Below are 72,089 nucleotides of genomic sequence, written 5' to 3'. Positions count from 1 at the left end.
ATATTCTGCATGTGCAAAACTGGCATGCACCCGTTGTATGTGAACGTAGAGCTTATCACACCCGATCATCACGTGGTGTCTCGGCACAATGAACTGTAGCAATGGTCCTTACTCAGGGAGAACACTTATACCTTGAAATTTAGTGAGGGATTATCTTATAATGCTACCGCCGTACTAAGCCAAATAAGATGCATAAAAGATAAACATCACATGCAATCAAAATATGTGACATGATATGGTCATCATCATCTTGTGCCTTTGATCACCATCTCCAAAGCACCGTCATGATCTCCATCATCACCAGCTTGACACCTTGATCTCCATCGTAGCGTCGTTGTCGTCTCGCCAACTATTGCTTTTACGACTATCGCTACCGCTTAGTGATAAAGTAAAGCAATTACATGGCGATTGCATTTCATACAATAAAGCGACAACCATAAGGCTCCTGCCAGTTGCCGATAACTTTTACAAAACATGATCATCTCATACAACAATTTATATCTCATCGCGTCTTGACCATATCACATCACAACATGCCCTGCAAAAACAAGTTAGACATCCTCTACTTTGTTGTTGCAAGTTTTACGTGGCTGCTATGGGCTTCTAGCAAGAAATGTTCTTACCTACACATCAAAACCACAACGATTTTTCGTCAAGTGTGCTGTTTTAACCTTCAACAAGGACCGGCCGTAGTCAAACTCGATTCAACTAAAGTTGGAGAAACAGACACCCGCCAGCCACCTGTGTGCAAAGCATGTCGGTAGAACCGGTCTCATGAACGTGGTCATGTAATGTTGGTCCGGGCCGCTTCATCCAACAATACCGCCGAATCAAAGTAAGACGTTGGCGGTAAGCAGTATGACTATTATCGCCCACAACTCTTTGTGTTCTACTCGTGCATATCATCTACGCATAGACCTGGCTCGGATGCCACTATTGGGGAACGTAGCATGCAATTTCAAAAAAATTCCTACGATCACGCAAGATCTATCTAAGAGATTGATAACCCACAAGTATAGGGGATCAATTGTAGCCTCTTTCGATAAGTAAGAGTGTCGAACCCAACGAGGATCTAAAGGTAGAACAAATATTCCCTCAAGTTCTATCGACCACCGATACAACTCTACGCACGCTTGACGTTCACTTTACCTAGAACAAGTATGAAACTAGAAGTACTTTGTAGGTGTTTTTGGATAGGTTTGCAAGATAATAAAGAGCATGTAAATAAAAACTAGGGGCTGTTTAGATAAAGAAGCAATAAATTAAATATAGCGAGTATGGAAAAGTGGTGGTAGGAGTTGCGAAATTGTCCCTCAGTAATTGACTACTTTACTAGACCGATAGCAAGTTTTATGTGGGAGAGGCCACTGCTAGCATGTCATCCCTGACTTGGAATTCTATGCACTTATGATTGGAACTATTAGCAAGCATCTGCAACTACTAACGTTCATTAAGGTAAAACCCAACCATAGCATTAAGATATATTGGTCCCCCTTCAATCCCATATGCATCAATTTCTATGCTAGGTTGAAGCTTCTGTCACTCTTGCCCTCCAATACATAGTCCTATCAACATACAACTAACCCTATGGTGTGTTCCACGCACGCGCTCATATGATGGGCACCAAAGGACAGCAACATAACCACAAGCAAATTAAACCAATCATAGCAATTCATCAATCACCGATAGGACAACAAAAATCTACTCAGACATCATAGGATGGCAACACATCATTGGATAATAATATGAAGAATAAAGCACCATGTTCAAGTAGAGGGTACAGCGGGTTGCGGGAGAGTGGAGCGCTGTAGATAGAGGGGGGAAGGTGATGGAGATGTTGGTGAAGATGGCGGAGGTGTTGGTGAAGATCGCGGTGATGATGATGGCCCCGGTGGCGTTCTGGCGCCACCGGAAGCGAGGGGGAGAGAGCCCCCCTCCTTCTTCTTCTTCCTTGACCTTCTTCCTAGATAGGAGAAGGGTTTCCCCTCTGGTCCATGGTCTCCATGGCGTGGGAGGGGCAAGAGCCCCTCTGAGATTGGATCTGTCTCTCTGTCTCTCTCTGTTTCTGCGTTCTGTCCTTTCACCGTTTCGTATATATATGGAGATCCGTAACTCCGATTGGATTGAAACCTTCGCCGAGATTTTTTTTCTGAAAATTAGCTTTCTTGCGGCCGAAGAAGAGCAGCAACCGCCTTACGGGTGGCCCACGAGGGGGGCAGGCGCGCCCCCTGCCTCGTGGCCACCTCGGGCACCGTCTCGCGTTGATTCTTCCTCCCAGATTCTCCAAATATTCCAAAAATATTCTCCGTCCGTTTTTATCCCGTTTGGATTCCGTTTGATATGGGGTTTCTGCGAAACATAAAACATGCAACAAACAGGAACTGGTACTGGGCACTGGATCAATATGTTAGTCCCAAAAATAGTATAAAAAGTTGCCAAAAATATATGAAAGTTGTAGAATATTGGCATGGAACAATCAAAAATTATAGATACGACGGAGACGTATAAGAGATGCATAGGAACGAGACGGGGAGAGTGTGTCCACGTACCCTCGTAGACCGGAACCGTAAGCATTAGGTTAACACGGTTGATGTAGTCGAACGTCTTCACGATCCAACCGTGTAACGCCCCGAGACCGACGCTCCAGAAGACTTCCAGATGCTCTGAGTTTCGTCGTGTGATTTGCTTTGTTTGTTGCATCTCTTGCATTGCATCATGTCATCATGCAACCTTTTTTTTTAAATACTCAGATAAATAAATTGTATGGATCTTCGATCCATTTAAATTGAGGGAATTCACATGGTGTTTTCTCTTTATAACATATCCTCCCAATATTATTAGGGAGCTATAACAAAGTATTCCATTCTTTGGGAATCACCATAACACACTTGCAAAATAATTCCGTGCCTTTTCTGCTTCAAGTTTGGTCTCCAAACTCAGCCCTAAATTCTTTCTTCACTTTCCGGAGCTCCACCAAAAATCCGAACATTTTTGGACCTTCCCAACCCTCATTTCCTATGCAAATCATTTGAATTAAATTCAAATGCATTTGAATTTATATCTTTCAATCATGCCACTTCTATTTTTCCTGGATCAAGCGCATTTTTATTAGCCCGGGAAAATTAACCGCATGCGCAAATCCTTTCCCTAACCCTTCCTTTCTTTTCTTCTCTCTAATTTATTTTCTATTAAAAGAAATATGAGGGAGAGAGAGAGAGAGCGCAGCCTTGCAGCCCAGTCGGCCTCTTGGGCCTAACCAACCAGCACAGGCCCAGCCACATGCCTATCTAACCCTAGCCCCTCACCACGCTCTCTCCCGATCCCCATCTCCTTCCCCTGCTCGCGCCGCCAGAGAGGAGTGAGAGCCTCTCGCTCGATCCCGCAAGCAGGAGCTCGCGCCCAACCTTCCCCTCGTCGCCTCCTCCCCCCGCTACACGCGAGGCCGTTCAGCCCCGTGCCCTTGCTGACCCTGCCGTCGCCCGGTCATCTGTCCTCCCTCCGTTTGTTCCTGCTCCGCCGCCGGAGATCGCCAGGTCCGGTGACCCCTCGTCCTGCGTGCCCTCTCCTTCCTCGCCGGGTTTCTCCTCTGCCCGTGTCCGCACCTCGCCGCTCCACTTGGTCTCCTGCGGCTGCTCTGTTGCCGTCTCCTTGCTACCCGCACTCCTCCTCTGCATGGAGCTCCACCACTTCCCTGGCCTCGGATCCGGCTGGTTCCCGCCGACCCAGTCACCGTCCCGTGGTCGCCGTCTTCATCTTCGGCAGATCTCACGCCGCTGCAAGCCCCTGCCTCGCCTCTGCTTCGTTCGAGCGGGGTGGAGGACGCGTCTCTGCTCGCCCGCATCGACCAGCGCCAAGTCCCTGCTGCCGACCTCTGTTTTCTCTGCTCGTCGCGTGAGCATCAGCGCCCGCTCTCTTGCCCGTGCGTGAGTGCTCGCGTGGGTCACTTCGACTGTTGACTTCCTCAAGTTAAGGACCAAGACCCGAGACCCATGTACGATTACGCAACGAACGGTGAGTTACACGAGCTACAAGTACCGCGACGACCCCGGGGACTGGATTCTGTCAAGTTCCTCTTTGATATGTGTACCACTACTTCCACAACATGTCGTGTACGACTACCGTCACTCGGATTCGACAAGACAACGTGTACCACTACCGTCGCCAAGTTCGACTACCGCACGGTTACGCCAAGTTCATCTACGAAACGTGTACAACTACTTCCCACGACGACCCGTGAAGGACTACTTCCTCTACATCGTACCGAACTTGATCCGTCCCGAAACGCACGCTTCAAAGGTATAACCCCGAGACGACGCCCATGAACGAATGCATGTGTGTTGTATGAGATGCTCGTGTTTGCACCGTGTCCGAGAGAGGTCTTTGCACGTTCCTCGATTGCCATGCCGCCGTACCGTGGGAACCCGGAATCCGGGAGCACCCCACCATCCTTGCATGACACGCTCACACCCACTTCTTTTGCACCGGTATCTCCGTGAGCTATCGGAACCGATATGTTGTCCTGGCATCATTTTCGGATTCATTGCCGTGGCACCCCTTTCTTCCACCACGGTGACAAATGCTTCATAACATGCTCATGTCAACATTTCCATAAAATTGCTTAAAACTTGCATATGTCATCCGCATCATGATAATAACATTTAAAACGTTTAAAATTGTTGTTTGCTTTAAATTGCTAATGACATGAGGATTTATCGGAACTGTTGTTTGATGTTTCCGGCCTTATTTAAATTGCCTAAAATGTGTAGTTTACTTATGTCTCACCTCTTGCCATGTTAATCAACATTTAATATTGTTGGGTACATAAACGGGAGAGAACTAAATAATCGTATGTGGTGTTTCGTCAATATGCAACTCGTTGCATATTGAGCTCCACTTAATTTGTAGTATTGTTTTTTGCACTTTGCCATGCCATGCCTCATTAAACCGGACATGCATCATACTTGATTGTGCATCATGCCATGTGTATGTGGTGGTTGTTTACTATGTTGTTTGTTTCTTTCCGGGTTGCTTCTCTCGTTAGCTTCGGTTTCGTTCCGGAGTTGTGAGGATTTGTTCGACTACATCCGTTTGTCTTCTTCATGGACTCGTTCTTCTTCCTAGCGGGATTTCAGGCAAGATGACTATACCCTCGAAATCACTTCTATCTTTGCTTGCTAGTTGTTCGCTCTATTGCTATGCCACGCTACCTACCACTTGCTATATCATGCCTCCCATATTGCCATGTCAAGCCTCTAACCCACCTTTCCCAGCAAACCGTTGTTTGGCTATGTTATCGCTTTTGCTCATCCCCTCTTATAGCGTTGCTAGTTGCAGGTGAAGATGAAGTTTGTTCCATGTTGGAGCATGGATATGTTGGGATATCACAATATCTCTTATTTAATTAATGCATCTATATACTTGGTGAAGGGTGGAAGGCTCGGCCTTATGCCTGGTGTTTTGTTCCACTCTTCCGCCCTAGTTTCCGTCATACCGGTGTTATGTTCCTTGATTTTGCGTTCCTTACGTGGTTGGGTGATTTATGGGACCCCCTTGACAATTCGATTTGAATAAACTCCTCCAGCAAGGCCCGACCTTGGTTTTACCATTTGCCTACCTAAGCCTTTTTCCCTTGGGTTCTGCAGACTCAAGGGTCATCTTTATTTACCCCCCGGGCCAGTGCTCCTTCGAGTGCTGGTCCAAACCGAGCGATGTCCGGCGCCCCCTGGGCAACCAGGGTCTATGCCAACCCGACGTCTTGCTCATCCGGTGTGCCCTGAGAACGAGATATGTGCAGCTCCTATCGGGATTTGTCGGCACATCGGGTGGCTTTGCTGGTCTTGTTTTACCATTATCGAAATGTCTTGTAAACCGGGATTCCGAGACTGATCGGGTCTTCCCGGGAGAAGTATTATCCTTCGTTGACCGTGAGAGCTTATAATGGGCTAAGTTGGGACACCCCTGCAGGGTATTATCTTTCGAAAGCCGTGCCCGCGGTTATGTGGCAGATGGGAATTTGTTAATATCTGGTTGTAGAGAACTTGACACTTGACTTAATTAAAACGCATCAGCCGCGTGTGTAGCCGTGATGGTCTCTTTTCGGCGGAGTCCGGGAAGTGAACACGGCTTTTGGGTTATGTTTGACGTAAGTAGGAGTTCAGGATCACTTCTTGATCACTACTAGTTGACGACCGTTCCGTTGCTTCTCTTCTCGCTCTTATTTGCGTATGTTAGCCACCATATATGCTTAGTGCTTGCTGCAGCTCCACCTCACTACCTTCTCCTACCCATAAGCTTAAATAGTCTTGATCTCGCGGGTGTGAGATTGCTGAGTCCTCGTGACTCACAGATTCTTCCAAACAGTTGCAGGTGCCGATGATACCAGTGCATGTGACGCAACTGAGCTCAAGTGGGAGTTCGACGAGGACCTTGGTCGTTACTATGTTTTCGTTTCCTGATGATCAGTAGTGGAGCCCAGTTGGGACGATAGGGGATCTAGCATTTGGGGTTGTCTTCTTTTCTTTTGGTTCCGTAGTCGGACCTATGTGTGTATTCTGAATGATGTATGAATTTATTTATGTATTGTGTGAAGTGGCGATTGTAAGCCAACTCTTTATCCCATTCTTGTTCATTACATGGGATTGTGTGAAGATGACCCTTCTTGCGACAATACCTACAATGCAGTTATGCCTCTAAGTCGTGCCTCGACACGTGGGAGATATAGCCGCATCGTGGGTGTTACAAACCGATCCTAGTACCGAACGTACGGCACCTCCGTGTTCAGCACACGTTCAGCTCGATGACGTCCCTCGAACTCTTGATCCAGCAGAGGGTCGAGGGAGACTTTCGTCAGCACGACGGCGTGGTGATGGTGATGGTGATGTGATCCGCACAAGGCTTCGCCTAAGCACTACGACACTATGACGGGAGGTGTAAACTATGGAGAGGGGCACCGCACACGGCTAAGAGAACTTTGATGTGCCTTTGGGGTGCCCCCTGCCCCCGTATATAAAGGAGGGGAAGAGGAGGCCAGCGGCCAGGAGGGGCGCGCCATGGGGGGGAGTCCTACTAGGACTCCTAGTCCTGGTAGGATTTGCCCCCCCTTTTCCTTTCTCCACCGGAGGGAAAAGGAAGGAGAGGGGGAGGGGGAGGGAAAGGGGGCGCCGCCCCCTTCCCCTAGTCCAATTCGGATTGCCATGGGGGGGGGCGCGGCCACCCCTTGCGTCCCTCCTCTCTCTCCACTAAGGCCCAATAAGGCCCAACATTCCCCCCGGGGGGGTTCCGGTAACCCCTCGGTACTCCGGTAAAATACCCGAATCACTCGGAACCATTCCGATGTCCGAATACTACCTTCCAATATATGAATCTTTACCTCTCTACCATTTCGAGACTCCTCGTCATGTCCGTGATCTCATACGGGACTCCAAACAAACTTCGGTCACCAAAACACATAACTCGGAATACAGATCGTCATCGAACGTTAAGCGTGCGGACCCTACGGGTTCGAGAACTATGTATACATGACCGAGACACATCTCCGGTCAATAACCAATAGCGGAACCTGGATTCTCATATTGGTTCCTACATATTCTACGAAGATCTTTATCGGTCAAACCGCATAACAACATACGTCATTCCCTTTGTCATCGATATGTTACTTGCCCGAGATTCGATCATCGATATCATCATACCTAGTTCAATCTCATTACCGGCAAGTCTTTTTACTCGTTCCGTAATGCATCATCCCGCAACTAACTCATTAGTCACATTGCTTGCAAGGCTTATAGTGATGTGCATTACCGAGAGGGCCCAGAGATACCTCTCCGATACACGGAGTGACAAATCCTAATCTTGATCTATGCCAACCCAACAAACACCTTCGGAGACACCTGTAGAGCATCTTTATAATCACCCAGTTACGTTGTGACGTTTGACAGCACACAAGGTGTTCCTCCGGTATTCGGGAGTTGCATAATCTCATAGTCAGAGGAATATGTATAAGTCCTGAAGAAAGCAATAGCAATAAAACTAAACGATCATAATGCTAAGCTAACGGATGGGTCTTGTCCATCACATCATTCTCTAATGATGTGATCCCGTTCATCAAATGACAACACGTGTCTATGGTCAGGAAACTTAACCATCTTTGATTAACGAGCTAGTCAAGTAGAGGCATAGTAGGGACACTCTGTTTTGTCTATGTATTCACACATGTACTAAGTTTCTGGTTAATACAATTCTAGCATGAATAATAAACATTTATCATGATATAAGGAAATATAAATAACAACTTTATTATTGCCTCTAGGGCATATTTCCTTCAACATGCAACAGCTCCATGAACTCCTTCCACTCAGCAGTCATCCTCTTCCCATTTGTCATCCAAGTCATGGTCCGCTTCTCATCCGTGTGGAAGTGGACAGAAGCAAAGTACTGAGCCACAATCTCCGGGTCAAAGTCAAGGTGGAACGTGAGGATCCCCTCAATGCCAAACTGCTCCACCAAATCCAGAGGCTCACCAAAATATGCCCGGTTCTTCTTCAGATGTTCCAGGTCAATCCACTAAACTGGTACATAGATGTTCTGCTTGGCCTTGATCACATCTAGGAAGATGAGATTTTGTTGCTTGGTCCAAAACAAGTCATTTCCCCTGCTAAGTTCCCTAGGTTTGATGTAGGGGTTGAGCTTTCTTCAAATCCATGCCAACAGTTGGCTCCTTGATCTTGGTAGTTGTGGTCTTGACATTGTTTTGTGGGGCACTGGAGCCCTCAGGAGCTTCTTGGTTGCGAAGACGCTTGGAGCTCGTGTCACGGCTAGTATTTGAGCGCCTTGCACCGGACCCGGAGCCACCACCTATGACACACAACACAAACACACGAGAAGAGCGAGAAGGATTATTGCAAAGACCAAGGCCAAAGCCGAACAAAACAAGTAGAAATGAGATTGGGTGTGCCAAAACAAAGTAAGTTTTAGGTCTACGGTAGTACTGGACCAGGATGCGGAAGTAAAAATTTGCATCTGCTCTAGCCGCGGTAGTACTGCGCCGGGTTGGCACGGTAGTACCGCGCTTAGAGCGGAAGTAAATTTTTACTTCTACGCGCCGGGCGGTAGTACCACTCTAGCGGAGCGGTAGTACCGTACGAGGCCCACAACGGGCGGTAGTACCACTCCAGGCAGGCGGTAGTACCGCACGGGGCGGATCTAGCACAAAACGCATCTAAGAACATCTGTCTAGATGAAACGGTACTACCGTTGATCAAAACTATGTTGTTGTATCACACCAAATAGCATATCTACTGCACTAGCACTCTCCAACAATCTCCTCTTGCAAAGATTTAGCCAAAAATCACAAGAACTACACATGCATCTCCCAAAACCTAGAAGGACAACAACGGGGCAAAGAGAGAGGGACTAAGGGAGATACCGGGTTCCATGGCAAGAGGGCGAGGTGGGGATCGATCCCACCGATTGGAATGCATGGAGAGTGGCCGCAGACGGAGATCCGGTGAGGTCCTCCGATGGCGTTCTTGGGCAGGAGAGAGAGAGAGAGAGAGAGAGAGACGAAGTGAGGGGAAGGGATGAATGTGTATGGGGGAATTGGAACTCCCCCTGCCTCACTTAACCCCCACGCGCTCGCTACAGCACGGTAGTACCGCGGGTCATCGCGGTAATACCGCCCAGGCAGAAGTACCGCACCCAGGGCGGTGGTACTGCTCTATCAGCGGCAGTAAAAAATTATTGCGGTGATGGAAGCGGTAGTACCGTGCCATGGTCGCAGCTGTGCAAGCACAGATGCCACCCACCTCCAGCGGTAGTACCGTGGTGATCCACGGTAGTACCGTACACCCAAGAAAGTGCAAGTTTCGACAAAACAGAAGAACACGGCCTTTGCAATGCAAACTTCGAGCAACCGGACACGCAAAAGAGCACACACAAAGCAACTTAAACACAACCACGGCCCAAAAGAAAGAAAAAAGACAACGAGGACCAAACACGAAACACAACCTCTCAAGAAGAGAGGGCGGTGGCCAGAGCCACCTATGTTTGAGTCAATTGGTATGGCACCGCGAAGAATTATCCTTGGGCCCATGACCAAAACTCGTCTTTGAAGCACAAGTACCATCAACAATGGTGAATGTGAAAGAGTTGATCAATTTATGCATAATGGGGGGAGGGAGAGTTCATTGAGAGAACAACACTCCCCCTATGTCCATGCCTACACCTAAACAAGTCATCAAGATGAGTATGGTGGGGTGTGCAAAGGTTCAAGGCACATTGCTCAAATCAATGATATTTAGCTCATGCCTTAACTCGCGAAATCTTGCTTCATCCAAAGGCTTCGTGAAAATATGTGCAAGGTTATCATGAGTGTTGACATAGTTGAGCTCAATCTCCCCTCGCCTAATGTGATCCCGGATGAAGTGATACCGAATCTCAATATGCTTCGTCTTGAAGTGTTGCACCGGGTTGAGAGAAATCTTGATGGCAATTTCATTGTCACACCAAAGAGGCACTTTGTCACAAATGACACCGTAATCCTTTTAAGTTTGCCTCATCCATAGAAGTTGAGCAAAACAACTACCGGCGGCCACATACTCGGCCTCGGTAGAGGAGAGAGACACACAACCTTTCTTCTTAGAAGACCAACTCACCAAAGAGCAACCAAGGAATTGGCACCCTCCGGAGGTTGACTTCCTATCCACTTTGTCTCCCGCCCAATCCGAGTCCAAAAAGCCCACAAGGTTGAAATTTGCTCCTCTTGGGTGCCATAAGCCAAAGTTTGGGGTATGAGCCAAATATCGAAAGATTCGCTTGACCGCCACATAGTGGCTTTCCTTAGGTGCAGCTTGAAACCGTGCACAAATTCCCACACTCAACATGATATCCGGTCTAGATGCACAAAGGTAAAGCAAGGAGCCAATCACAGAACGATATACCTTTTGATCCTCTGCTTTACCATTGGGATCTATGTCAAGTTGTCATTTGACGGGCATTGGAGTGGAATCCGACTTGACATCACTTAGCTTGAATCTCTTGAGCATGTCTTGAGTGTATTTGGCTTGACTGATGAAGGTTCCTTCTCTTCTTTGTTTGATTTCGAACCCAAGAAAGAACTTCAACTCTCCCATCATGGACATCTTGAACTTCGAGGTCATGAGAGCGGCAAACTCCTCAGTGAAAGCTTTGTTAGGAGAACCAAAGATAATATCATCAACATATAGTTGGCATACAAACAACTCCCCTTTGACCTTCTTAGTAAAAAGAGTGGGGCCGATTTTCCCAATTTCAAACCCACGATCTTGCAACAACTCGATAAGGTGCTCATACCATGCACATGGGGCTTGTTTAAGGCCATAGAGTGCCTTATCGAGTTGGTACACATGATTGGGGAACTCGTGATCCTCAAACCCCGAGGGTTGTTTGACATACACCAACTCATTTATGGGACCATTAAGAAAAGCACTCTTCACATCCATTTGTTGCAACTTGAAGTTATGATGAGAAGCATAAGCAATCAACAAACGAATAGATTCAAGGCGGGCAATGGGAGCAAAGGTTTCACCATAGTCGATACCCTCGACTTGGGAGTAGCCTTGTGCTACCAAACGAGCCTTGTTGCGAACGATAATCCCATGAGCATCTTGCTTGTTCTTGAATATCCACTTTGTTCCAATAACATTATGGTTCTCCTTTGGCCTTGGCACCAATATCCACACCTTCTTGTGCTCGAAGTTGTTGAGTTCTTCATGCATGGCATTAAGCCAATCCGGATCCTCGAGCGCCTCATAGACCTTTTGGGGTTCAACACAAGAAACAAACGCATGATGTTCACAATAGTTTGCTAATTTTCTACGAGTGCTTGCCCCCTTTCTTAAGCTTCCAAGCACATTCTTCATCAAATTATCTTTGGTAGTGAGCTTGGACGCAATCTTGGTGGCACGACGTTCCAATTCCTCCTCAAGAGAGAGTTGAGGAGCGGTAACTTGATCATCTTGAGCGTCGTCTTGAGCTTGTTCTTGATCTTGAGCTTGCTCTTGATCTTGATCTTGAACTTGCTCGGTGGTAAGAACTTGACCTTGGGCATCACTTGGTGGATCACCACCATCTTGAGGTTGATCTTGCCCTTGATCTTGTTCATTTGGTTGAGGGCCTTCACTTTGTTCTTAGGAAGCATGTGGGTCTTGGGTTGGTGATGGTTCCACTTGAGTGGAACATTGTCCTTCTCCTTCGGCCACAAGGGGTTCCTCAATGGGTAGGATAAGACCAACACCCATTCTTCCTATGGCTTGGGGAGGATTCATCACCTACATCACAAGTACCACTTTTCTCCACTTGTGAGCCATTATCTCATCAAACTCCACGTTACACGTCTCCTCAATGAGTCCCGTGCACTTGTTGAGGACACGGTAAGCATGAGAGTTTGTAGCATAACCAACAAATATGCCCTCATGAGCTCTAGCCTCAAATTTAGACAAACGAACACCTTTCTTGAGAATGAAACACTTACAACCGAACACCCGGAAGTACTTGAGGTTGGGCTTGTTGCCGGTGAGTATCTCATATGGAGTCTTGTTCAAGCCTTTGCGGAGATAAAGCCGATTGGATGCATGACAAGCGGTGTTGATGACTTCGGCCCAAAAGTTGTATGGAGACTTGAACTCCGCTATCATGGTTCTTGCAGCGTCCATCAAAGTCCGGTTCTTCCTCTCCGCTACACCATTTTGTTGAGGAGTGTAGGGAGCGGAATATTGATGCTTGATCCCCTCATCACTAAGAAACTAATCCAAGGTGTAGTTCTTGAACTCGGTGCCGTTGTCACTTCTTCTCATCAAGATCTTTGCATTGTGTTAAACGTTGAGTGATGCGGCTTGAAGCTATGTTGGTATTTCCCCAAAGAGGAAGGGATGATGCAGCACAACGGCGGTAGGTATTTCCCTCAGTGATGAAACCAAGGTTACCGAACCAGTAGGAGAACCAAGCAACACAATGTAATCAGCCCCTGCACACAAATAACAAATACTCGCAACCCGACGTGTTAAAGGGGTTGTCAATCCCTTTCGGGCAACGGCGCCCGAAATTGGCACGTGGACGGGAGAAAGTTGTAATAGATTGATAGATCGAATGCCAAATAAAATAAATAAGAATAAAACACAGCAAGGTATTCTTGTATTTTTTTGGTTAATAGATCTGAAAATAAAATCAAAGGAAAAGTAGATCGCAAAGGCAAATAATATGAGAAAGAGACCCGGGGGCCGTAGGTTTCACTAGTGGCTTCTCTTAAGAAAAATAGCAAAACGGTGGGTAAACAGATTACTGTTGGGCAATTGATAGAACTTCAAATAATCATGAAGATATCCAGGCAATGATCATTATATAGGCATCACGTCCAAGATTAGTAGACCGACTCCTGCCTGCATCTACTACTATTACTCCACGCATCGACCGCTATCCAACATGCATCTAGTGTATTAACTTCATGGAGAAATGGAGTAATGCAATAAGAACGATGACATGATGTAGACAAGATCTATCTATGTAGAGATAGACCCCATCGTTTTATCCTTAGTAGCAACGATACATACGTGTCGGTTCCCCTTCTGTCACTGGGATCAGGCACCGTAAGATCGAACCCACTACAAAGCACCTCTTCCCATTGCAAGATAAATAGATCAAGTTGGCCAAACAAAACCCAAATATCAGAGAAGAAATACGAGGCTATAAGAAATCATGCATATAAGAGATGAAAGAAACTCAAATAACTTTCATGGATATAAAAAGATAGATCTGATCATAAACTCAAAGTTCATCCGATCCCAACAAACACACCGCAAAAAGAGTTACATCATGTGGATCTCCAAGAGACCATTGTATTGAGAATCAAATGAGATAGAGAGGAATCCATCTTGCTATTAACTACGGACCCGGAGGTCTACAAAGAACTACTCACGCATCATCGGAGAGGCACCAATGGAAGTGGTGAACCCCTCTGTGATGGTGTCTAGATTGGATCTGGTGGTTCTGGACTCTGCGGCGGCTGGAATTGATTTTCGTCGACTCCCCTAGATTTTCTGGAATATCGGGGTATTTATAGAGCAAAGAGACAGTCCAGGGGCACCCGAGGTGGGCAAAACCCACCAGGGCGCACCTGGGCCTCCTGGCGCGCCCTGGTGGGTTGTGCTCCCCTCGGAGCACCATGCAGAAAACATCAACTGGCACTTGGCACTATGTCAATAGGTTAGTACCAAAAAATGATATAAAATGATTATAAAACATCCCAGATTGATAATATAACAGCATGGAACAATCAAAAATTATAGATACATTGGAGACGTATCAGCGTTCCCAAGCTTAACTCCTGCTCGTCCTCGAGTAGGTAAGTGATAAAAACAGAATTTTTGATGTGGAATGCTGCCTAACATGTCATATCATATTCTTTTCTTTATAGCATGGACATTTGGACTTTTATGTGATTCAAAGCAATAGTCTAGTTTTGACATGATAACTTAAATACTCAAGCATATCAACAAGCAACCATGTCTTTCAAAATATCAACGCTAAAATAAGTTATCCCTAGCCCATCATGATCTATCATTGATCCATTTATGAAATACACTCGCATATTAACTACACCCAATGCTCAAGTACGATCATAGTGCCTCCTAGTTGGTGCTTTATAAGAGAAGATGGAGACTCAAATTCAAAATAAAAATTGCATAAAGTAAAAGAAAGACCCTTCGCAAAGGGAAGTAGGGATTTGTAGAGGTGCCAGAGCTCAAAGCGAAAAACTTAGAGATAATTTTTTTTTGGGAGGTGTGTCCTTCCCACCAACGAAAACGATTTAGATTTCCCAACACTTTCCATGCTAGATATATCATAGGCGGTTCCCAAACAGAAAATAAAGTTTATTCCTTTTTTCACCATACTTTCACTTTCCATGGCTAGCCGAATCCACGGTTGCCTTCCGTACCAACACTTTCCAAGGAATTTATTATTTGCAACATAAAGTAAATTCATTTTTCATTTCGGGATTGGGCATCCCTAATACCTTTGCCTTACTCTCGTGCAATGACAAGTGAATAAACACTCATCGTGAGAATAACACATCTAGCATGGAAAATATTAGCCACCCCTCACCACCTCGCAAGCGGTACGAACACACAAAAGAGAAGTTTATTTTTAAAAATTAGAGATGGGACATACAAATTTGCTTAGAACGGCAGAAGAATACCGCATATAGGTAGATATAGTGGACTCATGTGGCAAAACTGGTTTAAAGGTTTTTGGATGCACAAGTAGTGATCATACTTAGTGCAAAATGAAGGCTAGCAAGAGATTGAGAAGAGACCAACCAAGAAACAAATAATCTCATAAGCGAGCATCATAATTAACACCGAATAATGCACCACGAGTATGATATAAATTTATTGCATAATTACTGACTTTCGTGCTTGCATAGGGAATCACAAACCTTAACACCAATATTCTTACTAAAGCATAATTACTCATCATGATGACTCACATATCACATCATCATATCTCAAAACTATTACTAAGGATCGAGTTTATTTTGTCCAGTGATCTTCATGAAAGTTTTTATTATATCCTTCTTGGATATCTATCACTTTGGAACTATTTTTCATATGTTGCTTTTGATAAGCTCAAACAAATATAAGTGAAGATCATGAGCATAATATTTCTTTATCTCAAATTAATTTAAGTGAAGCAAGAGAGAATTTATTGAAAATCTTACTAACTCTCAAATAAATCTAAGTGAAGCAAGAGAGAATTTCTTCAAAAACTTAAAAACTTCACCCGCTTTTGATCCAATTTTAGTAGCAAAATTATGCATCTTTTTATCCAAAATTTCAATATGCTCTTCAGTAAGCATTTTATATTCAATAGCATCTAATCTTTCCATGACATGCTCAAGAGTCAAAGTTATTTCACTAATCATAAGGGGTGGTCAGCCTACTAAATTTCCCGTAGCACTAAAAGCATCAAGAGAGGGACACATCCAGAAATTTCCACCGGTAATCGTATCAAGGACGAATCTATGCCAAGTGGTGATGCCCACATAAAAATAACGAAGAAGAACAACGATAGATTGCTTTCTAATAGATCTATTATGAGCATTGCAAATTCTATACCAAGCATATTTTAAATTTTCTCCTCCTCTTTGTTTAAAGTTGAGAACTTCGTTCTCGGGAGTGCACGCAATAGAGGAAGAACTATCCATGACGATAATAAAAGCAAACAAGATTGCACTCAAGAACAGATCCGGCAAGAAAACGGCGAACGAAAAAGAGGGGCGAATAAAACGGCAAATTTTTGTGAAGTGGGGGAGAGAAAAACGAGAGGCAAATGGAAAATAATGTAAATTGCGAGGAGATGAGATTTGTGATTAGGAACCTGGTTTATGTTGAAGATCCTCCCAGACAACGGCACCAGAAATTCCTTTTGATGCGGCTTGAAGCTACGTCGGTATTTCCCCAAAGAGGAAGGGATGATGCAGCACAGCAACAGTAGGTATTTCCCTCAGTGATGAAACCAAGGTTATCGAACCAAGCAACACAACGTAATCAGCCCCTACACACAAATAACAAATACTTGCAACCCAGCGTGTTAAAGGGTTGTCAATCCCTTTCGGGAAACGGCGCCAGAAATTGGCACGTGGACGGGAGAAAGTTGTAATAGATTGATAGATCGAACGCCAAATAAAATAAATAAAAATAAAACACAGCAAGGTATTTTTGTATTTTTTTTTGTTTAATAGATCTGAAAATAAAAGCAAAGGAAAAGTAGATCGCAAAGGCAAAGAATATGAGAAAGAGACCCGGGGGCCGTAGGTTTCACTAGTGGCTTCTCTCAAAAAAATAGCAAAACGGTGGGTAAACAAATTACTGTTGGGCAATTGATAGAACTTCAAATAATCATGAAGATATCCAGGCAATGATCATTATATAGGCATCACGTCGAAGATTAGTAGACCGACTCTTGCCTGCATCTACTACTATTACTCCATACATCGACCGCTATCCAACATGCATCTAGTGTATTAACTTCATGGAGAAATGGAGTAATGCAATAAGAACGATGACATGATGTAGACAAGATCTATCTATGTAGAGATAGACCCCATCGTTTTATCCTTAGTAGCAACGATACATACGTGTCGGTTCCCCTTCTGTCACTGGGAGGGCACCGTAAGATCGAACCCACTACAAAGCACCTCTTCCTATTGCAAGATAAATAGATCAAGTTGGCCAAACAAAACCCAAATATCAGAGAAGAAATACGAGGCTATAAGAAATCATGCATATAAGAGATGAAAGAAACTCAAATAACTTTCATGGATATAAAAAGATAGATCTGATCATAAACTCAAAGTTCATCCGATCCCAACAAACACACCGCAAAAAGAGTTACATCATGTGGATCTCCAAGAGACCATTGTATTGAGAATCAAATGAGAGAGAGAGGAATCCATCTTGCTATTAACTACGGACCCGGAGGTCTACAAAGAACTACTCACGCATCATTGGAGAGGCACCAATGGAAGTGGTGAACCCCTCCGTGATGTTGTCTAGATTGGATCTGGTGGTTCTAGACTCTGCGGTGGATGGAATTGATTTTCGTCGACTCCCCTAGGGTTTCTGGAATATTGGGGTATTTATAGAGCAAAGAGGCGGTCCGAGGGCACCCGAGGTGGGCACAACCCACCAGGGCACGCCTGGGCCTCCTGGCGCGCCCTGGTGGGTTGTGCTCCCCTCGGAGCACCCCAGGCGCTGCCTTGGCCCATTGGGTGTCTTATGGTCCATAAAAAATCTTCGTAAAGTTTCGTTGCATTTGGACTCCGTTTGGTATTGATTTCCTGCGATGTAAAAAACATGCAGAAAACAGCAACTGGCACTTGGCACTATGTCAATAGGTTAGTACCAAAAAATGATATAAAATGATTATAAAACATCCAAGATTGATAATATAACAACATGGAACAATCAAAAAATGTAGATACATTGGAGACGTATCATTGAGCTTCATTTGCAAAGTCGATGACGGTTTGTTGGGTCTCACTCTTCCTCTTGAAGAAATATACCCAAGTGTATCTTGAATAATCATCTACAATCACCAAGCAATACTTTCTACCCCCAAGACTATCAAAGGATGGAGGCCCAAATAGATCCATGTGAAGGAGCTCCAAGGGCCTCTTCGAGTAGATGATAGTCGTGGGAGGGTGAGCCTTCTCATGTAGCTTTCCTTTGATATAAGCACTGCAAGCACGATCTTTGGTAAAACTAACATTCGTTAGTCCACGGACATGGTCCCCCTTGAGAAGACTTTGCAAAGATCTCATATTGATGTGGGCTAAACAGCGATGCCAAAGCCATCCCACGTCAACTTTAGCCATTAGGCATGTCGCGGTCTTAGTGGGTCGCTCCGAAATGTTAATCACATAAAGACCGTTCTCGACATGCACAACAAAGGCTACTTTAAGAGTCTTGCTCCACAAGAGGGCCACGGTATCAATATCCAAGAAAGTGGCAAAGCCCATGAGTGCAAGTTGACAAACAGAAAGTAAATTGTATGCAAGGGACTCAACAAGCATGACTTTCTCAACCGTGAGATCATGAGAAATGACAACCTTGCCAAGACCCAATACCTTAGAAGATGAAGCATCACCCCATTCGACATTGGTGGGCATAGATGAAACTTGGTGCACGTCCACCACCAAGTCCTTGCTTCCGGTCATATGATTTGTGGCTCCACTATCGAGCAACCATGATCACCCACCGGAAGGAAACACCTACAAGAGATCAATGTTTGGTTTTAGGTACCCATTTTGTAATGGGTCCTTTGATGTTAATAACAAGGGTCTTAGGAACCCAAATAGACCATTCAATGTACTCATAAGAAGAACCAACAAATTTGGCATAAACATGCCCATCACTAGCACGGCATAACACATAAGAAGGGTTAAAGTCGCCCGCTTTGTTGGAAGGGGTGGCATTGCCCTTCTTGACACCACCACCCTTCCCATTGTTCTTCTTCTCCTTAGAAGCACCCTCTCCCTCCTTCACAAAAGTTTGCTTGAGAGGAGGAGGTCGTTTGGCCTTGTCATTCTTCTTCTTATTCTTGGACTTGGGTGCAAACCCAATCCCCTCCTTGCCCACAACTTCCTTTTGATTGCTCAAAAGGTCGTTGAGGTTCTTCTCACCTCGTATGCAAGACACAAGGCCTTTCTCAAGTTGCTCCTTCAACTTGGCATTCTCCTCCATGAGATGCACATGCTCACAACATAGGTTAGTAGCATTTGCATTATCAATTAAAACCATATGAGGAAATGTGGCTTTCTCCTTGGTTAGCTTCACTTGGAGTTGATCATGAGACTCTTTGAGGCTAGCATGAGCACTCTTCAAGACCTTGTGAGCCTTGTCAAGTAAATCAAAATCCTCCTTGAGTCTAGCATGGTCAGCCCCAAGTTTGGCCTTCTCGGAATTGAGCACACGAGATACAACAAGAGCATGATCAAGATCTTTCTTTAATTTAGCATGATCATCGTTGTGTGACTCCTCAAGAGCCAAACGATGACCAGCTCTTCCTCAAGCGCATTAGAGAGATCCAATATCTCATCGGCATAGTCACGACTATGCCCTTCCATCTTAGAGATGGTCTCTTCATGAGCCTCGATCATGTCATTGGCTTCACCAAGTTGTTCCAAGAGAGCAACAAAGTGCTTCTTGGATTTACCCTTGAGCTTACTCATAAAAGACTCAACATTCATTTTCCTCCTCCTTCGTCCCCTCACTTTCATCAATGCAATCCGTCAAGGAAGGATTTGTGGTGATGATAGTTTTGATGTTGGGGTTTACCTTGTTGGTGGCTTTAGCCATGAGGCACTTGGCGGTGATGTTCTCGTTGGGTGAATCGAAGAGGGACACCCGTGGAGTTTTTGCAATGGCAACGGAGTCCATGTCAACCGTCTCATCGTCATCATCCTCATTGTACTCTTCTTGTGCCACCAACCCCTTGGGAGGAGTCTTCTTGGTGAAGTTGTTCTTGTTGGGGAAGGACTTGGCCTTGTCTTTTCGGATAAGCTTGCCACCATTGTCTTCCCTCTTCTCATATGGGCAATCCGCAACAAAGTGGCTCACATTGGCACAATTATAGCATGTCCTCACATGTTGCTTGCCCTTGGCGCCACTTGAGTTGTTCTTGTTGAAGTTGGGCCTTGAGTTCTTGCTCCAAAATTACCGTGAAGCGAGAGCCATGTGCTCATGATAAGCATATTTGGTATCTTCGGGGCAACACTCCTCTTCGTCCTCTTCACCCTCTTCTTCCACACTAGCCTTGGACTTCAAAGCAAGGTTGGGCTTCTTTGATCGTTGAGAACGCAACACCGCATTGTCGGCAGTCTTGTCCAAGATCCTCATTGCAACAAACTCATCCAACACTTCACTTGAGAACAAGGCGTGAAAGTCCGGCCTTTGACGGATGACGGAGGACATGGCCTTATGGTAAGGCATCATGGACTTGAGAAACTTGTGCTTGATCCAATTGTCATCTGTATCCTTGCTCCCATGATCTCGGAGTGAGACCGCGAGAGTGGTTAATCTCCGGTAGAGCTCTCGAGGTTCTTCATCTTCAATCATTGCAAACTCATCGGCTTCATCTTGCACTACTTCAAAGTTTGAGCGTTGAATGCTTGTGCTTCCCTTGTAAATGGAAACAACATGTTGCCATGCTTCCTTGGCCACGGTGAAAGGACGGAGGTGCGCAATATCTTCGGGAGGAATGGCTTCTTGGAGAATGAAGAGAGCAGACTCGTTGAATTGATGATCCGCGGCTTCTCTAGGAGTGAAGTTGCTCGGGTCATGCAGGTAGAAACCTTGCTCAATAATTCTCCAAAGATTAGTAGAACTATGATTTAAATGACATTTAAAGCGGTACACCCAAGAGGCAAAATCCTCATTTTTCACAAGCTTAGGAGGAGGACCAACATGATTCATATGCGTGGAGGGAACCGGTCCTCCATAAGTAAGTGGAGGTTCAACATGGGCAAAGATGCCATTTCCACTTCTACCACTAGTCAAAGGAACTTGATCACTAGTAGCTTCCCCCTTGTTGGAGTTAGCATCCGTCACCTTGTTGGTGGGATCGACCACTTCCAACGGTGCGGTGGATAACTTAAGACCATCAAGAAAATTCTTAAGCATGCCTTTGACCTCGGCCGTCATGGAGGTTTTCAATGTGTCCAAGGCCACATTGAACTCCTCACGAGAGACCGAGGATCCCCTATCGACCACAGACAAAGTGGGACTCGCACCGGGGTGCTCCTTCACCTCATCTATGGTGTCAACCATATTCTTCGGACGGCAAAGTCCTTAATAAAGAGACGAGGCTCTAATACCAATTGAAAGGATCGATATGGTTGACTAGAGGGGGGTGAATAGGCAACTAACAATTTTTAGCTTTTCTTTACCAAATTAAACTTAGCATCAAAATAGGTTGTCTAGATATGCAACTAGGTGAGCAACCTATATGATGCAACAACAACAAGCACACAAGCAAGCAAGTAATACAACACAATATAAGCTTGCACAAGTAAAGGTAAGAGATAACCAAGAGTGGAGCCGGTGGAGACGAGGATGTGTTACCGAAATTCATTCCCTTTGAGAGGAAGTACGTCTCCATTGGAGCGGTGTGGAGGCACAATGCTCCCCAAGAAGCCACTAGGGCCACCGTATTCTCCTCACGCCCTCACACAATGCGAGATGTCGTGATTCCACTATTGGTGCCCTTGGAGACGGCGACCGAACCTTTACAAACAAGGTTGGGGCTATCTCCACAACTTAATCGGAGGCTCCCAACGACACCACGAAGCTTCACCACAATGGAATATGGCTCCGCGGTGACCTCAACTGTCTAGGGTGCTCAAACACCCAAGAGTAACAAGATCCGCAAGGCATTAGTGGGGGTAATCAAATTTCTCTTGGTGGAACTATAGATCGGGGCCTTCTCAACCAATCCCTAGAAAATCAAAAAGATTGATTGGCTAGGGAGAGAGATCGGGCAAAAATGGAGCTTTGAGCAACAATGGAGCTTGGGGAGGGAAGAGGTGGTCTTCTTGGGGAAGAAGACCCCCTTTATATAGTGGGGGGGATCCAACCGTTACCCCCTCACTCAGCCCACGACACGCGGTACTACCGCACACGCTTGCGGTACTACCGCTGGACGATGCGGTACTACCGCTTGCGCGGTAGTGACCAGACGAGGCCCTGTTGCACATGGCAACGAGCGGTAGAACCGCCAGAGCGGTACTACCGCGCGCCCCTGCGGTACTACCGCAAGGCAGGGCTCTACTGGGCTGGAAAAAGCACAAACTAAATAAATTACATCCACGACTACTTCAGCTGAGTTTAGGACTGTGCGAAAATCCGGCATGGTACTACCGCTCGTAGGGAGCGGTACTACCGCGTAGGGGCGGAAGTAAAAATTACTTCTGCGCCTACTTCCACATGCGCCAGTGTCAGGGCCAGAAGCAGCGGTACTACCACTACCATGAGCGGTACTACCGCAAGCCCCTGCGGTACTACTGCTCCATTGAGCAGTACTATCGCATGCCACAGACACTTTAGCATTTGAAAGCCTTCATTTCGCAGAGACAAGGATAAACGGACGGTGCTCCAATGAAGCGAAGGAAAGGTGGTGCGAAGGAACAGACGTGTGCGTGTTGATTCCACCCTAACCTTTCCGATGCGGACCCCCTCTTAATAGCACGACTTTCCTGACTCAAATCCACCGAAAAGAAACGTAGAGAACCGTTGTCTTCGATAGGCTCCGAGGGGCACCGAAATCGTCTTGTGCCTAGACATGAGATATCTGAAATGCTCAATGCACACGATTAGTCCACAAATGCACTGTCATCAATCAGCAAAACCACATAGGGAGAAATATGCCCTTACAACTCTAATAATGATGAACAATACACTTTGCATTATTTGCAACTCAACTCAATGATAATAAACATGATGTATGGCAGTACCAGGATGTGCAATAATCTAGCGTAGCATGTATGAATCGGTAATAACTGTGTTCTTGCCACAACAATATCATGTCAACTCTATATGATCATGCAAAGCAAGATGTCAATGAAAAATGGCATCTCTAGTCATGTAATGCAAACGATGATGAGTGTTACACTACAATATATCTTGGATGGCTATAGAACATTATAGCAAGAATGGTTGGCTTTTTTTTAATATAGGAGTTTATGTGTGGAAGAACTGAAGGAAGCGATCCCACAAGGTTTGGATGTATCAACGAAGTATGCATCATGTCTTAATGTGAGAGTGGGCAATATTCAATACCAAACAGACTAGCAATATGAAGGTAAAATGGAAGCAACATACGCAACGAGATTGTTCACAACAAAGCCCCGCCACCTATGGAAGTTTCACGCAGATTTTTGAAGAGTTACCTGGACTCTCTCATTGGCATAAAATCTAATCTTGCAGCTGATCCTTCCAAGGGAAAGTCCCTGATGTCATATGGAGCAATTCGGCCTCTTATGGACAAGAGTGCAGACCACAAGTGGGCTGCTCCTAGCTTTGGCTTTGTCAAGTCAAATACTGACGGCTCATTTGCAGAGAATGGCTCAGCTGGTGTAGGTATGGTGTTAAGGGATGAGAGGGATGAATGGCTCAGCTGGTGTAGGTATGGTGTTAAGGGATGAGAGGGGTGCCATCATTTTCTCTTCCTGTACGCAATCGTTTCATTGTCGGGACGCGCTCAAAGCTGAGCTATGTGCATGCATGGAAGGTCTATCTTTTTCTATCCAGAGAAGCGACTTGCCAGTGCAGGTTGAGATGGACTCCCTAATGGCAGTAAAATTGATTCAAGCTTCAGATATTGATAGATCGGTTTACTCGTCCATCATCAAGGAGATTAGATATCTTTTGTCGCTCCGTGATTTTTGTATTACTCATGTAAATTATAGCCAAAATAAAGTTAGTGATAGTTTAGCATATTTTGCTCGTAGCGAGGGTAGAACCATGACTTGACTTGGTTCGGGACTTCCAGATGCTTTGAAGTTGGCTGCGATGGATTGTAAGGACTTGAGGTTTTGAGTAATACAAATTTCTACCCGCAAAAAAAATGGAAGCAACATGATATCAATATCACATTAGTCATAAAAAATTCAACATTTATTACATACTCCCTCCGTCCGGAAATACTTGTCATCAAAATGGATGAAAATGGATGTATCTAAAACTAAAATGCATCTAGATACCATTTCAATGACAAGTATTTTCGGACGGAGGGAGTACTAGTTAAATGCCCGTGCGTTGCTACGGGGCAAGCTGTTACTATGGGGGAACAAACTTATGTATAGATATTGATAGAAAAATGTCATTGTAATTCACGAGCATGTGCTTATGAATGCATCAGGATAAATATCGCCTTAAAATTGCTACCGTTATATGGGAAAGAATCTTGACTGAGGTGAGTCGACCACATAAACATAATGCACTTATAATTCACATAAAAATTGCATGTGTTCAGAAAAAATCATCATATAGTATTTCATCACATAACGATTCCTGTTCAACTTGAAATATGCCTTTTTTTCGCGGGTAAACTTGAAATATGCTTTGACATCATATGAAAGCAAAAGCAGAGGTAACTATCACTTACTCCCTCCGTCCGGAATTACTTGTCAGCAAAATGAATGTATCTACAACTAAAATACATCTAGATACATCCATTTCAATGACAAGTAGTATTTCCGGACGGAGGGAGTATTAAGCTATACGTTCCTTAGCGACCTGCTTGGCTATTACACAATTGCTTCTAGCAAACAAATTGCAAATATAAGCATACTACAAAATAATAATAACAATGCACTTATGTTCTCGGAGCACACCGAGCCACTTTTACCCCTTTTTTAAAAGTTGGAGGATGTGATGCCATCGTCACAATTTGCTCGATGATAAAATGGATATTTTCGATGATAAAAGTAGAACCACAGACCAATTAAATGGATATTTTAGCAAGATATTACTACAAATTTTCGATCTTTTGGACGATCAATTCATATATGAATATCAAAATAATAAATTACTAATATAGCATTTGTGTTCAGATATGAACTACATGTCAAGTATGTGAATTTCCAAAACTTAGTAGGTTCTGTAACAAAATGCGCATTAAATCCTTATAACTAACTTCAAAGTATACTATATATTAATTGCTAACTCCAAAATAAAGTGTGTGTTAAAAATATATCCATTTTTGTCCTCATGTTGAAATTCTCAGTACCAAGCACCAGCTAGCTGGATAACATCAATTTCGGTTTCTCTTGTCCAAACAGCACAATGATGTTAAGATTTTTGAATTAAAAGTAAGGAACCAAAATAAATGGCCATTTGGGCTAGCCTAAAATGATGGAGGATTTTTAAAAGTGTAATTTCAAATATATTACCTACTAATGTGAAAGTATCAAGCATGGTTTGAGCAAAAATCCATATGACCATGCCTGCAAGTTCCAATATGTTTTAGATGGAAAATTCCAACATTTTTAGAATCAAATTCATGACCTTCCAATTAGGAAGCATCCACAACATAAACCAGGTGATATACTCACAGACATCTCTATAATATGTAAAAGGCATAAGGCTAGATAAGTGGACTATCATCTATACCGAAAACAAGAATAAATACATACCCTGCCAAAGTTAAGTGCCTCCAGGAGTAACACTATAATGCCAGATACTTTCCAACATGTGCCACTGAAAACATGTTGAATGATCAGGAGCTTGGTTACAACTGTGCAATTATATCCTAATGATTAGGCGGGCATTGTTGGTTGAATGATCAGGAGCTTGGTCATAGTGCCATGTCCAATATCATGTGGTCGGAAGTAGAAAATATAATTGGATTAGTTATTCACCAAACAAATAGGCGTAAAAACAAAGGTAATAAATTATTTGTAGAAGCATAACACACGAAAAGAGTTATGTACATACCGGTTCATATATGGTTCCTTAAGTAAACAAAAGAAGTTGTCTACATGACAAATCAAGTAGAGAGAAGAGGAGAAAGCATATGACAAAGAACAATTCCAAGATTACTCAAATCTCGTTTAATTCCACTTTCCACCTAAATATTAATAGAACGACAATGTAGTCATGCAGAAAAATAAGAGATACCAAATTGGACATACGAACCGTACCACTTACAATTAGTGTTCCGTATCAAAACATTTGTTAGCCCTTGTGCATGGAGAACCTGCAAGTCGAGGATGATTCTTTCTTCTTTTGTTGTACTGGAAGTTTTTTCCATTAGAACCAAATAAAGACCAATCAAAGGAGATACGATAAGTACTGATGTAAGATGAGCCGACTGTCTATTTTGTACTCAAGAGGCTCCTGTAGTTTTGCAACACCTAGGTGTTGTGAACTTGAACAATTGAACATGCAGCTAGACGCATGCCTTTGGTTTCAGTCCGGAAGGTAATGCTTGGGCCGGCAACAAAGGCAAAACTGCAGAATTTTGATTACCATGAGTCAGCTGCCACTTTCCCTTTGAATTTGTTGCCTTAGATCGTTCCTACTCCTGATGCATAGCCTCTAATGAGGTTCCTATCAGGGTGACTTCAAGCCTCGTTGGAGACTTATGGTCGCGCAACCCATCTCCATCACCATCGCTTTGCACCTGTACGATGGGACGCCCCTGTACAACATGCTTACATTCGCCGCCGCCACCTCCACTGTTCCGGCTAAAGCTTTGATGGATTTGTACACCAACGACATATTAAATAGTCAGACATTGTTGAAGGAATTTCTTTGTTGTGTACAACCATTAGAAAAGAGTTATGTTGATTCTTCTGCGCAATGTCATATAAACACTACGCTGCAAACAATTACCATGCTTGCAAGGTACGACAAATCGCATTTTTATGGCTGGAAGCAGAAACATAAAATGGGTCACCTTTCACCAACCGTACATATGATAGCTTTTAATAATATAGAAATATACGAAAAAGGGTTTTTCCCCGCTTTATATTATAAAGCAAACACCCGATACATCCAACTCGCTGGGGCTGCAGCACAGATAAGCCCAAAAGAAAACAAGAAGAAGAAAGAGAAATAAATGCCGACACCGGCAGATCAACAAAGAAGGGAAGTCCGGCAACCGCTGCACCCTCCGAAGAAGTACCACCACGCTCCCAGCATCCCGAAGCGCCGCGCCCCAAGCAACACCCTCAAGAGGGAGTGCGACGATGCCGCCGCTGTTGCCCGAACAAGTTCTAGGGTTTCCCCTGGTACGCGAGGGATAGTGGGGAAGGGGTATACCCGATGCCCCTCAGGAAGGTCCGACGGCGCCCGCAGGCGTCATCGCATCGGTGCCAGCTAGGCCGACAGGGATTTCTCCCGATCCACAACCACCACCACCACCTCATGCATTTCGAAATGCACCACCTCCTCGGCCACCCACCAGCTTGTGCCACCACGATTACCGGACAACCCTCCCCGCTTCACTGGAGCTGTCAACACGAGGCTTGGAGAGGAAGAGGAGACACCAGCCACGGGAGCGACCACAACTCGACCGGAAGGAGGGGACAGCCTCCACCACCACAGCGGAGCCGACCGGACGCGGCGACGAGGACTTGCCAGGCCTCGATGGCCCGGCCAGGCCCACATGGACCCGGACAGTCCTGTCACCACGCTGCAGCACGCCGGCCAAAGAAGTCCTCACCGCCCGAGACCGCCGCCACCACGCCACCACCAAGGAACGTCGCCGCCGAGCACCAAGCCACTGGCCCGCCCCAACCCAGATGGGCCCAAAGGCGGGCGCCGCCAGCCACAGCGCCACCGCGCCGCCCCACGGCCAACGGCCGCACCGCCGCGCCAAGAGCCACCGGGCCCGCGGCACCACCACCAACGGGCCGCACCGATGTCGGCCGAGGAGCACCGCCGCAGGCCACCACCGTCCGAGCAGGAGGAAGCCGCGCGCGGGGAAGGGCAGGCCCGCCGCCGCCAGCACCACGCGGCCGAGGCCCGGCGGCGCTCGCTTGCGGCGGCGGGAGGAGGCAGGGGCGGGGGAGGGGCGCTGGAGAGGAGCGGCGAAGGGGCCCCCGGTCGCCCCGCTCGGGGAGGCGACGCGGGGTACGGGGAAGGGAGGGGAGAGAGGGGAGGGGTAGGGGAGCGGGCTCCGGCTAGCAGCGGCGACGGGCTCCGGCAGCGGCGGCGGCCCCGCGCGGGGGAGCCGCCGGCGGCGGCGAGGGAACCCTAGGAGCGGGGCGTTCGCGAGAGGGGAGCCGTCTAGGTCTAATCTAGAAATATACTCTGGCCCAAGACTTTGAACAAGTATGAAATTAACGTTTGGTGCAAGATAATAGTGATCAAGGAACTTACCAGTCAGGCTGCTGCAATCTAGCAGAGGACGATGAGATGGAAGGACGCATCCGCCGCTCCCATCTACACAGGCTGCGATCTGCTTCCGCTGGAGGTCGCCGTTGGCGGGGAACCGAGGAAGTTCGCGTGGACGATGATGACGACGGGGGCAGTCGGCGGGATGCAGTGGTCGCGGTGGAGCTATCCACCGTTGCCTATGGTCGTCTAGCCGAGCCGCTGTACGCACGTTCCCGCCGCCTCGGTGAGGGCGCCGTTGTGGAGTGCCGCTCCCGGTCCGCCGTGGAAGGCGACTTGGAGATGGAGGACGGAGGCGAAGCACGGGTCTATGGCGAGAAAAAGAGACCGTGCGAGAGGGCGGTCGGACCTCATCGCCTTGGCCAAGTTGAGCGGCGAACAGGAGGCCGGTGGCGGCGATTTTTCTCGGGAGAGAGACACGAGATATTGGGGGCGAGGGGTTCGCGTTAGCGGAACATGGGGGCGTGGGAGGTGAGGCTTGCGTACGTGGGCTTTTTTTTTTCATTTTTTTCGTCCTTCTCTATCGAGCGACGAGGGATGTAGTTTTTTTTTTTACTCTTTGCGTGCGTGCGAAGGGGAGGGTGGGGAGCGAGGTGGAAGAGGTCGAACCATCACGACGTTCGATTCTTTTTTTAGGGAAGGCCAACATGACTAGCTTTATTAAAATTAAACAATGTTTACATCGTCTAAGAGCTTACTGACAGCACAGTCAGGAGGCTCATCTAACCAACTGAAAGAAGATTTATTACAGAAATAAAAATTAGCTAGAGCATGAGCTGCTTGATTACACGAATAATAATGCTAAAAAATGACCTTCCTAATCAAGGAACTAGTATCCACACATTCCGCGAAGATTGCCGCCGCTGAGTCCCAACATCTAGTTTGACCATTACAGAAGTTAATAACCTGTAGGGAGTCTGATTCCGCTTCCAACCGATTGAATCCAAAAGAATTAACAAAAACTAGACCGTCTCTCATTGCCAAAGCTTCTGTAGTGATCACATCTGCAGCGAAAGGGATAAATTTGCATTGTGCCGCCACAAAGTTTCCTCTAACATCCCGTAGTATGGCCGCTGTAGCCCCCGCACCTTCATCTGGATAAAAAGCTGCATCAACATTCAATTTAATAAATTGAGGGTCTGGTTTACTCCATTTTGCTTCAGGGAAACTAGGGGTGAGCGATGACGCCCTCTGATGATTGCTCGCAATGGATAGCACTGACAACGCCCATCTCCACTGTGGTGGAACCGATTCATTATGCGTTATTTGTCTTCTGATCCACCATAGGTACCAACCTCCCACGGCTATAACCTGTTTGAAGTTCAAAGATGGATGCATAGCTACTTGTTGATCCGGCAGTGAGAGTATATATTCAAAGATGGCCGAACCTGATCTGTCAACATGTATCGCTTGATCAATGATATGAGTTAACCCAAGATGGGACCACAAGGACTGTGCATTAGTGCACAAGAATAGCAGATGTCGGATGTCCTCAGCGCCTTGATGACAGATGGGGCATGCACCATTTGAACCAACATGCCTATTAGTAAGGATAGCTCGAAGCGGAATAATTCCTTGCAAAATTCTCCAACCAAAAATCTGCACTTTACGTGGACATTGCAGCTTCCAGAGAGTACTCCATACAGTCAAAGGGGTGGATCCACTTGGGCGCCCCATCATATTTGCATGCCCCCGAAAAGTATGCATATGATAAGCACTTCGAACTGAAAAAATCCCAGTTCTGTTTGGTTGCCATGCTATAAAATCATCAAATCCTTGTAAGTGAATAGGTATTTGGAGTATCCTGCGTGAATCAACCGGGTTGAATAAATTTGAGATCAAAGTCTCATCCCATGTTCCACTCGTAGGGTCAATTAGTTCACAAACTCTAGTTAATATTGTCTGGCCCCGTGGCGTGATTACCTTTCTATCCGGGCTAGAAGGTATCCACGGATCCGACCAAATGTTCACATGCTCTCCAGACCCAATTCTCCAAATATAACCTTTTTTGAAGGTATCTAACCCCTTCAGAATACTTTGCCATGTAAACGAGGATCCATTTTTTGGTGTAACATCTAGGATACTGCCATTTGGAAAATATTTAGCCTTCAGAACTCTTGCAACCAGTGAGTCCGGGTCAGTAATTAACCTCCAGCATTGTTTAGCCAACATCGCCAGATTAAAAGAATAAAGATCCCGAAAACCCATACCTCCCTCACCTTTTGGGATACAAAGCTTCCACCATGCCATCCAGTGCATCCTCTTATTCTCCTCATCATCACCCCACCAAAACTGTGCAATTATATCCGTGATCTCTTTACATATTCCTTTAGGTAGGCTGAACACGGACATGGCAAAAACAGGTATAGCTTGAGCAACAGCTTTTAACAAAATCTCCTTACCCCCAACAGACAATATCTTCTCCATCCATCCCATCAGTCTAACTTTAATTCTCTCTACAAAGTGCCTGAAGCAATCACTTCTGTCTGCACCCACTAAGGCTGGGAGACCAAGGTACTTATCAGAGAGCGCTTCTGTATCAATGTGTAAGATTTGACAAATCTCTGCCTTTGAAACTACACTTGTATTCGGGCTAAAGAAAATGCTTGACTTGGCTAAACTCACCATCTGTCCTGAGCTTTGACAATAGGTATCTAGTGTTTGTTGTAAGGAAGTTGCATTTAACACATCTGCTTTCATGAGAATTAGATAATCGTCAGCAAATAAAAGGTGTGAAACTGACGGTGCATTCCTGCACACTCTAATCCCATCCATGCCACCAACTTCTTCTTCATACTGCAACATACTAGAGAGCCCTTCTGCACAAAGAAGGGACAAGTATGGGGAGAGGGGATCCCCCTGCCGAAGACCCCTAGATGGGGTAAACACTTCTGTTTCTTTAAAGTTAAACCTCACTCTATACCTGACAGAAGAAACACAAGCCATGATCATCTCTATCCAATGCTCATGAAACCCCAACTTCTGCATCATGCTTCTCAAGAAAATCCACTCCACTCGATCATATGCCTTGTGCATATCCAATTTTACTGCACAAAGTCCTGATTGTCCAGCTCTTTTATTTTTAATCTTATGAACACATTCATAAGCTATCAAGATGTTATCAGTAATAAGTCTACCAGGAACGAAGGCACTTTGTGTAGGAGAGATGATATCCGGCAGAATGCTCTTCAATCTTGCAGCCAACATTTTTAGATGATCTTATACAAAACGTTAAATAGGCTTATGGGTCTATACTGAGTAATCAATTCAGGGTTGTCCACCTTAGGAATAAGAACTAAGGTAGTATCATTCCACTCGGCTGGTATCTGACGGTTATTTAGAGCAAACAGTACCTCTTGAGTGATGTCATCCCCAAGAACATGCCAAAACTTTTTGAAAAATATTGCGGGTGTAGTCCATCGGGCCCAGGTGCCTTGAGATCGCCTATGCTGAACACTGCCTTGCGGACATCCTCTTGAGTAAACGGCGCAATCAAGGCCTCATTCATATGCTCTGTCACTTTAACCTGAACTTTTTGCAGAATCGAAGGATCTACCTGCTGTACCTCTGAGCTGAATAAGCCATTAAAATAATTCTGAATATGTTCGCTTAGGGGTGATGTACCTTCCACAATATTACCAACAGTATCCTTCAGTTTTTTTATTAGATTTCTCTTCCTTCGCGCCGATGCATATGCTTGGAAAAATCCAGTGTTTCGGTCGCCAAATTTAAGCCAGTTGGCTCTAGACCGCTGCATGTAATGGATCTCTTCCAGTTCTAACAGGAATTCGATTAATTCTGCCAGCCCTTTTCTTTTTTCTTCCGACTCATCAGTAATCGGACCTGCCATCACCTTCTCTAACTCCCTCTGTGCCCTTCTCAACCTTTTCTTAGGTTTCTTTAGCACACGTTGGTCCCAGTCATGGAATATACCATGCATGCGATTAAGTTTCTCTTGGACAGTGGATAGGCTCGGGTAGGTTCCTACCTCTTGCCACGCTTCCTGAACAATGTCAGCGAAGGCATTCTCACGCAACCAACGCGCTTCAAAATGCTTTACATTATTGCCTCTCTCATTCACCTGTGCATAGTAGTCTATATCTACCAGCAAGGGCCTATGGTCCGAGTGGTTGTAATTTAAATTCTGAAGAGCTGCATGAGGGTGCATCACACTCCATGGATCATTGATCAGTCCACGGTCAAGACGTTCTCGGATCCGTCCACGTTGCCAGGTAAAACGATCTCCCAAGAACCCCATATCCCTTAACTCACAATCCTCAATTGCAGATTGGAAAGCCTGCATATATTGCTGCGGTCTTGGGTTGCCTCCATCTTTCTCACTCAAGAGCTGAATTTTGTTAAGATCCCCAATGAGAAGCCATGGGTAACTATGATTCTGATGGAGTTGTCTCATACGTTCCCACGTTCTGTACTTATGTTCCCATTTAAACTCACCATACATGCCAGTTAACCTCCATGAGTTCTTATTAGCATCTTCCACCCTAACATCAATGAACATCGGGTCAAGTGCCAACCCGTGAATCCTTACTTCCTTTCTCCAGAACAAAATCAATCCACCTTTCCTCCCATCACTAACACAAACCAACTTCTGATCCATCTTCAACCTTCGCCTCAAACATTCAGCCGGATAGCTCTCCAAGTGTGTCTCCGACAAGAACATCACATCGGGGTTACATACTTGCTGGACATCCAACAGAGCTCGCACAGCCGGGGCGTTCTCCAGTCCGTTACAATTCCATGCTAAAATCTTCATGGCGGTGAAAATACGAAACAAAAACCTCTCGGTCGGCGACGCCGCCGGAGTACAGCAAAACCCTAGCCTCAACTGCTAGGGGGACGATGAATATGGAGACGGAGCCCCCTCCTGGTGAGGGTTAAGAGCAGAGTCTCGGAGCCTAAAAACCCTTCGATTCCCCTTTAATAGTAGAGGAATGTCACATTGTTGTCTCATGGCATCATATAGCCAAGCAACTCCCAGGGGCATGACGTCACATAGCCAAGCAACTCCTAAGGGGCAGTCTAGCGTAGACGTGTGCATGGATAACCTACTTGGAGGCCCTAGCCTGAAAGCCCGGAATCCGGGCCAGGCCCAGCTCCACTTTTGCACCCAAACCTGACCTCAAAGCCCCAAAACAGGACCGGAATGCCCAAAATATATATATTATTGAAAAATAGGTATAATATATTATTTTAACATCACAAAAATAACTCTTTTAATTGAAAAACTGCATTGCTCGTGTGTTTCCGGCTGTGCCAGCAAAATCTGCTCCGACCTGGAGGATTATCACATCTTAGTCTGGCGTCCCGGCTCAACCATGAGGAAAATGTCTTAGGTTGTTGTAAAACTGTCTTTTGCAATGCTGGAGCTCCAGTCCAAAATTGCAGCTGCGGCTTCTCACCATTTTCCTCGCAGCGCTCCAGGGAAGCGCTACGTGGAACCAGCCCAAAAATTGGGTTTCCCTAGGAGCAGTTGGAGCAGTTGGACCTGTTGTTTGGGCTTCCACTTCCCCGGCCGAAGCTGTTGGAGCTGCTCCTAGGAGCCCAAACAAATACTCCCTCTGTTCAGAAATGTAAGATGTTTTGGCAGTTCATATTAAACTACCAAAACATCTTACATTCATGAACAGAGGGTGTACATAAAAAACACCAAAAATAATGAAACTGAATAACGCACAATATTTCCATACTCCGATATATACAAAAAAAGTGTGCACAAAATGAAAACAGACTATCTGCACAAAGCAATTGCACCGAAATGCGACTCCTGTGCTCCTAAATCCTAATCACCACTGTGCCCCCCCACTGTCATCTTCTGCGGATTGATATGTTCCATCGTCAGTAGAATCCCATGTATGCTGCAAAGCATGGCATACAGTGTTTCGTCGTCAAATAACACACGAAAGAAAGCCGAATTTGATGGAGTAAATGTACATCTAGAACCGATGAAAAAAATAAGTTTCACTAAGCGTTACTTTCATTATTCATCTCAGGATAGACTTAGTGTGCAGCGACCCCCCAGGGGAGAAGAGAGAAATGAAAGCCACACAACCGATGCAACATGTATAGCAAGATTGCTTCGAGGCAAAGCATGTTGTAGTATTAATGACTATCCACTGAAAAAATGCACATTCAGAAGGAAGAGCGAATATGAACATCTACCTCGTGTGATGCCTCGTCATCCTCAGCCCCAGGTCCAGCTGCTGAAGCATGCTGCAGACAGGCACATCAGTATGAAAAATATGAACCTTTATTTGGGCAGTAAATCAACTAAAATTTACCTGTCAGTCGCAAAAAAAACTAAAATTTACCTGTGAAATATCCGCTGACACCATGCCACGCATACTCTTTTCCAAAGACTGAAACCTGTTCTCCCAAGTTTCATTCATCTGCCGTGTGGCGTGATTGATCATCTCCTGCACCTGATCCTGCGTGAACAGCTGCCTTCTCTTTCGACCTGGAGAACTTGGGATGGACTTTGACAAGTGGCCTATACGGGCTTTGTCAATGATACCAGGGAGTCCATAGTACCTCCCTCGGTGACGGCCCCCTACCTCCTCTGACCATACAACATGGGGGTCTAGTTCAGTATCACCTGCCTCCTCTAAACGCCGCTGGAAGGCCTCCTATGAAATATAGTACACAGATTCATTGAACTGAGTTCTGTGATATCAGTATAATTATTAATCGACTTATGATGCAAATGACTGAATACATACCACGGTTCGCCTCGCTTTTTCGGTAACAAATTCCCCCTTACCACCGCCATGTTTATGGGTCTTATTAAATAGTTCAACTTCCGATACCGGCTTCCCACCATTCTCTATCATCTATTTCAATTCAATAAGAGTCATATGTAAGTGCCTAAGTGTGTATCAGGAAAAATGTCAGTCTTACCATAAGTTTGCGATGCATGGTTATGCTCCGGGAGCCTGCTGTGTGCCGGGCGGAGCCTCCTGTGAATCGATTCTTCCTCATCAGGGCAGAGAACTGCAAATTTTCTTCTGAAGCCCAGTGCTCACATAGCATCTCCCACCACTTTGGCAGCATCCATTCAGGGGGGAACTGCTTCCACTGAAGAGGGTCGTCATCCTCATGCCCTACACCTGCCGGGTCTCTGCGCGGCAGCTTCGACTTTTTGCTAGCACCCTTGTCATCCAAATTTGACTGTCCATTGGACTTGGTAGCATCCGAAGCTCCTTTCACTTTCCTTGATGCAAACAACTTCACTCTAGCCTTTCGCTTCTCATCACACAGGAGTCCAGTAAACTGTCTGGTTGTTCTGCGGTTGAATAGCTTCAGGCACTCTGCCTCCCGCCCAGAGGCCCACTTGTAACGTCGCTGTGGTCATCAAAATAGAAGGGTGTTCAGACATACTTGATGAATCTACAAAGACATTCTTGGATAAACTTTCTTACAAGGAACTCATCCAAGATGATAGCCCTTCTATCCGAATGATACTGGTGAAAGTGGAGAACCAATTGTTCTGGGTGCACTTCGTTTGTTTGCTGACAAGCCATTACGTAAGTTGACCCTGGGTGCCACTGCTTGAGAAGTAAAGTGATGGTAGAGGCCACCTTGGGACAAGGAGGGTCGATATCCCATGTGCTGCCAGTACAAGTCAATATGCTAAGTACATGAAGATTATATAGTACAAGTTGACCCCAGGCATCTGATGAAAATGCAATAATCTGAGAAGACTTACTCCACATTAGTCGGAGTCAGCATAGGCCTGTCAGCTACCCTACGTGGTTCAGTGAGTTTTGCAGGGCCCCTCCCCTTGCGCACTTTAGATTTCATATATCCTATGCCAGGAGCATGAGCATCCTGCATGAAATCAATTATGCAATCACTTAAAAAGAAGAATGTTTGTGAACACATAATATCGGTTACTCAAATAAATTTCATTGATAATCATGAAGAATCACAATTACTGAAAAAATAATGATGAATTCACAATCAGGACTTAGCAACCAAATTGAGGAAATTATATTGCTACTTGCTGACAGTGCATCACAGAAACAACACATGACCCTATGGTAAAACTAAATCTGGGCATGGGCAGCCCGGGCCAGGCTGGGCTTGTCAGTCAAGGTGCACTTGGGCTTTAATGCGCAGCCCAGTATATTTCTTAGGCCAGGCTCGGGCTTCAATTGTCAGCCTGAAATTAGCCCAGCCTGGTCCGAAAGTGGATAAAACATGTGCAGTGTTGGGAGCCTGCGCCTATGGGCTGTGGCCCAGACCAACAAACTAGCAGACCAGCACCATATCCCTCCGTTTCCACCGTATGGTAAGGGCATCTCCAACGCAGACCCTCAAACCAGCCCCATCCGCTCGGACCGCGCGGTCCGGACGTGTTTTGCCATCCAACATGGTCATGTATCTGCCCGCTGGCTGGTCGGGACGTCCTTTTTCCCGCAAACCGCGCCGGGGGGCTCTTTGCGGGCGTCTGGACAGTAGCCATGCACGCATCCGACAACCCTGGCCCACCCAAAGCCCTCTCCCTCGCCCACGCCCTTTCCCGCCCGAAGCAGTCAACGCCGCATTCATGCCGGGCCAGAGCAGACGCAACCTCTCATTGGAGCCGGCACTGAAGCGGCGCGGCGGCCGAGAGCGCCACCCGCGCCGCTTCCCGGAGCACGCGCCTTCTTTCCGCATTCAAACGACAACCACTCGTCTGCCCCCCTCCATTAAACATGTGTGGTTGTCGAGGAACCTTCGGCGCCCACATGCGAAGGCCACCAGTCCGTCCATCTGCTGGCCACCATTAACCACCTCGCCGCTTGGCCTGGCATCCGCCTGCTATTTAAACGCCAGGCCCGGCAACAGTCGCATCCAACCTCCTCCAGTCCCTATCTCCTCTCGGCACCACACCCGCCATGGCCTTGAGCTCCAAAGCCCTGTGGGAGAGCCTCTCAGACGAACACAAGAAGGAGATTGCCGGCATTGCTGCCGGCTGGCAGGCGGATGAGCTCTCCGAAGGCCAGCGTTGCAAACAAGCTAATGGAAGAGGCGGCCGACGACGAGCCGGCGCCACCGTCCTCGCCGGCCCATGCCGGCACACTACACCGACATGGTGTTGGAAGAGCGGGAGGCCGCATTCCAGCAGGCACAGGCCGACCAGAAGTCGCCCGCTCGCCCGCGCCGCCCGCGACATCCGCCGCGAGCGATAGTGGCACCGCATCCTGCAGGCGGAGAAAGAAGCCATGTACAGGGAGGTCAACGAGGCGACGGCGGAATTTTACGGCGGCACGAACGATGTCGGCCGCGCCCCGAAGCCACGACGACGAAGCTGACACATCCGTTGGCACCGTCAGCAGCAAGGAAGAGTAGAGCATGGGAGGCCGCCAGCGCTTGGGTCCCACGAAGGCCACTACTACTCCCCTCCCATTGCAACCAAGCTCGCCGGGCTCATCATCGTCGGCCGATTAGCCGCTTGCCCACTTCGCGGAGGTGGAGCTTCAGTTTCCGGCGCTAATGGCCGGCCGACGAGCTTGCTGCAGGACATGGGGAAGGCATGTCATGGGAAACATGCACCAGCGATCATTTAGACTAGGTTAGAATAGGGTTTAGTTCAAATATGTCAAAAATGTAATGCATGTGCTCCAGTTTGGGTGAAAATCATCCAGTTTTATTTAAATATTATCAAAGTTTGAATGAAATTTGTCTGGTTTGTTTAAATTTGCCTCAAATTTGTTTATTTTCATTAAATTCCGTTCGAAATGTCTCCGGACATTTGCGGCTACAGTTGGATGGCCAGCTCCTACATCAGTTTCCGATACGGTGTCCGGTTTGGGGGTCAGCGTTGGAGATGCCCTAACCCTAGCCGTCACATGCATCTCCCCTCAATCACCTCTTCTGCCCTCCTGTCTGTGTGTTGGCGCTCCCCTATGCTGCCTGCGCACCTCTGTGCCGTCACCAACGCTGATTGTATGTCTCCATGGCTCTGATAGACTTACTGGATCGACTAGGAGTAGATCAGTGGGATATTGTCTGTATTCGGGTGTTTACCTTAGTGTTCCGGCCATTGCTTGTTCGTCGATGGAGGACTGCGCACGGGCAGCGACGGTCGGTGTAGAGGTCGACGGTGAAATGCATGAGTGGCAGCGGTGGAGCTTCCCATCGCTTCAGTGCCTCCCTCTGGATCGGATAGGGTTAGGAGTGGGGAACAGTGGCGGTGACGAACCTCGTACCCCGTGCCCCTGGTCCCCACCTCCTCTTTATAGCACTGCGCGACAGGGGCCCACCAGCCTTGCTTGGGCTGGACGCCCCCGATCAGGGCGTGGGTCAAGGGCCCAATGAGCCGTTGGGCCCATTGGTGGAGAGATCAACCTAACATTCTCCCCCTTGATCTCATCATTACACTTTTAACTTTATACTTTGAAATAACTCTTTTCAAAGTACTCGTTCCATCACAGATTTGCATGTAGAGCATGTCTCATCATCACGGTTCATTCCCGATAGAATCAACACCTACAACACACTCCTCTGTTTTGAAACAGATTCTTTAACCTTGGGCCCTTTTATTGTCCGGAAATCTTAGACTATACCATAAAACCCATGTCGACTGTGTGTTCTCCGAACACACTGGGCGGCAAGCCTTTAATAAGCAGATCTGCAAACACTTGTCTGTTGCTTTTATGCTTCAAGCATTTCTACATAATTCCGGACTTTCTCCTTTACAACGCATAACTCTATGTCAGTGTGTTTGGCATCAACACTTAACTCGTTGTCATAGGAGCGAAAAACTTAAAATGGTTATCGCTATTGTCAACCATTATCAATTCCGGGTACATGTTTCTTTAACCTTTTTGCCTGTCCCTCAGCCTCATATCATGTTGTACATTATATTTACATCATATTAATGATAATTGATTCATTCTTTAGAGTTTTTCCACACAAAAACTGCAAGTGTGAAAGTCAGCGACAATTGTGGATTTCGCTGTATATTTCACGAGTCCTGTCTTTGTACTCACAATCTTTTGAGAGCACTTATTTCTTTCAGCATGAGGCCGATATCCTTGACTGGATTCCAGTGATCTATATCTGGACTGGACATTACCAAAACAACCCGGTTACGTGAACTGTGTCACGGTAATGTTATACTTTTGCATTCATTAAGCTTCCAACAGCTGAAGCATATGGTACCATATTCATTTGGTCTATTTCGTATTGACTTTTGGAACACTAAAGTTCCCAAAATCATTACCCTTTACTATAAGAACAGGCGTAGGTTTTCTCGCATGCATACTTTAGAAACTTTCCTTAGCATGCCCATGCGACACTCCTAATACCCCTTTTATTCTTTTCTCGGTGAATCTCGATCCTTATAACGAGAGACATTCTTTTGAACTTTGAGGACAAGAACTTCTTTTCCTCCTGCAGTCGAATTAACATCAGTACCAACAAGCAAAATGTTATCCGCATGTACAAGATATAGGAAATGAAATTCCCATTCTATAACTTTATACAAACACAATTGTCCTCTCATTTTCTTTAACCCAAAACAACATTTGATTGCTTTAGTCCATAAAAGACTTCTTCAGGCAGTATCCCTGTGTTCTTTACTTTCATCTGATGTAACTCAGATCATAATATCTTTCATCTGATGTAACTCAGATCATGATGTGCTACCAACACTCATTGTAATCTATTCAGTGTAAAATGCGCAAAAAACCTTTCGATTTTAGTCGTGTTTTACACCTTTACATATTTCCTTTGGAGTCACATTGACCTTGTAGACTCTTTACAGCCTACTGTTTTGGCTCCATTGGAAATTACTCATGAGTCCCGAACATCGTCAGAATTCACCAATTTCATTTCATCTCACATAGTCTCTTATCATTTAGATAAGCAGACACTTCTCAAACTCGATTGAGCGCTTTAAATGAGGTGGGATCAACCTCCATTTGAATTTCACTAACATAGACTTTATAGTAATCAGAAGTATCTGATTTTCTCATTCCTTGAGACCATCTGTGTCTCAGGTACTGGCACTTCTTTCATATGGGGCTGTTGTTGCTCTGTCATTGCCAAGAGGCAAATTAATTGTAGTCTTTCACTTCCAAGAGGCAATAGGTTTTACAGGACCTGTATCACAAGATCCATGTTTACTCATTCCTCCTTTATGGAGCTAACAATAGGTGTTGTATAAGTCATACAACATGCTCCCCCAGATACAATCTATTCGAGTCTTAGGTATTTTCATACCATGCTCCCCCAGATTACTCCATCTTTACTAAAAAATGGCGTATCTTTAAACTTTATTATTTGGGTTTAATCTGTTAAAACTTTCTTCTTTATGGCACTTTAAGCACCGTCTTAGTATTCCTTAGTCTGCTTTCGGAACTGTAAAAGATCCAGGAATACATCTATTTCTTTTCTTTAGGGGTATTATTATGATCGTCGTACTCCCCCAGATGATCACATTCTTCATTAATGGATATCTCATATTTCTTTCTCCCCCTCGAAATGTGGCAAGAACTTTTCTGCCACAATTTCGAAAAACCATTCACAACTCTTGTGAATTGAGGAAACTTTGAGTATCTACTTCATGTATCTTATTACTTCATATGTAATGAAGTTATCTGTTAACGGTATGGGAGTACTTTTTCCTTATTCCTCATTCCATTTCGGAAACTCAAAATAGTTCTTTATCATTAGTACTTTTGCAAGTCACACTTGCATATCATTCTTATCTTTAGGTTCGTCTGTAACTTTTATTCTCTTTGGATTTATTGAGTGCTTAATGACCGTTACACATAAGGTGTACGGTCGATACTAGGAAAGCATAATAGCTACTCCGTACTTTTCTCCCAGAGTGGGACACATCAAAACGCACATGAGTCATCATATCTTTCTCCCGTCATACAGGATAAGTTCTTTGCCAAAATTTCTCCTAACGTATAGGATTTTTGACATAATACTATGTCAACTTTACCCAGTTACGCAGGTATTTTCCCAGACTTTCCCCGCCATGCGGGTTTTATCATAGTCCTCTTTTCCCGCTATGCGGGTAATTCCCTGTAAGGAACATAAATGCCAGAATTGGCTCTTTTGACTGCATATGCAATCATGAAATTCAGAAATAAATCCGAACGCTCTTTGACACACATGCTTAATCCGACGTGGGTCAAATTAAACACGCATGTTGCTTGTTTCATCTCAAATCATGTTGACTGAAAATCTTCTTCATATAGAATACATGAAAGACATTCGTCAACCAAGACTCTCAATGATCTATCTGTTTTCTTTTCTTGGATTAATATCCAAAAATTCTTTTCTTTTGAAGCCATTCTTTAGAGAGAACATACTCCCTCACGTTATGACCTTTCTTGGTCATCTTTCGGGTAATGAGTACCCAGCCATTCGCTTTCACGAATGAAAGCATGGAAAACTTTTAGTCTGAGAAAACTTAGCCAATAATCAACAATAATGAGCATAAAAATAACCCCATGTTGGTCTGGTTAAAAAAATATGCACATTAAACTTTGAAAACTTTCTTTTATATTCTAAATCACCGTTGGGCAGAATTAGAATAAAACATCATCGTTCTACATTAATTCCATATCACCGTTGGGCGGAAATGGAAATAATGCATATAACTCGTAAATAATGTGATGATAAAATTTCTATTAAGCGACTTTGCTAAGAAAATAATCATCATTATCAACTTTATTGCAGCGGAAAACTTTTAATATACATTTCTCAATCCTTATCAAATGGTCTGAATATTGGCCACTTTGATACAAAAATTATCAGATATTTGAACTTTTAACTATAAGACTCATTGAATTATAATATTGTCATCATCAACGTTGGTCAGAAAATAACAATACCATAATTAAACTTTAATCAAATATCTTTCTACTGTCATAGCAGAAGCTATCTGAATCTGATTTCACCCACAAGTGAAAAAACTTCTCTCAAAAAACTGTTCATCCAATTAAATTTTCCGGTTAGTTCCAATTTAATTGGAGGATAAAACTGTTACTTTCTTTGTAAAAGAGCACTATTAATTATTTACGCAGCGGAAAACATGAATAAAAAATTCATGGGCTTTATTCTTTTTAGAAACAAATTCTTTTACTTTTCGGTTTTCTAAACAGACATCTCATTGGATTTGTTTGAATAGAATAAATCTGAGCAAAAAATAAAATAACAGAAAAACTTTCTGACGGGCCCTTTTAACTGCGCGGCCAGTCCCTCGGCCTGCCAGCGCGTTCGCCGCTCGCGGCCCACGGCTTGCTGGGCGAGCTCCACTCGTCCGCCCGAGCTCCTTGGCCCACGGCCCACAGGGACAGCGCTGCTGCGGCCTGGTTCGTTCTCGCTTTCGGCCCACTGGCCCGGAGCGGAGATTAGGGTTTGCATCTAGGCCGTTCGTTTGCATCGGACGGTCCTGCGATCTTTTCGCTAGACCAAAACTGGGAAAGAGCAATCCCCCGACAGAAAGCCTAGCCACATTCGCCCTTTCCCCTCGCGCGCCCCCGCTCTCTTTCTCGCTTCGCTGCGGCGGCCCCTGTCCAGGTCGACGGGCCACCGCGCTGTGCCCGGTCGCCGGCGACGGCGACGAGCGGCACCGCGCCGCGCTGGCCTCTTCTCTTTCTCACCTCCTTCAATTTCTCCCTTGTCCTGCAACAAAGATCGAGAGAGAGAGCAGAGAGGCGCAACGGCTTTCCTGATGCGGCGGGTTGGGGCCACGCCGGCCACCGGCGACGGCGTCGAGCCGTGCCGCGCGAGCCTGCGTTTCCTTTTGGCCCTCCCCGTTCTTTCCTCCTCCTCCTGTGACAGAGAGGGCGAGAGAGAGGTGCGGCCGAGCCCTCTGCTCCCCTACGCGCCCGCTCCTCCTCTGCTTCGCTTGGAGGCGACGACGGTGGCGCCGTTGCCATCCCCTTCGCTGGCTGCGCGTTCGCCTTGCCGTGAGCGCGTCGCCGTCGAACGGTTTGGCCGCGGTGCCCTTTTCCCCGGTCGGGGTAGAGTTCTTCTTCCCGAAACCTCGGCATGCCGATGCGAGTCGGAATCGAGAGGAACGGCGCGGCCGTTGCGGCGGCGCAACTTTTCCGAGAGGAGTTCTTTTCCCTCTTTCTGATTCGATTCGAGATCAAAATCGTATCTGTGTTTGTTTTCTTTTCTCTTTTGATTCGTTCCGAATCTTTCTTTCCGAACTTGATATACTCACTAGATAGGCTCTAGATACCATTGATAGACTTACTGGATCGACTAGGAGTAGATCAGTGGGATATTGTCTGTATTCGGGTGTTTACCTTAGTGTTCTGGCCATTGCTTGTTCGTCGATGGAGGACTGCGCACGGGCAGCGACGGTCGGTGTAGAGGTCGACGGTGAAATGCATGAGTGGCAGCGGTGGAGCTTCCCATCGCTTCAGTGCCTCCCTCTGGATCGGATAGGGTTAGGAGTGGGGAACAGTGGCGGTGACGAACCTCGTACCCCGTGCCCCTGGTCCCCGCCTCCTCTTTATAGCACTGCGCGACAGGGGCCCACCAGCCTTGCTTGGGCTGGACGCCCCCGATCAGGGCGTGGGTCAAGGGCCCAATGAGCCGTTGGGCCCATTGGTGGAGAGATCAACCTAACAGGCTCCACCTCGGACCAGCATCGACTGCGCAGTCGCGCGCCTGTGCCTCCTCCCCAACGGCGACGGCACACCATTGCCAATCGTGTCCGCCTAGTCCCCAGCACAGGCTGTTTGCCTCGTTGGCAACCTCACCTAGTTTCTGGTAGCTACCTGGCGCATCGTCGAGGAGCACATCAGTGATAGGTCTGCTCATTATTTACTAGCGCATGGATGTGTGCGTTTCTTGTATAGCTTCTCCTATATAATCCATGTGACTTTTGTGGATGCTTTGTCTGCAATTCATGAAATATTGTTGGTGTGTAATGATGATAGTACTTGCTTTCATAGCATAAACAGTATGCATTTCATGTGTGGATTGAATGTTTATTGTGACTTGGACTCCAGGCAGGGCTTCCAGGCTTTGAGCTTTTGATCAGGCTAGGCTTGGGCTTGAGAAGAGAGAAATTTTCAGGCTTCGGGCTGGGCTCAAGCTTGTTCTGAAGGCCAACATTTTGTAAGCCCTGCCCAGCACAACGAATGCCCAGGTTTAGCTAAGATCATGCGAGAGGGACATACCTGGGAATGGATAGTTTCTGGTGGTTCGCAATACGGTGGTGATCGATGAACTGATGATCCTGCAAGAGACCAAAAGGTACAACAGTGTTAGATATCCTTTAAAAAAAGTGTTGGAAAGATATCTATATAGTTGGGTAGAAACATACTTGTGACAGAAGTAACAGTGGTACTGGGCAAGCGGGTAGCGGTCAACCGCGGTGATGGGGTAGGATGACAGCAGGCAGTAGCTACGGCCACCTGCTGGAGAATACCAGTGCGAGACCGGTTTTCAATATAGTCCCTCTCATTTGGCGAATGCACGCGGCCTTTTGCTACACTCTTGTGTTGTCCTGCAGCTTTGTTGTGGTGACACTCAACTTCCACCTGCACAGGATGACTGTCATCTTGTACCTGTTGCCCTTGTGCACCATTTTTACCATGAGGGCAAATCCCATTGGAACTTCCCTGAGGAATCTCATGCTCTTGTTCTGAATTGAAACTCCGGTTAGCAAGAGCACCCATAGCATCTGCTGAGCATTGACAGTGGCACCGTGAAACATTGTTCACTGGAGATATACCATGATCTCTAGAGACAGGAGGCAAGGTTGCATCAATGTTGTCCAACTCGTGTGATCCCGCTCGAGGTGCCTGCTTCTGAGATAATGAAGTAGGGTAAAGATTGGCAATTATTCTGTCAACATCTGCAGGATTAAACTGATTTTCATCTGGGGAAGAAACTGGCTCCTGAACAGTATTGCTATTTGGAGTATATTCTGGCTGGGCAGCTGAATACTTATTACATTTAGGATGAAGCTCTTTGCCTGAGCCCATATGTTTTTTCTTGCGCTTCCCACCAGTAGTCCAGCTGCTCCTTTGCCTCTTCTGATTCCGTACAGTTGTGTTACCATGCGACTCAGTATGCACCTGTTTTCCAGAAGCAGTGTGACTCGGAGGCTTTACTATTTCCTGCTCCACAATACTAGCCACTGAAGCATGTCTAGCTTTCTGGTTTTCATGATTTCCAATGATGTTACTTTGATGCTGCCCATGTACCTCCTCTGTATGAAATGAATGAATGGAAGGCCCACCTTGTGATCGCAGTGCGTTGCTGACCTTACTAGGATGGTCCAGCACTATCCTCTCTGCACAAATGGATCCAGGACTAGCAGATAGATCACCTTTCTTCTTAAAACCATGCCTGGGAACAGTTCCATTGGGTAATTTAATGTGTGACTCATCTCTATGAAATAACTGATCAACAGGTGCATCTTCTGCACATCGTACATGAACTGCTATCTTTGGGTTTGATCTGGGTGAATTGCTTGACTCTTCATGAACTGAACGATCAAAAGAGGGTTCGCGTTCCTGCTCAAAATGGATTGGCTTATTGTACCTTCCTACTTGCACCTGTCCCACGTGAATTGCTTGGCTTCTGGGCTCTTCCTGCACCCAATCCATGACAACACATGAAAAAAGTATGAAGAAAATGTCACTAGACATCACACGATTGCACATATACATATATATCGTAAAAGGGAAGTATCCCACTCTCAGTTATGACGTTTCCAGAAAGAATGACCCTACGGAATGTAATACTCAGAGTACTGTCATATAATGGAATGTTTGGATACCAAAGAGTCAGAAGCTGCTCGAAGGGCAAGAAGCAAAGCAATTTAATAATGCTTGGAAGGACCGGGTACCAACGGAATTATGTGATGTTGTACTTATTCAATAATGTGTACTTAATATAGAAATATATATGTTTGCTAAGTGCAGACGAACCTATAATCTTCTGAATTTTATTAAGGTATCACATATATGTGACAGGATTCCTCACGCAGTCACGCCAAGCTAGTAAGTAAAAAAAATAAAGACTGAACAATATGTACCTAAGCAGGAGTTACGAAAATAAATACTACTAGGATGCATCAGATAAAGGATGGAACCTCTTGGTCCCATCCAAGATCTCTACTGCCAATAGTTCAAGCAATCTGTACCTGCACACATCGAGACTCAACAAAATATGCAGTCACTCCTTTAGTCCATTTTAAATCTACAACTTTCGCTCTCAAGACAAGCACCCCATTATTTTAGAAAATTTAGATGCTCTGACACTAGGATTATACAGTCTTTCGTTTCTACTATCCATTAACCCCATCAATCAGTGAAATGCACAATGTAAGAGCTACAGGCCAAGCACCTCCGACCGCCGCAGGGACGTGGGCGCGATAGAAGCAACGGCCGCAGGCGAAATGACCTGTACGCCGGCTTGGTGCAGCCGGAGGGGGTCGCCGTCGACTACGAGGTCGGATGCGCACAGCGGGCAGGTGATGCGCCGGAGGCCCCGCGGCACGGCAAGCACAGCGCCGCATCCACCGCACGGCATCTGGTCCCTAGCACCCCCGCCGTGGTGGAGCGGCAGGGCGCGGCGCGGGCGCGGCGGCGGATGCGGCATGAGCTCCGGCGGGAGGGCCTGCGGCATGGCGCAGCCGGGGCAGGCGAACTCCGTCATCCCCTGCTCTACCTCCAGCGTCTCGCCGCAGCCGGCGCACCGCACCTCCAGGATCTCCGGCGCCGTCATCGGGACTTCGGGAGTGAGGGGGCTTAGGTTTTGGGGTTTTCGTACTCTTTTTGGTTTTCTTATTTTTGAGGGTGTCGTTGGGGAAAGTGTGAGAGTGGGGAGAATGTGTGGTGGATCCGTGGACGCGCGACGGATGAGAGGCGCTCTGACTCGCTAGCTCCGACGGGGTAAGCTGTCAGTGAAACGGAAGCAGAATTTCGTTGCCGGCTTCAAATTGTTGGCGCCAAAGCTTTTTTTCTCGCATCTATTTTTTTCTCACATATGCACAGTGTGCATATCATCATATATTAAAGGAGAGAAATGGGACAGAGCTCAGTTCACCGGCCATCTATTTTTCTAACACACTACAACCCAGATATATACATACACTCATTCATATGAACACACGTATGCATACCCTATCCCTATAAGCACATTGTAGATATTGAACTGGTATTTACATCTTGAGATTGACGAAGTTAACACACGTGTCTCGTAGTCGACGAGAACGCCTCCTACCACCGAACGAACGTTGCCTGAAAGGCTGAAATAAATTCAAAAAATGAAAGCATAACTGCCAAGTCTAGGACTTGAATCCTGATGGGCTGGTTCCACCACAAGGAATCTAATCATCTGATACGCTCAGTTCATCTAAATACCGAATAAAGTTGTTAACTTAAAAAAAGGTTTAGAAAAGTGCGACAATAATTCATGTACTCGTATTACACTTGGAAGGTTAATGTTTTCATGTTTATATCCTGGTAGTGCATAATATTCCACATTTTCGCTCTAGGTTTCTGTCGAAACTATGCTGAGGGCTGCTTTGATTCATATGATTTAACTAAAAACACACATATGGAGGAGAAAAAACAACAACTAAAATCATAAGAGGTTGAACTTTTTTTTAAAATTGATGTTGAATGTCCAACTAGCCAGTGACAGGCCAAATTAGCACAGGTCCTTATGGGTTGTAGGACCGGGGTTGTAGATGGTTTATCTGCAAGCAAGTCTTTAGTGGGCCAGCCCCCTAATTTTTGTCTAAATCTTGTGGGCCTCTAACCGGGCCAACCTTTTTAACTAAACGGGTCACTGTTGGGTCGTGCCAAGTGTCGATGTTTCCTAGGCACATATCATCTGTTGGATGGGCGACACCTGTCACAAGGTAGAGCTGGCGCGTGGTTTCATTGACGAATGAGAATCCGACACCTAAAAGATCATCATTAATCGAGGCTGTTAACGGGTATCAGATCCGAAACCCTCCTCTGATAGCTTAACGGTGACCTGTTACGGTGACTGTCAGGTGTTCGTTACCCTTCACGAAAACACTTTCATGACGTATCATTCATCGTGGAAGTGAACATTTTCATGATGAGAAAATGATTATTGGCATGGAACACACCCGCAACAACACATGTATAACTATCTTGAATATGTCATAAAACCATCAAAGATGTAAATGGATGACAAAAACATGACCTACTGTGATAAACACATATCATCGTGGATGTGTCTTTTTTTGTAGTGACATACTTATGTTTGAGGGGAGCACGTAACCTGCAATGAAAGTTGCAATTCGATTAGGAGTAAATGATGATACTACTTACATACGTATGACATTTTCAGTGGGTCCATCATGTCAGCCTCTGTACTGGGCTGCCATGTGAGCGTCTCTGCCCTAGTAAGTATGGGCTCTTGTATTGGGACTAAATCACTGGGTTGCCGTGTCTCATACTACCTCCGTCCGGGTTTATCAATCCCCACCATATTTTGGGTCAAATTTGACCGGATATTCTAGCAAAATATTAATGCATGTCATTCAAAATTATATTGTTGGTTTTGTATTGAATGTAGTTTTCAATGATGTTATTTCTGCTACATATAATTCATATTTTATTAGTTAAAATTATGGTCAGAAACAAAACCCAAAATATGAAGGGGACTAGCACTCAGTCATAACAATGAACACACTTTACTGCTTCATGGCTCCTCCCCTGTCATCAAAATCATTCCTCTGACTAGTCGCCCTCATATTTTGTTTCACCGACATGTGGGCCATCTAGCACCCAGACCCACATGCCATCCACCAAATCATAGGGAAGTACTGCATGGGAGACTCACCCCAGCCGTAGTGTGGCAGTAATGAGGCATTATATCACAAAACCCCACATTTACCAGTAGTAGAAAGAGTCTGGTAAGTTGGGCGGACGAAGAAACCATCATTTCAATGGAAAGCTCATTGAATCCCTTTCTCCCCTGTCTTCAAGGAAACCACACTCCATAATACTCTTGTCATTTTTCTTCTCCAGCAATGAAGGAAAGGTGAGCAATCAGTGATGTTGCTATATTTCCTTTCCAAGATTCTTATTTTTGCGAAGCACCTACTGATCCTCACTTTCTATTCATTTTCTGTTGTCATTGCGATTGTGTATCTTTTCGGTTGCTTTCTATTTGTCGGTTTATTGATGAATCCTGGTGAAAGTGCTAGTTATCGACTAGAGGGGGGTGAATAGGAGATTTTTATGAAAGACTTCAAAACATGAGGACTTTGAAGACAAACAGATGAAATGAACCTATTGATATGCAGCGGAAGATAGAACACTAGACAAGCCATAGTCAAGTAAGCAATACAGTGAAAGTACGAAGACTATCAGCAGCTAGGTAGAATGGATCAGAAAGGAAGACAAGATGAAGCCAAACAGGTAATAGTCTTCACACAGTGAAGTCAATTAGATCAGACAGGCAAGCAATGACTTCACGAAGACAAATTGAAAAGTAAAGGAAGTTGGGGATAGAACCAGTTGCTTGGTGAAGACAAGGATTTGGTAGACCGGTTCCAGTTGCTGTGACAACTGTACGTCTGGTTAGGGAGGCTGAGATTGAACTTAGAAGACCGCGTCTTCACCTTATCCCCCTTGAGCTAAGGACACCCAGTCCTCACCCAATCACTCTAGTAAGTCTTCAAGGTAGACTTCCAAACCTTCACAGACTTCGTCCACCGGCGATCCACAATGGCTCTTGGATGCTCAGAACGCGACGCCTAACCGGTTTGAGGATTCACAGTCCTCAAGTGTAACAAGTCTTTAGGTCACGCGGACAGAAAGACTTCAGTGATGCCTAACACTCTTTGGCTCTGGGTGTTTTGGGCTTTGTCCTCGCAAGGATCTCTCTCTCAAAGTCTTCGGACGGGGTTGCTCTCAAACGACAAAAGTCGTGCACTAACTCTGAGCAGCCACCAATTTATGGTGTAGGGGGTGGGCTATTTATAGCCAGGAGGCAACCCGAAGTGATATGTCCGAAATGACCCTGGGTCACTAAGGAACCGACACGTGTCCAACGGTCAGATTTCAAACACACGCGGCAACTTGACTTGGGCTACAAGTAAAGCTGACTCATCCAGCTCTGGATAAGATTTGCTCTCATTGCCTTCGCTCGAAGACATAGGATTTTGGTTGAGCATCACATCAGTCATTCTGACTTTGTTCACTTGGACCCCCGCTTAACAGTACAGTGGTTCATATGACTCAATAAAGAAGAAAAGGAAACTACGAAACAACTATGTCTTCGCACTCCATAGTCTTCAAGTAAATGTCTTCACATGTCATAATCTTCATCGTGAATGTCTTCACGAACCAACATTGTCTTCAATGTCTTCACACATTCTTAGGGGTCATCTCTGGTAGATAAACCGAATCAATAAGGGACTACTACCTGTGTTATCCTGCAATTCTCACAAACACATTAGTCCCTCAACCAAGTTTGTCGTCAATACTCCGGAACCAACTAGGGGTGGCACTAGATGCACTTACAATCTCCCCCTTTTTGGTGATTGATGACAAACTGGTTGAAGTTTCCAAGGGGGATAAAAGTATGTGAAAGTGTCGTGGTATTCTCACGGGGGGGGGGGTGTGAGGCGACAGATGCCACAAGGGCTTAGTGTGAGGGTAAGACTGCTGCTGATAGGCCCGGGAGCGGGTATGCGAGTAGCACGCGCTAGTTTACCCAGGTTCGGGGCTCTCCGGAGAGATAATACCCCTACTCCTGCATGTCTGAGCATATATATCTGGGGTGTACATCGGGCAGTACAAAGTGCTCCTAGAGCTGTATCTGGGGCAGTGCCATGGGCATCTGGCTCCATATATGCATGCACAAGGCATGCTTTGGTGGCCGGCCATGCTCATGGCCGTATGTGTGTGCTTGGGCATGCTTGCCCGTGGGAATGGATGGATGGATGGCTAGCTAGCTCTCTTGCTAGCTAGCTTGCTTGTGTGTGTGTGTGTGAGTCCATCCCATGGATGGATGGATGTGTGTCTCCTTTTATAGTGTGAGGCTAGCTTACTATCTAAGCTATGTGGAGGTATGGGAGCAAGGCATGGGTGCAGTGTCATGCTTGTCCCCTAGGTCACTTCATGAATAGTGCCAGGGGACAAGTGACACTATACATGATGGCTGGGGTGACGCGTGAATAGTGCTCGGGTACGACCGTCTCGTCGGTGTCTTGTCGATGTCGAGTCGGGCTGCAGTCGGCAGCCGGCTGGTGGGCGCAGTCGGCAGCCGGCAGCCGGCCGGGCAAAGCAGTCTGACGGGGAGCCGGCAGGAGCAGTCGGACTGAGGGGCTTTGCTAGCCCCGATGTCTTGAAATATTGTCTTGCCGTCTTCGGGATACCCGTGTCCAATTACTCCGACAGTAGCCCCCAAGCCTCCGGGCAACTTGGCAAAGTTTGGCGGAGGTTTTTTCGCGAGTATTCATGGAAATGATCATGCAAAAGGACAAAGTTAGTCCACGCAGATATATCAAATGATTGCTTTTAGCATTGCAAGTTTTATGCGGAGGGTGCCGACTCGGTTTCGTTCGAGCCCCCTTCAATCTTTTTCATGTTCCCTCCACTCTTTGGCTTGCTCTCGCTTGCCGGACAGCCACTCTGCGGTCTGTGGCTGAGAGTGGGCCGCGGAGTGGAGTGTACAATACTCAGACTCTGGGAGCGAATTTAACCGAGTAGATACTCATAAAGAAAATGGCTGGGTCGCCCGAAGCGTTTTTCTTCCCGGACGTTTTTCGCGTGGGTGGCCTCCAGCGTTCACTCTTGCCAGTCGGACAGCCGCTCTGCGGTCTGTGACTAAGAGTGGGCTTTTCATACCGCGCACGCTACTAAGCCGTCTGCGGGAACTAACGTCTCAGGCCAAGCGGCCAGCCCCCGGGCCAACTCTGGCTGGCGCCGGGGCGAACAGTGATGCAACTGTAATAAAATGCGGAGATAGCCCCCGAGCATCGCTCGAGGTTATCCGTGCTCTCGCGGTGAAAAAATATGCGGGTGAGGAGCTCACATTAATTTTCGTGTAGCCGAGGCGGAGTTTGCCGAAAAGAGTCGGCGCACCCGCTGGGTGTAGCCTTCGAGCCCCCGGTCGCTCGAAGGAGGGTCCCGGCCGGTCAGGCTCGACCGGCCAGGCGGCGAGGCGTCTTGCAGCGCCCTTTTTCTTCTTCTGCCGGCTGCTGGCAGCCGGACGAAACTCTTCTCTTGTCTCTGTGGGGGCGCGCCAGCGCACCCACTGGGTGTAGCCCCCGAGATTCGGGCCGACTGCTGAGCAGTCGGGCCGGATCTTCCGGCAACGACTTTGTCTTCTTTCCTCGCGGGGGCGCATCAGCGCACCCGCTGGGTGTAGCCCCCGAGATTCGGGCCGACTGCTGAGCGGTCGGGCCGGATCTCCCGGCGACGACTTTGTCTTCTTTCCTCGCGGGGGCGCGTCAGCGCACCCGCTGGGTGTAGCCCCCGAGATTCGGGCCGACTGCTGAGCAGTCGGGCCGGATCTCCCGGCGACGACTTTGTCTTCTTTCCTCGCGGGGCGCGTCAGCGCACCCGCTGGGTGTAGCCCCCGAGATTCGGGCCGACTGCTGAGCAGTCGGGCCGGATCTCCCGGCGACTACTTTGTCTTCTTTCCTCGCGGGGGCGCGTCAGCGCACCCGCTGGGTGTAGCCCCCGAGATTCGGGCCGACTGCTGAGCAGTCGGGCCGGATCTCCCGGCGACGACTTTGTCTTCTTTCCTCGCGGGGGCGCGTCAGCGCACCCGCTGGGTGTAGCCCCCGAGATTCGGGCCGACTGCTGAGCAGTCGGGCCGGATCTCCCGGCGACTACTTTGTCTTCTTTCCTCGCGGGGGCGCGTCAGCGCACCCGCTGGGTGTAGCCCCCGAGATTCGGGCCGACTGCTGAGCAGTCGGGCCGGATCTCCCGGCGACTATTTTGTCTTCTTTCCTCGTGGGGGCGCGTTAGCGCACCCGCTGGGTGTAGCCGTCGGAGCAGGAGGCAGACCAGCCAGCTTGGCACTGCCGACAGCGCGGGTCACGAGTGGCCGTCCGAGTGGCGAAGCAGGCGGACGAATCATCCGGACGGGTGTTTCTTTTCTTCTCTTTGTCCCGGCCGACTTCTTTCTCTCTCTTTTTTTTGGGTAGTCGGCCCTCTCTTCCTTTGCACGAGCAGCCGGCTACAGCAGGCGGACGGCCCTTTTCCTCTCCTTTTTCCTTCTTTCTCTTTTTACATCCCGGCTACTTGTGCAGCCGGCTGCGGGGAACGATGGCGGGATGCAGCCGCCATGGGAGCCGGCGAGCGCACGGGGTAGGGGCCAGCCAGGGCCTGTAGGCGCACAGGGGGACGCAAGCGCGACCGGGGAGGCCGGAGCCAGCAGGCGGGCGGGTCGACAAGGCGGCGAGCTGGCGAAGCCGGCTAGCGCGGAGTCGGTGCTGGGGAGGCCGGGATGCGGAGACGGCCGAGGCCGAACCGGGGCGACTCGGCGGGGGCGGAGGCGACCCGGCGGCTGGCGCGGGAGTTGCGAGTCGGGCCCGGCAGGCGGAGCAGAGCAGCCGGCCACTGTCGGAGGCGGTCGTGCGGGCGGAGCCGAACGGGGCCTGCAGGCGTGGTAGGCGGACGCGAGCGCGACCAGGCGGAGGGGGAGGCCGGAGCCGGCCGGGCCCGGCGCAGCCGGCGCGGGAGCGGGGCCGCAGTCGGCCGGGGTGGCGGTGGCCGGCAGGTGGTGGAGTCGGCTGGGTGGCAGGAGCCGGCAGGCGGCCGGCGCGCGCGGAGTCGGCCTTGGTGCGGACGCAGCAGAAACCAGCGCAGGCAGAGCCGGCGGGCCGGGTCGAGGGGGGAGCCGGCGGTTGGTCGGGCCGGCCTGGGGAGCCGGCGGCCGGGTTGAGGGACGGGGCGGCCACCGGAGCCGGCGCAGGAGGTGGAGAGGCCGGCGTGAGGGTGGGCAGGAGGCGACCCGGCGGGGACCCGGAGACGGCCGAAGCGGGGCGCCCGGCCGCAGGCGGAGGCGACTCGGAGCGGGGACCCGGAGCCGGTTGGTGCGGGGCACCCGGCCGCGGCCGGAGGCGACCCGGCGGGGATCCGGAGCCGGCGGGCGCAGGCGACGGCCGGGGCACATGTTTGTGGAGGTGCGGGCCGATGCAGAGGGGCCGAGCTCGGGGTTGGCCGCGCGGAGGCCGCGGAAGCCGGGCGCGGGGCAGGAGGCGGATGGGCCGGGCGGCAGCCGGCGGTCGAGGCCACGGGGGCACGCGCAGGCGGAGGAGCTCGGGCGTGGCCCGACGCTGGTGCTCGTGCGGCGTAGGAGGAGGCCGGGGCCGCCCGCTGGAGCAAAGCGAGGCAATGTATGGCTAGTGTACGGGATATGGTATGAGTAGCGTATGGCTACGGATGGAGCAGCAAACGCGCACTCCAGCTCGAGCTAGGCGCAGCCCGGAGGGGAGCGGACGCGGGCGACGTGGAACGGCGCGCGCACCGATACGGCCGACCGAAGCGAGGCACCGCACGCGCGGCGCGTGCGCGGACGGACGATCGGCGTTGCAACGGTGATGATGACGAAGGAGGCGAGGCCGACGATGAGGACGCGCCGTCCCGCGCGGCCGCTCCGGGGGCGGGTCGAAGTCGAGCCCCCGAGCGCTACCGGAGAGACGGCGCGACGCCGCGGCGGTGATGGCGAAGATGGTCCCGACGGCGAGGACGCGCCGCCCCTCGCGGCCATTCCGAGGGCGTGTCGATATCGAGCCCTCGACCGCTATCGGAGGGACGGCGCGACGCCGCGGTGATGATGACGAAGGCGAGGCCTACGGCGAGGACGCGCCGCCCCTCGCGGCCATTCCGAGGGTGTGTCGATATCGAGCCCTCGGCCGCTATCGGAGGGACGGCGCGACGCCGCGGTGGTGATGGCGAAGATGGTCCCGCCCGGACTGCGAAACCAGCAGCAGCGCGGTAGCATAGTACCGACCCACGGTGGGCGCCAACTGTCGTGGTATTCTCACGGGGGGGTGTGAGGCGACAGATGCCACAAGGGCTTAGTGTGAGGGTAAGACTGCTGCTGATAGGTCCGGAAGCGGGTATGCGAGTAGCACGCGCTAGTTTACCCAGGTTCGGGGCTCTCCGGAGAGATAATACCCCTACTCCTGCATGTCTGAGCATATATATCTGGGGTGTACATCGGGCAGTATAAAGTGCTCCTAGAGCTGTATCTGGGGCAGTGCCATGGGCATCTGGCTCCATATATGCATGCACAAGGCATGCTTTGGTGGCCGGCCATGCTCATGGCCGTATGTGTGTGCTTGGGCATGCTTGCCCGTGGGAATGGATGGATGGATGGCTAGCTAGCTCTCTTGCTAGCTAGCTTGCTTGTGTGTGTGTGAGTCCATCCCATGGATGGATGTGTGTCTCCTTTTATAGTGTGAGGTAGCTTTGTATGTAAGCTAGCTAGTGGCATGGGGGCATGGGTGAGTGTCATGCTTGTCTCCTAGGCCACTTCATAAATAGTGCCAGGGGACAAGTGACACTATACATGATGGCTGGGGTGACGCGTGAATAGTGCTCGGGTACGACCGTCTCGTCGGTGTCTTGTCGATGTCGAGTCGGGCTGCAGTCGGCAGCCGGCAGCCGGCCGGGCAGAGCAGTCGGACGGGGAGCCGGCAGGAGCAGCCGGGCAGTCGGACTGAGGGGCTTTGCTAGCCCCGATGTCTTGAAATATTGTCTTGCCGTCTTCGGGATACCCGTGTCCAATTACTCCGACAGAAAGTTAAAGATCAAAGTCATTATCTTCATAAGTTGCAAAAGGCTCCCCCTAAAGATGTGCATATAATTAGTTTGCTTTTGAATGCAAATTCACATGGCATGTTTTACTTTGTGGAGATCCTCTTCAACTCATGAAGACAATTCATCATGCATATAAAAGAATAGCGAAGATAATGAAATGCATAATGAGAAATGGGCGTCTGCAGAATGACTTCACACGGAATTTATCATCGCGTCACAAAGTAGTAGCAAGAGTAGCAGACGACAATCAAGTTTAAGTGTTACAACTCAAGAGCCAAATAGTTTCAAAACGAGAGTTGTAAGAACTTCGCAAAAATAATGCAACCAACCCATATGGACCTGCTTGAAGACTATCAACCTCATATGCTTCTCCCCCTTTTGTCAGTAAGGACCAAAAAGGTTTGAAGACATAGAGAATCTACTCGTTCCCAGTTGGAGAAGATGTTGCAACAGGGTCGATGTTGGAGTTGGGCGGTGCAGACGGGCCTGGTGCAGAGTCGAGATGCGGTGAAGCCGTAGTTGGTGAAGTGGCGTCATCTTCTTCATCGACGACTCTCGCAACAACAGCTGCAGCCGAAGATGAATGTTCAGAATCTTCAATTGAAGGTGTTCGATGCCAACTTGCAGATTGTGGAGGCCTGGAGTCAAACTTGAAGTTCTCAGTGAATCCATCTTCACGAAGATCATCTTCACAGCAGAGCAGTGTGAGGCTTTTCCAGGACCGCCGACGGGCTTCATGCACGACAAATGAGTTCTTGGTCGCCAAGTTGCGAATGTGATTTACATCTACCAAGAGACTCTGCATTTGGCGCTTCAGCCAGTCATGATGCCTATCCTGCTTTTGATGGAGTGATACCAGAAGCTCACGGTCGTTGAGGACACGGGGACGCTTCTGAGGCCTTTGAACAATTGTGCCGGCAGTGGCTTCAGTATTGGCACGATGCGGCAGACGCAAGTTGCCAGCCAGAGGATAAGCAGGAGTAGCAGAATTTGGCACATGAATGCCTTCAATTGGCTGTGTGAAGCTTTGGTGTTCTGCATTTTGAAGATGGGGTGGCTTCTTGGCAGGCTCAGGGTAGATGGCTTCATAGTCCATATCAACATCAGGCAAGAATGCGACATGGTTGCGCGCTGAAGGCTGATAGTTGATAGTTGAATGAAGCTTGATTAGGTGCATGACCCACGAAGCATAAAACTTCAGTCCAAAGAGATCCTGAGTATTGAATCTGATGCCATTGATGATATAGAAAACCAATGTCTTCATGGCACCTTTGAGTTTGGCTTCAGACGAGTTGCCTTTGATAGGCCAAAGAGTACGCCTCAGAATGTGATATACTGTGTGGGGCAAGTACTCGAGGTCCTTAACAAAGAACTACTTGGGGTATTCGGCGTCATGGGGCAAAGGCTTCACCATACTTAGCATCTGGCTCATGTTGGGCTTTGGATTCTGGAATATGCTCTGCAGTTCATTCTGATGAAGCTGACAACCAGGTTCAAACAACTCAGCTGGAGTCGGCAGGGAAGTAAGCTCAATGATGTCCTGAGATTTGGCTTCATGATGAACGTCACCTGTCATCCACTCAAGGATCCAAGTCTTCGGATCCCTGTTGTAGCCTCGAATGTGCAATGTGGCATAAAACTACAGCAGAAGCTCTTCGTTCCAGTGCTCTTTGTCAGTCACAAATGGCGGCAACCCAACGTCCCTGAAACAATCAAGGGTCTCTTCAAGGCATGGCAGCCCAGCCATAGCATCACAATCCAGATGCTTATGAAGAAAAATCCGGTCTTGGTTGTATAAGATGCAGGAGTAGTAGCATCGTTGCTGATGGCTCCAAAACCTGTCAGAGGAGATCTTGGGCTTCGTGTATGGGTTCTTGGCGATGTCAAAGAATGTGTTGTGCTCTCTGAAGCTGAGCACACTAAACGAGCCTTGAGTTGTTGCAGCACTGGGAAGCCTAGGCAGTCTTGGCTCTGGCTTCTGAGTTTGTGGCCTTTACTCCACATGATAATCATACTGAGGGCCGGGAGCAGTGGGTGGAACCATGATAGCCATCTCACCGTGACAAGCTCACCACCATGATTGAACGCATGTTCCATTGTATGAGGCCTTGGTGGAGGAACGACTTCATCAGAAGTGATTGGCTGCACAATGTTGTCAGTTGCAGCATTGGCTTCGGGCTCCACATTGTCTTCAGCCATGACTGTGTCACGCCCAATATGCGACCCTATTCGAGAGGAACTCGAAGGTCCCACCAAGGATAGACCCGCATATTGAAACGCTTTTGCAAGGTGGATATCATTACATCATCATTACATAAAAGATGGGGATACATACAAGGCATACAAATGCCGCAAGAATACATCAATACATCATACATAAGATCAACATCCGACTACGGATGAAACACAAACAGAAACTCAAACGACATCCACCCTACATTAGATCAACATCCGACTACGGATGAAACACAAACAGAAACTCAAACGACATCCACCCTGCTAGCCCAGGCTGCCGACCTGGAACCTATCCCAAGATCGACGAAGAAGAAGAAGGATAACTCCAACACAAGTAACATCGCTCTCGCGTCATGATCTTCGCAAAACATGTGCCTGCAACTGTTGTTGTAGTAATCTGTGAGCCACAAGGACTCAGCAATCCCATTACCATGGGTATCAAGACTAGCAAAGCTTAAAGGGTAAGGAAAGGATAGGTGGTGAGGTTGCAGCAGCGACTAAGCAAGATATGGTGGCTAACTTACGCAAATAAGAGCGAGAAGAGAAGCAATGGAACGGTCGTGAAACTAGCAATGATCAAGAAGTGATCCTGAACTCCTACTTACGTCAGATATAACCCAAAAACCGTGTTCACTTCCCGGACTCCGCCGAAAAGAGACCATCACGGTTACGCACACGGTTGATGCGTTTTAAATAAGTCAAGTGTCAAGTTCTCTACAACCGGACATTAACAAATTCCCATCTGCCACATAACCGCGGGCACGACTCTCGAAAGTTTATACCCTGCAGGGGTGTCCCAACTTAGCCCATTATAAGCTCTCACGGTCAACGAAGGATATTCCTTCTCCCGGGAAGACCCGATCAGTCTCGGAATCCCGGTTTACAAGACATTTCGACAATGGTAAAACAAGACCAGCAAAGCCGCCCGATGTGCCGACAATCCCGATAGGAGCTGCACATATCTCGTTCTCAGGGCAACACCGGATGAGACATCCTACGAGTAAAACCAGACCTCGAGTTTCCACAAGGGGGCCCCGCGGTCTACTCAGTTCAGACCAACACTTAGAGAAGCACGGGCCCGGGGGGGGGGTTAAAATAAAGATGACCCTCGGGAGCGCGACTCCCAAGGGAAAAGAAATAGGTGATAGGCAAATGGTAAAACCAAGGTTGGGCCTTGCTGGAGGAGTTTTATTCAAAGCGAACTGTCAAGGGGTCCCCATAACACCCAACCGCGTTAGGAACGCAAAAATCAAGGAACATAACACCGGTATGACGGAAACTAGGGCGGCAAGAATGGAACAAAACACCAGGCATAAGGCCGAGCCTTCCACCCTTTACCAAGTATATAGATGCATTAATTAAATAATAGATATTGTGATATCCCAAAAAAGTTCATGATATCCATGTTCCAACATGGAACAAACTTCTCCATCTTCACCTGCAACTAGCAACGCTATAAGAGGGGCTGAGAAAAAGCGGTAACATAGCCAAACAACAGTTTGCTAGGAAGGGTGACAAAGATTAGAGGTTCATGGCAATTTGGGAGGCTTGAAGAGCAAGTGATAGGTAGCACAGCATAGCGATAGAACGAAGCAACTAGCATAGCAATGATAGTAATGAGATCCAAGGTTACGGTCATCTTGCCTGAAATCCCGCTAGGAAGAAGAACGAATCCATGAAGAAGATGAAGCCACGAAGACGAACCAAGCGTAGACGAACGAATCCTCACGATCGCAACGAAACGGGAACTATCGAGAAGAAGCACACAACATGGTAAACACACCACACATGAACAAGGCATGATGCTCAACCAAGTATGATGCATGACAAGGCTACATGAAGCTACTCATGGCAAGAGATGATGCATACAAGAACAACACATTAAAGCAAGTTTAAATGAGGCCGGAAGCAACATATAACAACTCCGGTAAGTCCTCATATGCAAATTTCAAAATTGGTCCAGATATGAATAAACCTTATGTTCAAGTTGTTAAACAGCAAGTTAAGATGCACCAAAATGATCTACACGAAATTCTCGTCAGGTTACATATAAAGTTCATTTAGTTCGGAGCTACGGCCTAGAAGATATGAGCAAACCAAGTTAAACATGGCATTGATGAAAAATGCATTCAAACATCAAGCAAACACTCTCAAAACAAGGATGCAACAAGGTAATATGAAACTACATGCAATTCTAAGCAAGTTTCATAAAGAGCATACTCAAAATGGAGCAACGGTGCAACACATACACTCCAAACAAGATATAACAACAATGTGTCCAAAACAGCAACTAGGCATTTGCAAGCATCAAAACAATATGCTAGAGCACCTCAACATGAAAAAAGGCATGGACATGATGTACAGGTAAAGCATGACAAAACATGAACACTGGGCTATCTCCAGAAATCACTAGAACATGCTCAAAAGGACATGGCAAGATTGCAAATAATAACAGTTTCACAGACTTAGCAGAAATCACTGGACATGGCAGAAATAACATCATGTTGCAAAGTTTAGAGCTATCAAACAACATGCTACAGGAACAGATCATAGCAAACAAAGGCATGGCATAAATCTACTAATTGCATAGAACAAAAGTGCCTCACTGATCACGAGCCAAAAAGGCACAGAAGATATGATGGCACCCATGTAAACATAGCAAGTTTCATAAACAGATTCAGACTTGGCAGAAAAACTGAGCATGGCATAAACAGAATTATGAAGGCATCTTTGCGAGCTCAAATAACTCATCACAAAGCATTTCAAGGCATGTGAAGGCATCGAACAGTAAGATGGCATAATTATGAAGCTAAGCATAGTAAGAGCAAGTTCATAGGGTGCATGGATCACTAGCAAAACACATGTCAAAACTGAACTTCATGTTAACAGGCTGACAGCAACATTATTTAGCAAGTTGAGAGCAAGATAACAACAAGCTAAAGCAGGCTATAAATGCAAACACGGGCATGGATGGATAGAGCATAACATTTATAACAAAACATACTTAGTGAATATCTCCAGATTATGCACAGAACTCATGGTGACAGAAGGTTTACATGGCATCACAATGATACATCTACATACTTAGCAGAAATGACCAAGTCACAGAAATCAGCAACATCATGGAGGCTACTTTGCATGCTTGTGCTAGTCACCATATATATCACAAAAATTCAAGACAAGCACCCCTGTAAAGATGGCATGATGTAGTTCAAAACACATGTAGAGGTCATGCTCATAGGATGCACACACAAAATGCAACGAAAATAACAAATCAGCAAGTTCTGTAAACAGACAGCAGTTAACATCATATAGCAATCTTGCAACGATGATTTGGGCATCAATATGAACTCAAACAAAAATGACACAATGGAACAAAATGAAGAGCATCTCACAATGAACATTTCGATATATTAAGCGCGCAAAACGGAGCAGTATGCATGAAGTCATGGCATGTAGAACAAAGCACCAGAATATGCAAAACTAGGGACTTGGAAGAATTTTAGACCTCGCGGGAAACTGGATCTCGGGATTCCGGGATGGAGATGTACGGGATGGGGACGCGCCGCGTTTGGATCGGCGGGCTGGTGGATCTAGTCCAGCTCCAGATCCGGACGGGGACAGGGACGGGCCTGGCGACGGCGGCTCGCCGGAGACCGGCGACGACGGGCGGGAGGCGAGGCGGCGGAGGGCGTGGGCCGCGGGCGCAGCACCGGCGAGGGGCGGAGGCGGCTGAGGCGCGCGGGGGCGAGGCGGCAGAGGACGCGGCGGCGGCCGGGCACCACGGCGGCCGTGGGCGGCGCACTACGGCGGCGGAGCGCGCCGGCGGCGGGCGGGGCGCAGGAGCCCGCGGAAGGAGGCGGTGGAGATCCGGGCCGGGCGGCGCGGAGGAGCCGTGGGGGAGCGGGCTGGGGGCAGCGGCCGACCGGGCCGGGAGGGCCGTGGCTGGGCCCGGCGGGCCCGCGCGGTGGAGGCGCGGTGGAGACGGCGGCGGTGACACGTGGCGCTGCGTGGTTGGCTGGGGAGTCGGCGGCGGACGTGTCCGGCGCGGGTGGACAAGTCCGGCTGCGGGAGGAAGAAGATGGCTAGGGTTTGGACCCGAAAATGGAGAGGGAGGCACTTATTTATAGGTAGGGGGAGCTAGGAGACTCCAAATGAGGTGCGGTTTTCGCCCACACGATCGTGATCGAACGTCCGAGAGCATGGAGGGGGTTTTGCTGGGTTAGTGGGCTGATTTGGAGGGGTGCCGGGCTGCCAAAGAAAAGGAGGTTTCGGGGTTACACGGTTAACCGTTGGGGCATCAAACGACCTCCAAATGGAACGAAATTTGACGGGCGGTCTACCGGTGATATACCAAGGCCACTCGGCAAATCTCGGCCCATTACGAGAATGTTTTTCTCCCGCTCACGAAACAAGATCTGAGAGGTGCAACGGGTGCGTGTGGGAGAGGTTGGCTCAGAACGGACAACGGAGAGAACCGGGGGAACCTGAACGGATGCAAGTTTTGAAAAGCATGCAGATGAAATGCAGATGATGACATGGCAAAATGCAACACGCAAGCAAATGGCAAGGCAACGACGGCGAATAACTGGAAGACACCTGGCGCATCGAATCCGGGGCGTTACAACTGTGTCACTTGCTTCAGTGGTGTTGGTGGTGGCAGCCTCATTGTTTTCAACCCGCCTTTTTGCTCTTGGCACCAGACTCCTTTGCAAACTGAAAGTTGCGCTTGAAGAGATCATCATCACGACACCATTGAAGAGATGATGGGTCAGCATTTTCAGGCTGAGGCCCTCAGACCATGCACGGATAGAAGCCTTGAGCAATAGCTTCAGGCTTCGTCTTAGGTGGCAAATTCCTGTAAAGAATATCGCCCCACGGGCGCTTGACATCATTCTTTTCTGCATACTCAAGGGTGACGAAGTTATACTTGAACCATTGCTCAACCCAATATCTTCTGATCCACTGAATTCTGGTCTTGCGTTGATTGTAGTTCTCCTTAGGATCATACTTGTAAAGTTCATACAAATCTGGGGGCAGGTCCAGAGCAGTATTGCCATGGTGTTGCCTGCCACCTTTCCTTGTAGATTTTCCAGTTGCCATAATTTTCAGATAGAGAGGCTTCAAAACAGTGAAAGGCTTCCGATGACTTGTCAAACAAGAACTGGCTTCAGGAGATTCAATGTGATGTTGTAGTATTCTACAAATGAATGCAGACTATGAGAACCAAGGGATTCTCCCACGTACATGTACCTGTGACAGCATTAGAGATGCGAGGGAAGGGGAAGAGGTCATATGCATTCTCAGAAGATTTTGAAGATAAATCAGTTTGAAGACATTGACCTCATAGTGCGAAGACATTCACTTATTTGAAGTTAGTTGGTTCCAGATTTGTACGAAACCATGAATAAGTACAAGTGAGGAATCTAACTAGTTGTGAGGCATAAGTGAATATACTTGCAAGATATGAGATGCAGAAACAGAAAGATTCAGATTTGGAAGTTCAGAAACCACTTTTGGGTGAAGTGGACGGATTTGACAGATCGAAAAAGCGGTAAAAAGCGAGTTTATTTACCACTAGAAGAACTGCTAGACAGCGCAGAACGGATGCCAAGCAGTCTAATCTCCCGCGCCCTAACTTGGCAGCGGAGGACACCTACGACGGCGGCGGAGAAGACGAAGTCCGCGGCCGGCGTGAGGACGTCGTCGAAGAGGTCGCGACAGCTAAGCGCTTCGTCTCCGGCATCGACTCGAGCTAGCGATGGCGCTAGGTTTTGAGCGAGATGGCGAGGTGGAAGAGGAGATAATGCCCGTGCGGGTGTGTATTTATAAGGTGAAGGGCTGCGTAGCGCCATTACGCAGGTGCCCCTGGCAGTTCGCATCTGATGGACACGTGGCGTGCATGCAACTTGAGAGTTGTTCCATGTTCCCACGCACGCCTGGTTTGTTGGCTGGTCGTTCCGGCTTCTCCGGTATTCAGGCAAAAGAGATATAGCATTAAAAACAATTTTAAATGTGTGTCTCTGTATCTTCAGCTGACAAGGACGCAGTGAAAACATTCGACACATGTCAACAGAATGCATATGTGATACGTCTCCAGCGTATTCTATAATTTTTGATTGTTCCATGTTGTTATATTATCAATCTTGGATGTTTTATAATCATTTTATAGTAATTTTATATCATTTTTTGGTACTAACCTATTGACATAGTGCCAAGTGCCAGTTGCTGTTTTCTGCATGTGTTTTACATCGCAGGAAGTCAATACCAAATGGAGTCCAAATGCAACAAAACTTTACGAAGATTTTTTATGGACCAGAAGACACCCAATGGGCCAAGGCAGCGCCTGGGGGGTGCTCCGAGGGGAGTACAACCTACCAGGGCGCGCTAGGAGGCCCAGGCGTGCCCTGGTGGGTTGTGCCCACCTTGGCTGCCCCCGGACCGCCTCTTTGCTCTATAAATACCCCAATATTCCAGAAACCCTAGGGGAGTCGACGAAAATCAATTCCAGCCACCGTAGAGTCCAGAACCACCAGATCCAATCTAGACACCATCGCGGAGGGGTTCACCACTTCCATTGGTGCCTCTCCGATGATGCGTGAGTAGTTCTTTGTAGACCTTCGGGTCCGTAGTTAGTAGCTAGATGGCTTCCTCTCTCTCATTTGATTCTCAATACAATGGTCTCTTGGAGATCCATATGATGTAACTCTTTTTGCGGTGTGTTTGTTGGGATCGGATGAACTTTGAGTTTATGATCAGATCTATCTTTTTATATCCATGAAATTATTTGAGTTTCTTTGATCTCTTATATGCATGATTTCTTATAGCCTCGTATTTCTTCTCCAATATTTGGGTTTTGTTTGGCCAACTTGATCTATTTATCTTGCAATGAGAAGAGGTGCTTTGTAGTGGGTTCAATCTTACGGTGCTTGATCCCAGTGACAGAAGGGGAACCGGCACGTATGTATGGTTGCTACTAAGGATAAAACGATGGGGTCTATCTCTACATAGATAGATCTTCTCTACATCATGTCATCGTTCTTATTGCATTACTCCGTTTCTCCGTGAACTTAATACACTAGATGCATGCTGAATAGCGGTTGATATGTGGAGTAATAGTAGTAGATGCAGGCAGGAGTCGGTCTACTAATCTTGGACGTGATGCCTATATAATGATCATTGCCTGGATATCGTCATGATTATTTGAAGTTCTATCAATTGCCCAACACTAATTTGTTTACCCACCGTTTTGCTATTTTTCTCGAGAGAAGCCACTAGTGAAACCTACGGCCCCCGTGTCTCTTTCTCATATTATTTGCCTTTGCGATCTACTTTTCCCTTGCTTTTATTTTCAGATCTATTTAAACAAAAAATACAAAAATATGTTGCTTTGTTTTATTCTTATTTATTTTATTTGGCGTTCGATCTATCAATCTATTACAACTTTCTCCAGTCCACGTGCCAATTTCTGGCGCCGTTGCCCGAAAGGGATTAACAACCCCTTTAACACGTCGGGTTGCGAGTATTTGTTATTTCTGTGTAGGGGTTGATTACGTTGTGTTGCTTGGTTCTCCTACTAGTTCGATAACCTTGGTTTCATCACAGAGGGAAATACCTACCGCTGTTGTGCTGCATCATCCCTTCCTCTTTGGGGAAATACCGGCGTAACTTCAAGCCCCGTCAATATGACTGGATAGAAAGAATTTGAGGAAGAAGCACAGAAGGGGTTAGGGTCCGATCACATTCCCTTAGTTCAGAAAATGGCAAGTTTGAAGACATAGCTATAAGTGAATGCTGTAGAGGACAGAACGCATATATATATATACATATACATATATATATGTCGTATATCGCATACATATATATATACATACACTACTGCAGGATGCTGCTAACGCGACACTACGATCAGAGACCCTTTGACGAAACTGTATGTGATGCATTAATCACAAACGGGGATGTAAAAAAATCGTCAAAAAAGGTGCAAAACGTTTGTGATGGCGGAGCCATCAAACACGGTTCAGATTTTAGTTGTGTGTGCGATTCAGGGCACACGGTTAACCCGTTCGAACTGTTTGCGATGAGGCAGAACAACAGAAACGGGCAGCCATATCAATATGTGTGCGATATACGACATACAGTTTGCTCCGATGAACTGTTTGATATTAGGGAGTGCAACAGAAACGGTTAACCAGATCAAGGTGTGTGTGATATAGGGCATACGGTTCACTCGGACGAATTGTTTTCGATTAGCGAACACAACAGAAACGGTTCAACAAGATGTGTGTGATATGTGGCAAACAGCCGACTCAACGGCGAGCAACCACGTGGTCAACCTTCTGCTATCAATAAATTTTGACCTTGTTTCTCATCACATTGTAGATTACAACGCAATAAGTAATTGCAAATCTGTTAAACCTATCAAACTAATATGTGTTCACACTTAGCACCGGGCTATAAAAACTACCCACTCAAAAATTACTTCACAGTTCCTCTCCTCATCACCCACAAAACTGGTCTTTCCTGTCAAGTCGTTCCGCCATGACCGGTAGGAGGAGTTTAGGGTGGACATATAACCAGTCAGCAAAGACGAAGGCCGCGGAAGCACTAGAGAGGTCCCGCCGCGAAGCCACAGCCGAGGCAGAGATGTCCCGGCGCGCCGCAGAGCCCTCGAACAAGCTCTCACAGGCACGCGAGGGCTCTCATAAGCGCATTCGCGGCGTCGGCCATCGCGATGAGCCGGCGTTCCTGAAGTCCTTCGCCGGCGGCGACGACATTCTCGCCGGCGTCACTACGCAGTAGGAGCTGGTCGACGGCTTGATGAAGCTGCTGAACATCAGCGATGCCTCAATTGACAAGGCGACCGGACTCGTCGAGCAACTCATGGGTGACAATTTGAAGGTCCTCAAGGCGCTCGCCGAGAAGGAGGAGGAGGCCGCCGGCTGGAAGATGCTGCAAGAGGTGGGTGACTTGAGGAAGCTCCGGATCGAGCGCGAGCAGGAGGTGGAGGAAACCATGACTGCTTTCAAGCAAAGTCGTGAGGAATTGAAGAAGGAGCTGGAGGATGTCGTCGCCCGGCGATCCATCGACGAGTAGAGACAGTAGCGAGCCAGATCGTTGTTTGCAATTTCCTTCTTCTCTTGCCCCCGTGTCTTCCGGGCTTTGCCGCATGTGGCATTTTAAATTATCCGGAATATGTAAGACAATTATTATCCGCGCCATTGTAAATTTGTCGTCGTATTATCCGTTGCCATTTTATTTGTGGTCGTATTATTCATTGCCCTATGTGGCAATTTAAATTAGGGCGGAATACGAGTTGAAAATACGAACAAAGCAAATGTTGCCATGGGATCACAAGCAAACACCCTCCGTCCAGGTGCTTTAATTAACCCATTAATGGAGAAGTTGTGAGCGAGGCGGGCGGCGGCTGATGCATGGAGGTTAAAGAGCTCACTTCCCGATGAGCATGGGCGGCCTTGCTGCTGCACGTGTCCCGTCGAGCCTACGAGGTGGACAGGATGCACGCGTCCCATCTAGCCTGCACGGTGGACTGCTCGCACGCGTCTCGTCGAGCCTGCACGGCGGACTTCTCGCGCTCGTCCTGTCTAATCAAACAGCTGCACGCACGCCACCGAGTATGGTTAAATTTCGACACGGTTAATATAATACAACTATTTGCGATATTAACGTGTCAGCTTTTTGTTTGAAAAAGGACTTCGTTGGCTACTAATGTGTGCGCCTCTTCTCAAACTGGATGATTTTTTTACCACGGCATATATGTGCCATGTCATGAAACCATGCCAAGTTTCATGTTTTTTGGGTGAGTTTTTGATTTACTGGGATTTAAAAACCGAGATTCTCAATGTTTCAGGACGATGACAAGTTTGTAATTCATTCCCATTCCTTAAATGAGACCTAAACATGCACCCAATGATACATGTACGATTTCCCACCCATTTTACTTCACTGGAGCATGTGCTTGTAGTTCAAATTTGAATTATGGACTACATTAAATGCATAGAAAACTTAGTAATTAGTAATATATACAATGGCCAAACGAACCCTGAACAGTTTCAAATTTCAGCCCGACACTCATGTTATTCTATGTTGCCTGTAGAAAACAAAGTTCAAGGCGAGAAGAGGCAGCGATTATCGTTTCGCCCATAAGAGGGGCATGTTTCCCTACCGGAACCACGAGGGTTGCGACAGGCTCCGGTTTGTAAGAGGCTTGTAATATAGCTTCGCCCAAATTGGACAGTTATATGTACCATGTAGTGACACCATGCCAAGTTTCATGATTTCCTGGTGAGTTTTGGATTACAGAGATTTAAAAACCGAGATTCGGAATGTTTGTGGCCAAGCCAGGATGGCGAGACGGTTGAATTCGTTCCCATTCGTTTCATGGGACCTAAACATGCACCCCAAGGAAACATGTACGTTTTTTCTAGCCATTTTGGTGCACTGGAGCATGTATTTGTAGTTCAGATTTGAATTATGGACATTAAATGCCTAGAAAACTCAATTAATGAATAAAAAAGGTCAAACGAACCCTGAATAATTTCAAAGTTTAGCATGAATCTCTCGTTGTTCCGTGTCGCGTGTAGAAGAAAATATGAGGCTAGAAGAGGGAGCGATTATCGTTGGCCCACAAGGGGACACGTTTCCCTATCGAAACCACGAGGGTTCTTGCGACAGGCTCCGGTTTGTAAGAGGTTTGTAATTAAGCTTGGCCCAAATTGGCAATGTTTCTACCACGACATATATGTGCCATGACGTGACACCATGCCACCTTTGATGACTTTCTGGTGAGTTTTGGATTTATGGGGATTAAAAAACCGAGATTCGAAATGTTTAAGGACGAGCCAGGACACCGGTACGGTTGTAATTCGTTCCCATTCCTGGAATGGGAGCTAAACATGCACCCAAGGACACATGTATAATTTTTCTAGCCATTTTGGTGAACTGGAGCATGTATTTGTAGTTAAGATTTGAATTGTGGACATTAAATGCCTAGGAAACTCAATTAGTGTATAAAAAGGCCAAACGAACCCTGTATAAGTTTAAATTTCAGCACAGATATCATTTCGTTCCATGTTGCCCGTGGAAGAAAATACAAGGCGAAAAGAGGCAATGATTATGTTTTGCCCACAAGGGGAACACGTTTCCCTATCGGAACCACGAGGCTTCTTTGAAAGAAGCTCCGGTTTGTAAGAGGTTTGTAATAAAGCTTGGCCCAAATTGGACAATGTTTTCACCACGACATATATGTGCCATGACGTGACACCATGCCACCTTTGATGACTTTCTGGTGAGTTTAGGATTTACGGGGATTTAAAAACCGAGATTCCAAATGTTTGAGGATGAGCCAGGACGCGGGTACCACTCAGTTGCTCTAGTCACGCCTCTCGGATTCACTCCTCGAGGCTAGGAACAGTCCTGCGGCATCGGGTCGATACGCCCTAAGGGGCATGTCTCCCCTATCCGGGGCATACGGCTGCTGACTCTACTTAAGCAGCCTAGAACCCCGGACTGCGGGCTTTCGCTCTTACCCATTAAGGGATAAGAGCTCAGACTCGGATTCCGAAACCTGTAGAGCTTGCATGGCGAAGAACAAGTACATACTTCATACGAAGAAATGGTAGTCAAACTCCTCTGGTTTTCTCCAAACTCTATCTTCCTTATCAGTGAACCGGAACATAGTGCATAGGTACTCTTCGATGCTGCGAGGACGAGACGAGGTGACATACTACGATCACGCACACAACCAAAAAAAAGAAAATCAAAATCACACCTATTCCAGACCTTTAAACCCCTGACCACCTAGACCTCTAGTAGCAAAGCAACTAAAAGACCCAATCACAAAAATTGGGCTCCCTTTACGCACTAGGCTTGTTAGTGCATGTCTCTTGCCAATGAGACATGCTAATTGGTATGCCCAATACCTTCTCCGCAGGGACCTCAACAGTCCACTACTTCTGCTGCACAGCCTAGTTCTTCTACACCAGCGGCTATTGCTCCTAATGATCCATCATCAATCTGCTTCACCTGTCAACCCGAAGCTGAGGGAAACTCACTCGCTCGAGATATGCTTAAGCTAGCTCAAGAAGAGTACTAATTTTATATGCCTTAAAGAGGCGGTTGTAATTAATTCCCATTCCTGCCATGTGACCTAAACATGCACCCAAGGACACATGTATAAATTTTCTAGCCATTTTGGTGAACTGGAGCACGTATTTGAAGTTCATATTTGAATTATGGACATTAAATGCCTAGGAAACTCACTTAGTGTATAAAAAGGCCAAACGAACCCTGAATAAGTTTAAATTTCAGCACGGATATCCTATCGTTCCATGTTGCCCTGGATAAGTTTAAATTTCGAGCATGCGGATGAACTATTTTGGGATGTGAGCTTTGTGATCCCAAAAGTATAGGGGATCATGTCGTACAACGCACACACCTTGATCTGGCTGACCGTTTCTTTTGTGTTGCCTAATCACAAACAGTTCATCTGAGTGAACTGTATGCTGTATATCGCACACACCTTCATCTGGCTGACCGTTTCTTTTGTGTTGCCTAATCACAAACAGTTCATCCGAGTGAACCGTATGTTGTACATCGCACACACCTTCATCTGGCTGCCCGTTTCTTTTGTTTCTCCTCATCGAAAATGGTTAATTGAACTGAACCATATGCCCTGAATCGCACACGCAACTAAAATCTGAACGTGTTTGATGCATCCGTCATCGCAAACGTTTTGCACATTTTTTGACGGTTTTTTACACCACCATTTGCGATTATTGCATCGCACACAGTTTCGTTGAAGGGTCTCTGATCGTAGTGTCGCGTTACAGCATCCTGTAGTAGTGTACCATGGTGTTGTTTTTGTGCATAAATAAAAGTTCTCAAAATGGAACGAAACTTTGCGAGGATTTTTTATATCAATAATAAGAATTTCTGGAGCCAAGACCTGCTGGAGAGGGGCACCTGGGTGGGCACAACCCACCAGGGCGCGCCCCCCTCTCCTGGCGTGCCCAGGTGGGTTGTACCCACCTGGTGGCCCCGCTGACGACCCCCTGATACTATAAAATCACATTATTCCATAAAAAATCAAGGAGAAAGAATTATCGCGTTCCATGGGACGGAGCCGCCGCCAAGCCCTGTTCTTCCTCGGGAGGACAGATCTGGAGTCCGTTTGGGGCTCCGGAGAGGGGGATCTTTGTTCTTCGTCATCACCAGCCAATCTCCATCGCCAATTCCATGATGCTCCCCACCGGGAGCGAGTAATTCCTTCGTAGGCTCGCTGGTCAGTGAGGAGTTGGATGAGATTCATCATGTAATCGAGTTAGTTTTGTTAGGGCCTGATCCCTAGTATCCACTATGTTCTTAGATTGATGTTGCTATGACTTTGCTATGCTTAATGCTTGTCACTTTGGGCCCGGGTGCCATGAACTCAGATCTGAACCGTTTATGAATTCATCATTATATCCATGTTTTAGATCCGATCTTGCAAGTTATAGTCACCTACTACGTGTTATGATCCGGCAACCCCGCAGTGACAACAACCGGGCCCACTCCCGGTGATGACCGTAGTTTGAGGAGTTCATGTATTCACTATGTGTTAATGCTTTGTTCCAATTCTCTATAAAAAGGAGGCCTT

The 72,089-nt window shown here is 47.3% G+C and overlaps 1 protein-coding gene across 1 annotated transcript; it reads right to left on the bottom strand.

Moving 5' to 3' along the window:
• Nucleotides 1-34,107: 34,107 nt before the first annotated feature.
• On the bottom strand, nt 34,108-47,247 carry LOC123164499 (uncharacterized). Its single transcript, XM_044582009.1, has 10 exons — nt 46,773-47,247; nt 44,740-46,015; nt 44,594-44,652; nt 36,154-36,275; nt 35,867-36,056; nt 35,346-35,789; nt 35,168-35,278; nt 34,760-35,074; nt 34,611-34,661; nt 34,108-34,306 (listed from the first exon to the last, which is right to left on the bottom strand). The coding sequence occupies exons 1-10, from the start codon at nt 47,151-47,153 to the stop codon at nt 34,235-34,237; spliced, it is 3,021 nt and encodes a 1,006-aa protein (XP_044437944.1). The 5' UTR covers nt 47,154-47,247; the 3' UTR covers nt 34,108-34,234.
• Between the last annotated feature and the right edge of the window lie 24,842 nt (nt 47,248-72,089).

The sequence above is a fragment of the Triticum aestivum genome, chromosome 7D (genome assembly GCF_018294505.1).
Source record: "Triticum aestivum cultivar Chinese Spring chromosome 7D, IWGSC CS RefSeq v2.1, whole genome shotgun sequence".
NCBI lineage: Eukaryota > Viridiplantae > Streptophyta > Magnoliopsida > Poales > Poaceae > Triticum > Triticum aestivum.
Note: the sequence above shows the minus strand (reverse complement) of the source record. Positions and strands in the feature narration are given on the sequence as shown.

Excerpts from the sequence above, each read along its gene's own strand:
- LOC123164499 (XM_044582009.1), bottom strand. The coding sequence starts at position 47,153 with ATGACGGCGCCGGAGATCCTGGAGGTGCGGTGCGCCGGCTGCGGCGAG. Across the intron at positions 44,653-44,739 it reads CACTGTTACTTCTGTCACAA|GATCATCAGTTCATCGATCA; the intron begins GTATGTTTCTAC and ends GGTCTCTTGCAG. Across the intron at positions 35,279-35,345 it reads CCATGCATCGCAAACTTATG|ATGATAGAGAATGGTGGGAA; the intron begins GTAAGACTGACA and ends GAATTGAAATAG.